This window comes from Adiantum capillus-veneris, chromosome 17 (assembly GCF_014529385.1).
Source record: "Adiantum capillus-veneris isolate H3 chromosome 17, ASM1452938v2, whole genome shotgun sequence".
In the NCBI taxonomy this organism is placed as follows: domain Eukaryota; kingdom Viridiplantae; phylum Streptophyta; class Polypodiopsida; order Polypodiales; family Pteridaceae; genus Adiantum; species Adiantum capillus-veneris.
In genome coordinates this window covers 83,033,348-83,098,024 of record NC_140947.1, presented here as the reverse complement: position 1 = coordinate 83,098,024, position 64,677 = coordinate 83,033,348, and the positions used below count along the sequence as shown (strand labels likewise).

The 64,677-nt window shown below is 43.9% G+C and overlaps 2 protein-coding genes across 2 annotated transcripts in view; one reads left to right on the top strand and one right to left on the bottom strand.

Annotated features, from left to right (window-relative positions):
• The window catches only part of LOC147437585 (uncharacterized), a 6,181-nt gene extending 5,410 nt beyond the window's left edge, over positions 1–771 (top strand). Inside the window, exons 4-6 of the mRNA XM_086487103.1 lie at positions 1–74; positions 153–248; positions 323–771. The exon at positions 1–74 is cut by the window's left edge and continues 8 nt beyond it. Of these exons, the coding sequence (XP_086343229.1) occupies positions 1–74; positions 153–248; positions 323–670 (518 nt within the window). The 3' untranslated portion in view covers positions 671–771. The remainder of the gene's footprint in view (positions 75–152; positions 249–322) is intronic.
• Positions 772–5,174: 4,403 nt separating this feature from the next.
• On the bottom strand, positions 5,175–43,276 carry LOC147437584 (protein TORNADO 2-like). Its single transcript, XM_086487101.1, has 2 exons — positions 42,470–43,276; positions 5,175–5,661 (listed from the first exon to the last, which is right to left on the bottom strand). The coding sequence occupies exons 1-2, from the start codon at positions 42,956–42,958 to the stop codon at positions 5,305–5,307; spliced, it is 846 nt and encodes a 281-aa protein (XP_086343227.1). The 5' UTR covers positions 42,959–43,276; the 3' UTR covers positions 5,175–5,304.
• Positions 43,277–64,677: the final 21,401 nt, after the last annotated feature.

Below are 64,677 nucleotides of genomic sequence, written 5' to 3'. Positions count from 1 at the left end.
ACATCTTACTTGCAACCATTGAAAGCTTTCATGCTTTGAATATTTTTAAAGAGGTTATACATCGAAAGATTCAGGTTTGAGTTCTCTTCTTGTACTAAGCTCTTGTTGTTTTTGTAAGTTTCTTTTGTCTTATGAATTATTTTGGTTGACAGGTACCACAACAAAAGGACAATCATAAGTGTGGATGGTATTTAGTGTATAATGCCAAAGCCATGTTGGATCATGTTTACAAAAACGAGACCTCTGAGGTCTATTTCTTTATAACACTTAATGCACAAATAATACAACTGCTTTGACTCACAAAATTGTTTTTGTATTGTAGCTTTCTATTACAACATACACAGAGCTTGATGTAGCACGCTTTCGCATCAAGAAAATTGAAAGCATGATAGATAATTTCAACGCGAATAGTTGGAGTAACTGCAAAGCTTGCTCAAAGGAAAAGCTAGAGTTTGATAGAAGAGAGGCCACAGATGATGACCTATCAAAGTTTTTCAAAGAGATGGAGTGGTTTGAAGATGAAGATCGTCTCGCAGAAGAATCGCCATCACAAAAAGAAGAGGTTTACAAAAAAGATCCGCCGATTGACCCTCATGTAGAAGAATTTGTTGAAGACGGAGACATAAAGAAGTCGCCAATGCCAAAACCATCAGTAGTAAGCACCTCATGAAAGGACCAAAAGAGATTGAAAGTGACAATGTATCTGAAACACAATAAATGTATTTGAAGTACTTTTTGTATTAAAAAATCTTGCTTTAGACTAAGACCTTGTCTTTACCTTCTCCGTATTTGAATTTTTGTACTTAAGTGATAATTATAAAGACTACGTTTAAATATATGTCCTTGCACTTCATATACTTCTCTCTTCTCTTGGATACCTGTCAAGATAAAGGATTATGTTAGTAAAAAATCTTTACGTTTCATGTAAACCTGTCGTTTTGATGGAGCTACTTACTTGTCTACCATTGATCTCAAATAAAAACTTTTGGGGAAGATCAACTTCATCTTCATTTATCAAATCTTGTAGAAGATTACACTCTCCACCAATAGATAGAGTGGTTTGAAGTTCTTCATTCATCCACACATCAATGTGCACTAAAGGATTGCCTTGCATATTTTGAAGGTCTTGATCCAATATCACAGGAACACCATTCACTCTATGAGATCTCTGATAGTAAAATGTCATGATAAAGTTCAAACTTTTTATCATGTACTTCACATTTACACTTGATGCATCCACTTTGCAATCAATTCCATTAGAATGACAAAAGTCCCATCCTTTGTCTAAAAACTCAAGTACTGTGTCCTGGTCTACATTCTTATACACAAGCATGGTATTTTTAAGAGCTACTGGACATTCACTTGTGGCAAAGAAATCTACAAATACATGGATTGGCATGCTGACTTTGATTTTCACAAGCCTACTTGCTACATTTGGCTTGAACCCTTTTTGCACTTCATTAAATAGCTTCAAGCGAAATGCCTCACTTATGTCACTAGTCGGCAAGGGCCAGTCTGAACTTATAAAATCCGGTAAAGAAAGCTTTTCTAACGTTCCAAAAGAAAGATCGGTACCGACATGAAAGAAACTATCATAAAAGAAAACACCTAGCTCTGCAAGTTGTCGATTTGTTCTTCCTTGATACTGTTGACTACCAATGAAAGCATGGTAGACATTGATTACTCCTATTATACAATCCACTGATTGCCATTCTTCATAAGAAGAAGGATAGACATCTACAAAATACATAAATAAAATCATCAAAAAATTCTAAGAAACCACATTAAAAAACAGTTCTGCTTTACAACTTACAGTTTGGTCTATTTAATGGAACGTCCATTGGCCATTCAGAAAGTGTAAGCTCTCTATGCATATAAACATGTTGAACAAGAACTTCTTTCACTGATTTCTTGTTGTCATTGACATGAAAATCCTTCACCCTTGCCTTCCAAGACGACAAAAATTCATTTGTACTTTGCCTCTTTCGTTTTCTTGATTGCATTAGAATCCAAGATCCTTTGGTTATTGTCAAAGGTATCCAATGATTTTGATCATCAAGTGTATTGAAAAGAGTTATAGACTCAATAGAAGCAGAGGGTTTACGTAACCTGCTTGAGGAAGCCATAGAATGCAGAGAGAAAACAAGAGAAACTTGAGAAGAGGAAGTTCAAGAAGCTTTAGATGAGAGAAGTATAATTAATCATAAGTAACTAATGAACGGGATATTTTTGTGACTAGCAGTCCACTTATGCATGATTTTAATAATAAAAGTATATTTTTCCTTGAGAGAAGGACTGCATCATGAAAGTACTAGTTGATTTGAAAGGACTCTTTTTAAATGAATAAAGCTTCTTGATCTTTGAGAACAATGAAGATTGATATCTTTGTTTTAAGGATTTACTAGTCGTTTTCACTTCTTTTGTTACAAAATTCTTATTTTTAAACTCTTTTTAGTGATACTTTTCACCGTTACGGTGGCTTAAAACTGATTGGTTCTTACCTTTCAATCCTCAATTCTTAAAAGGCCCTCTCTAGATCCCAAATTTTTCCTAATGTCTCTCTCTACCATTGGCGCGTTGTCACAGTGAAGGCCTCTCTCTCTTGGACCATCGCGCAATCAATGGCTCTCTCTCTCTCTCTCTCTCCCTCTCTCTCTCTCTCTCTCTCTTTTGTGTACAGGAAGGCCCCATGTGCAGTAGACGGAGACGAGGATGAGGGATCACATGGCACGAGGATGAGGGATCGAATGGCACGCCTCCTAAGTGCAGCACATAGCAAGGGGATGACCTGTGTTCCTATTGGGCATCGGTGTTCCAAAGTGAGCGCACCTGGGGATGAAGCGAACACAATAGAGGGGGAAAGGACGGCGATCGTGCGCTGTGTTTGGGAGGATAGCAAAGCTGCGAGCACAGAGACGGTCCAGGGGAAGGAGAGCTGGTCCATGGGAAAGGAGGAAAAGACAGACTTTTCCTTTTGAAGGGGGAGCGGGCAAGAATCTCGGCAGTTAATACACTGGGAATAGACCCGTATGTCTGAACATGGGGAAAGCAGTATGAACCGTAGATGCTACGATTCTTTTTTTTTTTAAAGGAAGGCAAGGAGAATCTAGGGCGTTAAAATCTCTGTCTCATTGCCACTTGCATGCTCTCTACTTGTTCTCTCCATTTTGCGGCGGCTACTTGCATGATTGCACGATGGTAGCAAACACCGGAGCGAGGATAGGAGAAAGAGATGTGGACGAAGGCTGTCGCTAGGCTCAGGCTGCTCCTGCACTGCCGGGTGTAAGAGATTCGCCCATCTCTCTCTCTCTCTCTCTCCCCCCGAAGATTGCTTGTCACCATCTCTCCCCCCGAAGATTGCTTGTCACCATCTACAGGCTGCTCAGTATAGATTCAACCTTTTGGTGTATCCCACAAAAGCACATATCCTGTCTTTGAATTACTATGTCCTACACATTCCGAAAAAGAAAGCGAAAGCGAGTAATATGTGCTGTCAACTTGGGAAAAAAACGAATTAGATGGAATGTGGGAAATGCAAACCTAGCTGTCTGTCTCTCTCACGTCTGCTTCATGCTAATTCCATGTAGCCAAGTAGCCGACTTGCTGATCGAGGGCGGCAACTCTCTCTCTCGCTCTCTCTCTTTGACACTTGGTGTAGCACTTCGAGTGCCTGTATGAAAGGCAGTGGGCAACGCCCTCTCTTTCTCTCTCTTTCTCCACTCGGGCAATTTGCAACGGGGGGTCTCTCGCTCTGAACAGGGGGGAAACTCAGTTTTCCCTCGGGTGCTCTCTCTTTCTCTGTGTGTGTGTGTGTGTGTGTGTGTGTGTGTGTGTGTGTGTGTGTGTGCGCGTGCGCGCGCGCGGGGAAATGGGGCAAAGGCCATTACATGCATGTGCCTAGAAGGCAATGTGTATTTTGGTGAAAAGGCATTGACTACAAGCTATTTAAGAATATATCAATGGTTTCAATAGAACCTTGTTGCAGTAGTGGATAGAATAAAAAGATGGAGTAGGTAATGGGCTCTGGGAGGCCCATTCCACAGGTCATGTGACCAGCGGGAGTCGGGAGCGTGCTATGGAATGGGCTGACCAGAGTCCATTCCCGGCCATCAAGCGTCGCTGCCCTTCTGACACGTCAACAACGAAATTACGACAGCTTGTAATTGATGGCACCTCAACATCGGGAAATTCCAAGCGGTGGCAGACTTGCTGCAGCCGGTGGCTGAGGCGGAATCAGTGCCCCAACGACGGTGATGGATATCGAGCATGTTTTAGAACTCATATTCCCAATTTTTCGAGTACCGATTAAATATTTGATGTTTAAGCTTGCTTTCACAGCTCAAGTTTAAGCTTTCTTTTACAGCTCCAGCCAACAATCTATTGACCTTTTCCAAGCATATAATGCTATAACCAAATCTATTGACCTTTTCCAAGCATATAATACTACAACCAACACATGTTCTATGCAGAAATCTTGAAATCCTACTTGCTCAACCTCATCACAAAAACGGCACGCCACAAGCTCATATTTCGAATGGCATCTTACAATATTTGGCCAAATATCCATAGAAACTTCGCAAGGACTCATACAAAAGCAATCCAAAAATTGTACCATTTGTGGAGCCACAAAAGTAAGAAATCATGTACATTACGAACACAAATGGAATCTCCACCTTGAACATACTATATACATTTATACTATCTCCATGCCATACTTTCGAGAACCTTACGCTATGGACGATGCACCTAATTGCATATCTTTGGAAACCCTCGAACTATCAATCATGTATGCAAACAAGAAAAACCATCTAAACTACTACATTTGTCAAAAGATCGATTTTAAGAACTTGAGACTGTTAGCAACATGTAGAGCCAATTCAACTACTATTTTAGTCTTCCATATACTACATACACCACATGAAAGTGAACTAGACACATAAATGGAGCCTACTAGTCAAGAACTCAAACCACTTTTCCTTGTCTCGAATAATCTTTCTATCATCCAAGTGTGGTAAATTGGTTATCTAAGCTCCCTCTTGAGTTCAAGACTTGTCCGATAGATCTTTGATGTCTCTTGGGATTGTTCCTAGATATTAAAACTTTACTTCTTCCTCTTCTTCTTCTTCTTCTTCTCTCTCTCTCTCTCTCTCTCTCTCTCTCTCTCCATCCATCCATTAACAACCAAGTTGTTTTCTATAACACAGATGACACAAGATAACAATAAAAGACTCAAAAGAGTAATGAACATGGAGGAGGCATATACATGATACAGAGGGGAGGGGGTTTTTGTGGTGGCAATGGAGGCTAGTAGGCAGAGCTGCGAAACCAGTTGCGACGCCTCCAGCTGCGAGAGCGGTACTGTTCCTCGTACCGCTTGAAGAGATCCTCAGTTTGGGCATTGCGGAAGGCGCAGCAGCCGATGATGTAGACGATGATCAACACAACCAGCACAACGACGCAGAGAATAGCAACGTTACGCCACTCGCGTTTGATATTTGCCACCACACCTGCGCGGCAAGCGTCGCAAGCATAGCAAAGCACTCCCAGGTCGTTACTCCACTTTGAACAGTCTGCCTCTGCGTCCTTATTGCTGGGATTGTTCCACGTCGTTGGCCCGGCTATGGCATACCCGCATATGGCCGGTGGAATGCAGCACCCCGACTGCACACAATTTAACATCCACGGCCTTAGCTATAAGGTGTGCTCTTACTTTGTGTGTGTGTGTGTGTGTATGAGAGAGAGAGAGAGAGAGAGAGAGAGAGAGAGAGAGGGTGTCATAATATATTACAACGTTATAAAAACTTCTTTTATTTCTAGCATTATTGATCAAAGATAAAAACAATAGCATAAGTAAGCATGCATAGATGTTAAACTATAAGAAAGAACGTGAAAGCATAAAATCTGACTATAATGCCACACATTTTTACATGTTGAAAGATGTGCTGTGTGAAGCCAATCCGTGAAATATGTATAGTATGTACCGTGCATATGGTTGCAGAGATTTTCATGAATGAAAAGAGGCAACAAAATGATTTTCATAGACAAAAAGATTTCTTGATCAACGCTCGAGGCTTTAGCAATGAGAAAAGCAAGGTGTTTCTTATATCACCTTCTAAGAGAGAGTTTGTTTTAAAGCTAGAGACAACTAGGCTAAGGACGACTCTAGGGAAGGTGATAGTGTTGGCTACAATAAGCTGTCAAAAAATGGTCACCATTGTTGTCCTCCTGAACACGTGCAATTTGACTAGCCCAAATGTTTCATGTGGTTTTTGAGTAAATAGACAGGTTCCACTAGGTTCAATGGATTTCCATCGTTTTGAGGTGCCAATGCACATTCCTATCTCTTTGCTCAATAGAAAGTCCATTGAAACTTGACTGAAGAACACCATTGTGATCTCAATAGCCTTTAATTCCCTAGATGCAAAGTCCTCGTGGATATAGTCCAAAAATGAAATAGACCAAGGTCTGTAACTTGGTCCAAATATGAAAACCTGGGCAATAGAGATTGCTTTCCCATATGTGAGACATGCCTACGAGGGAGGTGTGTGCTTTTGAAGGCATGTTTAAAGACATGCCATACAAACGTGGGGTCTGCTTTACAAGCTTAGGATGAAGAGCACCAACCAATGGGAGTGCTGAAGATTCTATTTCGTTTCGTTTTTGGGCCACGCGGCCCTCATCACACCCCTCAAGGTGGAGATTCTAAGGAAAGTAGTCTCGAGTGTGAAAGTTATCTTATATACAAAAATAATCTTACATACTTTCGTAATCTTGGGGACATGCTACTTTGAGGATTAAACCCACAACCCAAGCTTAAGAGAAGCATGTTTGTAGATAGTGGGAACTTGCCCCAAGAGATAGTCTACACAGAAGCGGCTTCTACACATTAGTTAGGAGTCACAAGTTGTCACTAGTTCGTAATTGTACAGTCAGTCAAAACCCAATACTGAATTAGACAAGATTCCTCATGGGAGATCTCTCTAAATTGTCATGTACAAGCACCCAAGGCTTTCCCAAGGCTCCCTTGGCGATAACTTGCAATTTCGGTGCCCTTAGCCTGCAAAAAAACACAGCAGGCTGTAATTCCCTGTTTCGCATCATTTTGAAGGGAGCAAACATGTCTACGCGTGTGTCAAGAGGTCCCGCACGCAATGGAACAGTTCCCCTTTAAATCAGACGAGTTTTCACACGAGAAAACTCTTCGTTTTCGCATTCCTTTGCGATGGAACTGTGCATACTTAAAGGGGATTAGCGATTAGCTAATCCGGTTCCTGTACAAAAGGCTCTTGCCTTGGCAAACACGCATAAACCCCCCAGAACTGTACATGGTCATCTAAGGAGTCCAACTAGAGGGGCATTACCATATGTGCAAAGGGGAGAGAGAGAGAGAGAGAGAGAGAGAGAGAGAGAGAGAGAGAGAGATGCGCGAGAGCAAATCATCGCGCTACATACAGGAAGGGAGAAGGCAAGCTTTCCATTAAAGCTGTGATCACCTGCACCCACTACTCACACACACTGTGTAGCACACTTATGAAGTCCAAAAATCAGCGTCCAACTCAAATTTGGGCGCCCCCTCTTAGATGAGGCTTTTGGAACGTGTGTGTTGGCATGCATGCAGCTTCCCTACTGCCAAGTGTCCATTTGACTCCCTATGGTTTAATTTCCTAGTACCCACCAACTTATAAAGTCTTGCCGAGGAGCCTAAATGACTTTGAATTGAGCCTAGCCAACCTTTTACTGCTCGGATTTCAGTGCCAACTAGCCCTACCATCTCATGGACACCTGCCCTTCCTGACTACGAGTGAGACTGTCGGCCACTGACCGTTTCACACTAGCCATGCAATGTACGGGCATTTGTGATTTTAACAAGAGGGTCCCAAAAATTAAATAAAAATCAAGGGAAAGAAACCAACAAATATATATAGTGGTTGTCACAGTCTTGTGACATAAGAGTATGATGTCAGATGTCAAAGCTTTTTGTAGAGCATGTGATCTTTGTCAGAGAATGGGCAGACCTAATGCAACGTATATGACATCTCTGGCCACAACACAATCATTGGGAATATTCATGAAATAAAGTTTGGATTGCATAGGACCCTTCAAGAAAGTATATAGTGATAGCTACATGTTATGTCAACAAATGGGTAGAGACAAAAACCCTGCCTAACAATACAACCAAGTCCAGAGTATGGTTCTTATATGAACATATCAATGTCAATATGGTTGCCAGATAGAGATAGTTTCACATCAAGGGACTCATTTCATAAATGAAACAATTCAAATCCTGACTGAAATCTTTTCCATCAAGCGTCAAAAGTCCACACCTGTCACAAACTGCAGACGTGTCAAGCCACTGAAGAACGGAGCCGACTTGCAGGTCCCGGCTAAAGGGCCTAAACCCTAAGAAGAACAAGCAACAGCAGAAGAAGTCGTCCTACCAACTTATGGGACCCTGTCCGATGGGGCCCAAGTGACAAAGGAATTAAAAATAAATCTGGACCCTCACTTGTGCAAAAACTGATGACGTGGCAATTGTACAGACAGCCCGGATTTTCTGTTGACAGTGCTGACATGGCACATTTCCGCAAAACATGCTGACAATGCTGACGTGGCAGTTGTACGGATTTTCGTGATTTACGTTGGCAGCTTTTGGACATCGCTGTTGGACCAGATGCTTTTGAGTTTGAAGGCTTTTCATGTAAACTGCTTTTGGGGCCTAGGGCCTTTAAATATGAGGCCATGGGCTCATTCTCTGGCATGCTTCTGGACGAAGGTGCAGAGGATGGAGCAGCGGCTCGTACTTTGATGATGCAATATAAAGAACTACCGAAAAAATACCGGCTTGGCATCCCTTTCGGTATTTCTTTATATTGCATCATCAAAGTACAAGCCGGTACTCCATCCTCTGCACCTTCGTCCATAAGCATGCCAGAGAATGAGCCCATGGCCTCATATTTAAAGGCCCTAGGCCTCAAAAGCAGTTTACATGAAAAGCCTTCAAACTCAAAAGCATCTGATCGAACAACGATGCCCAAAAGCTGCCAACATAAATCATGAAAATCCATACAACTGCCACGTCAGCATTGTCAGCGTGTCACAAATTGGTGACGTGGCTGCCCAATACACACACACACACCTTTGGCAAGAAACAGTCCCTGGAAAGCAAGCTTGTCTTGTTGACATGGCACTACCGTACGAAGTCCCGAAAATGGCGCCGGAAAACGCGGAAACTGTACAGACTTGCTCACGTGGCAGATTGCGTTAAAAAAAAAGCAGTGCCAGCTTTTGGCTTGCTTTATTCTATGCAAGAGAAAGAGAGAGAGCCTTGTTGCTTTATATTAATCAAGCAATGTCTTGTGAGAGGATATGCTTTATTTGTGAAAGCTTTAGATTTTCAGCTTTTGGGCTCTGCTTTTGGCATCCCTTGTAAAACCTTTATAAGTGTAGTTGGGCTCCCACTTCTCATAGCATCTGGACGCAGAGTCTGAGAGTGAGACCCAACCACTCCCGTGTACTATGTGCAACAGATTAATACAAAAAGAAATACCAAGAAGGGCGCCAGTCTTTGGGGCCAATATCTCTAGGCACGGATCTTCGTCGGGCCGTGTCGAATCAATTGTGAACTGTGAACTGTTTTGAAGTGAATTCCTGTCGTGTCGCGGTAGAATCTTGACTTGGAGTGTCCAAGTTTGTTACAGTGGTATCAAAGCACGGCCGATTTCTCTTCAACCGGGAAATCCGATCCTTTTTACACGGCACTTATGGATTCAGACAGAGATCAATCGACTTCCTCTGCATCCGGAGATGCGGGAAGAAATCACAAAGAAGATTCAAGCGAGGACTATGGCCCACCTCGGCCTACTCAGGCGGAGCTTGAAGAGATGGAGCGTCGACGATTGATTGACGATGCAACAAAGATGATGCTAAATTTTGCGAAGGACCTGAATTTGCAAAATTTATGACCCAGACCTCCTTCCTTGAGGTGCATTCACAGTGGCGGCAAACCACAAAACCACCCCTCAAACCGGCACTCAAGAAACCTCCTACTCCAAGGATGTTTACAAAGCAAGAATTAGAAGAGGTGGTTGACACACAGATTTCTCAGCTTTTTGACACACAGAACAAAGCTGAAAAGCACGACAAAAAGCAGAAGAAAGGAATCGACTTCCCGGGTTATTTGGGTCATCAATCTGCTTTTGCCTTGGCAAGAAAGAAGAAAAAGCATGTCAGATTTGAAGGAGTATCTAGTTCTTCTTCTTCTAGCAGTTCTAGCTCTTCTGACTTGAGCGAAGAAGAAAGAAAAGGGAAAAAGCAAAGCTTCGGAAAGGGCAAGAAAAAGGCAAAGAAGCCTAGATTTCGCCCAGTTTCTGACAGTTCTACAAAGGACTCGTCTTTAGACAATTCAGACTCCGATGATCACAGGTTCTATGCAAAGAAGAAGAATTTTTACAAAGCCAACCAGTATGACTTTCAAGAGGAGAAAAGCAAAAAAGTCCGAGATTTTAAAGGTGGACAATCAATTAAATTTGACACGTTTTCTGGATATCGAGATGCTTCGAAGGCTTTGGCCTTCATACAGCAGTTTGACATAGCTTTCTCTGGACGGCGTTACTCAGAGCACTCCAAGCTTCGGAGGGCTACCTCTTACTTCAAGGGAAATGCTCGAACTTAGTGGTCCACGCTTCTATTGAACAAGACAGTGCCAATTAAATGGCTGAAATTTAAAAGGCTTTCTATTTCTTCTTGGTTGACTCGGGAGTACGAACGCGACATACAAACTGCTTGGAACCATCTTCGGATGACCAAGAAGGATACATTGGACGCATATTGCGAGAGATTCTAGAGCTCTTTTCTACCAGCCTCTTCATTTAAGAAGATCTCGTTCAAAGAACAGATTGAGCGGTTTACCTTGGGACTTCCTACAGAGATCCGAGATGACTGCTTAGAGCAAAAGTCAGATTCCATTCAGGAACTGATGAGTCATGCGAAACGGGGTTTTGCCATTCATTCAGGCAATTTGATCTACCCCACATATGAAATCATGACGCAAAGGACCGAAAAGACTTCGAACAATGAAAGTAGAAAGAGGAAGAGCAACCCAAAAAAGAAAGAAAAGGATGCACGACCCAAGCTCACTCTTTGAGAGAGAGCTCTCTACATCAAAGAGGGGAAATGCTTTGGATGCGGGGAAACTGGGCATATCTCCGCGAAGTGCCCTCAAAAGGTACCAAAAGAACAAAACGACAAGGATGAAGACAGGCGTGAGGGTTCAAAAGCAGCTGAGGAACGTGGACGAAAAGGCAAGATGAAAGCAGGACTGGTTTCAGATTGCATGGGTACTGACCCAAGCACGATTGACGAGAGTACACAACTTTGCCGAGCTTGGGGCAAAATGAAAGACCAAGAAGCTTTGATTTTCTTTGATGGAGGATCCAAGGCCCACTTCATTTCACCTGAATTGGCGGCGCGGCTCGAGATCACACCCGATCGGATGGGACCACTAGCAGAGGCAATTCTAGCGGCACCCAACAGGGACGTAGCCATTACACCTGTCATTGGCAAACTTCGATTGCATTGTCAGGGGTATTTGGGACACGAGGACTTCTACATAATGCCCTTGGAAGGTTGTGATGTCCTCCTGGGAATTCCCTGGTACCATAAGAACAACGCCGTGGTCGACTATCGGACAAGAAAAGCGACTTTGACTACAGAGAAGGGCCGAACTATTGTACTTGATGTGAAACTTAAGGGCAAGTATATCCCTATTGTATCTGCTTCGGCCGTTTGAAAATTAATGAAATCCAGTCTGTTTGTTTACTCGATCTTTTTGAAAGAGTTGAATGATGAGAATAGGACAAATATGTCTAAACTTAATAAAAAACGCCAAGATTTTCTCCATACTCATGCCAATTGCTTTTCAAAGGGGCTGTCAGGCGAGTTACCACCCGCTTGTCCTGAGGATTATACCATTGATCTGATACCTGGAAGCACACCACCAGACCGGCCACCTTACCGTGTGAGCTGATCCCCGAACGAAGAAATTATAAACCAAGTGAAAGACCTCTTGGAAAAGGGTCTTGTCCAGCCTAATACTTCACCGTACTGCTCTCCAGTGTTGTTGGTTTTGAAGAAAGATGGATCTTGGAGAATGTGCATCGATTATAGAGCTCTCAACAAAATCACCATCAAGAACAGATTTTCGATTCCTAGGATCGATGATATTCTTGACCGACTACAAGGATCCTCGTGTTTTAGCAGGATCGACTTGAAGAGCGGATATCATCAGATCCAAATCGCCCCGGAAGATGTCTACGAGACAGCTTTTCGGACGACTTTTGGGTTATTTGAGTTTTTGGTAATGCCTTTTGGCCTAACCAATGCTCCTGCGACATTTAACCGGATGACGGACAAGATTTTTCGAGAGTACAGACTATTTGTTGGCACTTTCTTTTACGACATCATTGTTTTCTCCAAGGATGAGGTAGAACATCGAGAACATCTGCTACAGGTCTTTCAGGCATTACGAGATCACAAGTTGGTGATTAATGGGAAGAAAAGTGAATTTTTCCTACCAGAGATACACTTTTTGGGACACATTGTCTCAGCAGTAGGAGTGCAGATGGACCCTGCCATGATTGGCCCGATTTGAAGAATGTCCATGAAGTTAGAAGCTTCTTGGGTTTGTGTTCGTACTACTGAAACCGGCCTGTTCAATCCAAAAAGGGCGGTAGACTTTACTTCAAACCTTGATTTAGCTTTCACCCATTATTAGTCGTCTATTCTACCTGCGCTATAATGACACAAGAGAGGGGAATGGGATACAGATGCTAGAATGCACCTGTATGAGAAGACCAACACTAGATTGGCCCCTAACTTAGGCGCCCCTTTCGGTATTTCTTTATTGTTTAAAAGAGGGAATAAACGCTATGGTTCTTTCCAAGCTACCCCGCACAACCTTGGCTGAATTTTGACTGTTCTGGCCTGATTTCGGTAGCATAACTGTACTAGAACCCTTCACGGTCAGTATTCCCACGCATTAAATGACTTTCCCGATGCATACGGGCACTTTGCAAAACCTGGCGAGAATCTGCAGCACGCTGAATTCTCTGTTTTCAGCCCCGAAAATGCGCCAGATCACTTGTACAGCGGTCCCCTTGTGTCCCCGAACCTCCTGGGGGTATTAGGGTTCGTTTAGAGCCAAACCCTAAACCTGCAAAAATACACAGCAGGCTGTAATTTACTGTTTCGGGCTCCGTTTCGCGTGCCGGTTGCATCCGTAGCAAGTCCTCGAGCTCCCGCACCTGTAGGGCTACTTGCCCTTTGAATCGGACGAGATTTCGAGCGTGAAACCTCTCCGAATCACCTGTACCTGCGGGGGATTAGCCGCTAGCTAATCCTGTACCTGTGCAAGAGGCTCTTGCCTCGGCAATCGTGCATGAACCCACACAACTGTACATTGGTCAAATGAAGAGCCCACTAGAGGGGCATAACATACTGCCAAAGGGGAGAGAGAGGGCAGTGCGTAGCGTGCAAGGCATCACTCCTAGCACCGCACTGTGCATAAGAGGGAAAGCAAGCACTCCATAGCTCTTAACCTGTGACAAAATCTGAAAATGGGGCTCTCCCTCCTTCAAATTCAGCGCCACTTCTTGTTGCATGAGGAAAGTGCACCAGAAGGTGCCACTTGGCACATTTACAAGCATTTTCCCATTTCGGGGTTGCCGCCTAAAAATCTCCCAACCGGTTGCCCAGTTGACTTCACGGAAGAGTAAGAAAATGTTCCCCTTGTCATTCCGGAGGTAATGACGCCAACACATTTTTAGGTCCCAAAATAGCAGTTCCCTAAATTTTAGGAGATGCTGCCATTGTATCTTTCTAGGTCATCTGACCCTCTTTGTACACTGCGGCCACATCCAGAACTGACATGTAGCCTCTGTAGCAAAGGATTCCACTTTGGCTAGTCAATGACCCCACTTTGGCTAACCATAGTCCTTGTCCAACCTTAGCGCTCTCTTGCCCTCAGGCCTGGACTCCCTCTGGACAGTTCCACACTAGCTATGCAATGCAGGGCAGTTAGATTTCCCGAGGGGTGTTTCCAAAAAGTGAGAGTAAATAAATAATAAGAAAGAAATCAACAAAAAGGATAGATAGTAGTCACACGCTGGTGACATACCCCCCTCTTGAAATCTCAAACGTCCTCGTTTGCATCTATGTCGTACATGCTCACAGTCAACACTGATGTATTCAACACCTGTCGACACATGTACGACACATAAATGCTCATTGTCAACCCTGGTGTATTCAACACCTCGTCAACACATGTATTGCCTGCGTGTGAACCCTGTCCCAATGACATAGTGGTAGCTTCGCACTCTGCCATTGCTTTGAGTCACTAACTTTCCAATGACAAAATGGTAGCCACACATTTTGCCACTGTCTTATAGTACACGTTAGGCCCAGTAACACTTTCGAGCATACCCAAACCGACATTTTAAGAATGCAGTTACACATGTACCCTTTAATAGAAGCAATTACTGTATCCTTGACAAACTGACAAGAAATACTCACTTCTATAGCACTAACCAAAGTTTTGGACATTCCATAAGAGCAATTGCCAAACTGACAATCTTTACAGCTCTAACATTCATGTAACAGGTATTTCATTTGAGCTCACTTTAAATACTATGTACATCATTTATTTCAGAAGCCATTGTCACACTGACAATCCATGTAGCTTTGAAACTCAAGGGGTCAAGGTAGGTTGCAAATCGAAGGCTTCAAGGTAAAGTGATAACACAGTTGGTGACTCTACAAGTTCACCTTCTTCCATCCACTTAGAATCCATTGGTGGATAGTTTCTGAACTTTACCAAGTAACGCCTAGCAACCTTGCCTTTCACTTTCCTTTCTTTGTGTGCCAAAATCTGTTCCGGGACCAAGATCTCGTCAAGTTCCTCAACTTCCGGCTGATCTTCAGCTGGCATATCCTCTGGCACATCACCCACATAGGGTCTGAGAAGACTCACATGAAACGCATTGTGAATCTTCCAACTGTCAGGCAATTTCAGCCTATATGCAACATCACTGATTATGTCGCACACTTGAAAAGGCCCATAATAACGCATGCTGAGCTTTGGAAACAGTCTTTCCTTGCCCTTCATCTTCTTTAACCTTGCCTTTTCAAAGCGTAAAAGCACCCAATCACCAAGTGAATATACCACTTCACGACGGTGACGATCAGCTGCTTTCTTTTGCTTTGCCTGAGTCCTTTCTAAGGCCACTTTGACTCTCACAAAGTGATGACGTGGCGGACAGCAGAAACCCTAATTTCTGCCAGAAACCCTGAAATTCCTGCAAACCCTAATTTCTGCCAGAAACCCTGATTTCCGGAAATCGCGGAGGTTGAAATTTATTAAAAGAAAAAATTAATTTTATTTTTTTTTGGGAAATTTTGAGCGACGCAAATCTCAGCTTTTCACTTTGATTTGGGAGAAAGAAAGAGAAAAAGAGAACTTGCTTTTTACTGACTCTCATTGAGAGAGAGAGAATCTGCATTTGCTTTCAAGCTTTTGGGGCTCTGCTCTTGGGCATCCCTTGTAACCTTTAAATTAGTGGTGAGGGCCTCACTTCTCAGAGCATCTGGACGCAGAGTCTGAGAGTGAAACCCTAGCCACTCTCTTGTACTTTGATTTGATTAATATAAAAAGAAATACCGAAAGGGGCGCCAATCTTTGGGGCCAATATCTCTAGGCACGGAACTCCGTCGGGCCAGTGCAAATCTATTGAGATCTGTGAATTGTTTTGGAAGTGGTTATTTGGAGCTGTCGCGGTTGATTCTTGACTTGGGAGTGTCCAAGTCTGTTACAGTGGTATCAGAGCACGGTCGATTTCTCTTCTACGGGAAATCCGATCCCCGAAATTTTTTTTTCCGCGGCACCTATGGCTTCAGGCAATGATCAATCGACTCCCTCTGCATCTGGAGATGCGAGCTGGGATCACAACGAAGATTCGGATAGAGAGTATGGCCCGCCTCGGCCTACTCAGGCGGAGCAAAGAGAGATGGAGCGTCGTCAATTGATTGGCGATACAACAAAGATAATGCTCAATTTTGCCAAGGACCCAAAGATGGTAAAATATATGAACCAGACCTCTTTGGAAGAGGTACAGATGGAGTGGCAGAGAACCACAACACCACTCCCGAAACCCGCTCTCAAGAAACCTTCTGCCTCCAAGAAATATACGGAGAAGGAACTGGAGAACGTGGTTGATGCACGGATTGCTCAGCTTTTTGACGCGCAAAAGAAAGCCAAAAAGCACGGCAAAAAGCAGAAGAAAAGCACTGACTTTCCAGGTTATTTGGGTCGTCAGTCGACTTTTGACAAGGCAAAGAAACAAAAGAAGCGTGTTCGATTTGAAGGAGTACCCAGTTCTTCTTCTTCTTCTTCTTCTGACAGTTCTTCTAGCTCTTCAGATTCGAGCGAAGAAGACAGAAAAGGTAAAAAGCGAAGCAAGAAACAAAGCTTCGGAAAGGGCAAGAAGAAGGCTACATCTCGCCAGAGACTGACAGTTCTACTGAGGACTCGTCTACAGACAGCTCAGATTCCGATGACGGAAAGTTTTATGCGAACAAGAAGAATTTTTACAAAGCCAACCAGTATGACTTTCTCGAAGATAAAAGCAAGAAAGTCCGAGAGTTTAAGGAAGGTGGCCACTCGATCAAGTTTGATACTTTTTCAGGATACTCAAATGCTTCGAAGGCTTTGTCTTTTATACAGCAGTTTGACATCGCTTTCGCTGGAGGACGCTATTCAGAGCACTCCAAGATTCGGAGAGCTGCCTCTTACTTTAAGGGGAATGCTCGTACTTGGTGGTCCACGCTTCTTTTAAACAAGACTGCGCCAGTTAAATGGCTGAAATTTAAGAGGCTTTTTATTTCTTCTTGGTTGACTCAAGAGTTTGAGTGAGATATACGAGCTGCTTGGAACCATCGGATGACCAAGAAAGATACAATCAATGCTTATTGTGAAAGATTCTGGAGCTCTTTTCTACCCGCCTCTTCATTCAAGAAGATCTCGTTCAGAGAACAGATTGAGCGGTTTACCTTGGGTCTACCTACAGAGATCCGAGATCACTCCTTGGAACAAAAGTCAACTTCTATTCAGGAGTTGATGAGTCATGCGAGCGGGGCTTTGTCATTCACTCTGGCAGTCTGACCTACCCCACAGATGAGGCCATGACACAACGAGCCGAACAGACTTCTGGGAATGAAAGTAGAAAGAAAAAAGAGCAACGCAGAGAAAAAAAGGATGCACAACCCAAGCTTACTCCTGAGGAGAGAGCTCACTTCATCAGAGAGGGGAAGTGCTTTGGATGCGGGGAACAGCGACATATCTCCGCGAAGTGCCCTAATAAGGCACAGAAAGACCAGAATGATAAAGACGACGACAGGCCTGAGAGTTCGAGAGCAGCTGAGGAATGTGGCAGAAAAGGCAGATAGAAAAGCAGAACTGGTACAACATGGCGTGGGACCTGCACCGAATCTAATGAATGGAAGTACAAACTTTGCCGCTTTTGGGGCAAAGTGAAGGATCAGGAAGCTCTTTTGAAGGAGCCAAGGCCAACTTCTTTTCACTTGGAATTGGCGGCTCGATTTGGAATTACGCCCAACAAACTGACGCCATAGGCGGAGGTAGTTCGACTGGCACCCGGATGGGATGTTGCCATTACACAGAGCATTGGCAAACTTCGTTTGCAATGACAGGGGTGTTCAGGGCACGCGAGTGACGTTCTACTCAGGATCCCTTGGTACCACAAGAACTACGCCGTGGTTGACTACCCGGCCGAGAAAGCGACTTTGATAAATCAAGGGCTTAGAGATTGTACTTGATGAACTTCAGTTTCTTACTCATTCTTTTGGAAGAGAACTGAACGCTGGATAAAGGTTGAATATGTTTTGACCTGATCAAAAGAACGCCAAGATTTTTCTCCACACTCATGCCGATTGCTTTTCAGAGGGCCTGAAGATCAAACCATTGATCTGATACCTGGAAGCACGCCACCGAATCGGCCACCTTACCGTGTGAGCCGAGTACAGAATGAAAAGATTATGAACCCAATGAAAGACCTCTTGGAAAAGGGTCTTGTCCAGCCTAGTACTTCACCGTATTGCTCTCCAGTGTTGTTGGTTTTGAAGAAAGATGGATCTTGAAGAATGTGCATCGATTATAGCTCTCAACGAAATCACCATCAAGAACAGATTTCCGATTCCTAGGATCGATGATATACTCCACAGGTTACACGGATCCTCGTGCTTTAGCAGGATTGACTTGAAGAGTGGATATCATCATATCAGGATAGCGCCAGGAGATGTCTACAAGACAGCTTTTCGGACGACTTTTGGGTTATTTGAGTTTCTGGTGATGCCTTTTGGCTTAACCAATGCTCCTGCGACATTTAACCGGATGATGGATAGGATTTTTCGAGAGTACAGGCTATTTGTTGGCACTCTCTTTGACGACATCATTGTTTTCTCCAAGAATGAGGCAGAACACAGAGATCATCTGCTTCAAGTCTTTCAGGCATTACGAGATCACACGTTAGTGATTAATGCAAAGAAAAGTGAATTTTTCCTACCAGAGATACACTTTTTGGGACACATTGTGTCAGCAGCAGGAGTGCAACTGGACCGGGCCAAGATAGAGACTATCCTTGATTGGCCCGACTTGAGGAATGTCCATGAAGTTAGAAGCTTCTTGAGACTGTGTTCGTACTACAGGCGGTTCATACGAAAGTTTGCAGAGGTTGCTTCCCCTTTGCCTACCTTGACACAGAAAGGAGTACCTTTTTCGTGGGGACCCACAGAGGTGACTGCCTTTCGGATATTCAAAGAGAAATTGACTACGGGACCTATTTTGACTTTGCCGGACTTGCAGAAGTCATTTGAAGTATATTGTGATGCTTGTGGTCGTAGTCTGGGTGCGGTCTTGATGCAAGAAGGCCATGTCATAGCTTGCGAGAGCCGTTTGTTCTCTAGGCCGGAGATGACAGCACAGATCTATGAGAGAGAGCTTTTGGCGGTTATCCATGCTCTTACTCAGTGGCGGCATTACCTACTCGGAGCGGATTTTACTGTCTTTACAGACCATCAGAGTTTGCGCTACTTCTTGTCACAGAAGCAGCTTTCGGAAAAGCAGATGCGGTGGGCGAACATCTTGTCACAGTTCCACTTCCAAATTGTCCATGTGCAGGGACAGAAGAATGTGGTGGCAGATGCTTTGTCTCGGAAACCGTTGGTTCTGGCTATTTCCGCAATACATCATAGGAGCTTCGAGGATATGGTCGATCAGTATGCCACAGATACAGATTTTGCAGATATTTTCACACGGATACGGGATGGGGAGACAGTAGCGGGATACTCCCTTCGGGAAGGCTACTTGATGAAAAAGACTATGTTGTGCGTTACACAGCCGTTGAGGGATAAGGTTATGACTGAATGCCACTGTCCACCTTTCACGGGTCACCGCGGCATTGCTACCACCATGAAAGGGGTAGAGAGATATTTCTTTTAGCGGAGACTCAGGAGGATGTGGAAGAGTTTGAGCGTAGTTGCTTGGTATGCCAGAAGGTCAAGTTTGACAAGCATAAGGCACAGGGATTGTTACAGCCTTTACCCATACCCACCCGCCCCTGGGAAAATATTGAAATGGATTTCATGTTTGATCTCCCGAGAACACAGAATGATCACGATGATTTTCCAATTACATGGTACGTCAGAGACGATTGTCTCCGACAGAGACCCCAGATTTATGAGTTTGTTTTGGAAGGCAATTTGGAAGAACATTGGCACGCGGTTGCAGTTCTCATCATCGTTCCACTTGTAGACTGACGGGCAATCTGAGATTGCCAATTCAGTGGTTTTAGAGTTATTGAAGTCTTGTATCTCGGATCAGAAGACTCAATGGGAAAAGAACTTACCTTTGGTGGAATTTGCCTACAATAACACGATACACTCTTCGACGCGGAAGACGCCATGTGAGATTGTTGAAAGTGCTGCGAAGGTTCCATCCTTTCTGAGCACGGAAGATTAGATATTGGAAGCGGATGAATATTCGCGAGATTTGGATACGGCTTTTGCCAAGGTTCGCGAGACTTTACAGGAGTCTCAAGAACGACAGAAAAAGGCAGCGGATCGCCATCGTCGCGACTTGAAATTGAAGGAGGATGATTGGGTGCTGTTACTTTTGAGAAGGCACGCCTGCGAAAGAAAAAGAGAAAGGAGAGGCTTTTTCCAAAGCTTAGTATGTGATACTAAGGACCTTTCCAGATCACTGACAAGATAAATGATGTCTCCTTCCGATTGGAACTGGCAGATACTTGAGGATTCATAATGCATTGCATGTGAGTCTCTTGAACCCTGTTAAGGGTGATGTGCCTGATGATGGGGAGCCTGATGAGCAACCCGCAGTGGAAGAAAACGAGGAGATCGTTGTTCCTGAACAGATTTTGGCACATAATGATACGAAGAAAGGCGGTTCTTGGTTTAGTTCAAGAACTTTCCTGTATTTGATGCGAAGTGGATGGAGGAGGAGGACCTAGCAGATACTCCTCGGATTGTGAAACTTTACCTCAATGTTTTGGTTTAGCATAGTCTACTCCAAACGGAACCCAAAAACTTAGCTTGGCCGAAGATCTGGTGCAGTGGGATGCACAAGAGGGGAGTTACTCCGCTCCTTTGTCAACAGATGCCTCGATTTTGATACTGAAGTCACTGATGTCTCTTTGAGCTTCAGGGATACTGAGAGCTGACAGTATTCTGCTGCATGACTTTATGAAATGGAATTCCTGATTATGATACTGATTTGTTCTTGACTTCTTGTGAGTGCAGGAACTGATAGACGAAATGACTGCAGCATTTTGGTCTGATTGATCTCGAATAGACATGGTTGCAATAGGGGTTAGTCAATCGGACATCGATGAGGTCTCGATTGGACCTAGATGTGATTGCTAGCTACATTGCCGATAAATCATGGTCTAAGATCCGAATGAATGTTGAATGTCATGTGATGTCCTGTGATGTCTGGTGATGTCCTGTGATGTCGTGTGATGTGACTGTCGATTTTGTACATGTGCTAGATGTGTGTTCCTAGTACATAGGAACTAACAGTCAGTGTCTGCTAAGACGATTTATGGCTTTTGTCGGTTTTGCAGGCGTAATCGCGGTCGATTACAATGCTTTCAAGAGGGAGGTATGTCACAAAGTGATGACGTGGCGGACAACAGAAACCCTAATTTCTGCCAGAAACCCTGAAATTCTTGCAAACCCTAATTTCTGCCAGAAACCCTAATTTCCGGAAATCCCAGAGGCTGAAATTTTTTTTAAAAAAAATTAAAAGGAAATTTTGAGCGACGCAGATCTCAGGTTTTCGCTTTGATTTGGGAGAAAGAAAGAGAAAAAGAGAACTTGCTTTTTACTGACTCTCATTGAGAGAGAGAGAGAGAGAGAATCTGCTTTTGCTTTCAAGCTTTTGGGGCTCTGCTTTTGGGCATCCCTTGTAACCTTTAAATTAGTGGTGAGGGCCTCACTTCTCAGAGCATCTGGAGCAGAGTCTGAGAGTGAAACCCTAGCCACTCTCTTATACTTTGATTTGATTAATATAAAAAGAAATACCAAAAGGGGCGCCAGTCTTTGGGGCCAATATCTCTAGGCACGGAACTCCGCCGGGCCAGTATTGTGATCTGTGAATTGTTTTGGAAGTGGTTATTTGGAGTTGTCACGGTTGATTCTTGACTTGGGAGTGTCCAAGTCTGTTACATTGACCTTCTTGTACATTTCATCCATGTCCTGAACATACTTATCTGCTTCAAATATCTTGTCCTTTGTATGCAGTATGGGAGGAACTTTCTTGCCACCTTCAACTATCTCAAAAGGTGCCTTGCCAGTTGATGAATGCACTGTATTATTGTATGCATACTCCACCAATGGCAAGTACTGCTCCCACTTTCCTTTATGCTCTGACACATAACACTTCAGCAGATCTAATCATCTAGGACAGTAGAATTTGCCTCTTCTAACTGGCCATCTGTTTGAGGATGAAATGACGAAGAGAATTTGAGCGTTGTGCCCATATTCTCAAACAAGCCTCTCCAGAACAAACTTGTCATGCGTGGATCACGGTCACTAACAATCGACTGTGGCATGCCATGATACTTGAAAATATTGCTCATAAACAAGCGTGCCATCTGATCTGGTTTTATCTTCTTCCTGACAGGAATAAAATGAGCCTATTTGCTAAATCTACAAATAATGGTCCAAATACCATCGTTTCCTATCTACGTTCTCGGAAGATCAAAGATAAAATCCATAGCAATACTTTCCCATGGTTTATCTGGAATAGGTAGTGGTTGCAATAACCCTGGTGCCTTTTGCCTGTCAAACTTGACCTTTTGGCATATTAGGCATTCTCGCACAAAGGCATCCACATCTCTTCTCAATGTAGGCCAGTAGAAGAATGTCTCAACCGCTTTAACTGTAGCATCGATACCACGATGCCCTGCATACGGTGGGACATGACTCTCTTCCATAACTTTGCGTCGCAATGGCTTTGTGACACACAATCTGCCATGCATCATCATGAATCCATCTTTGATGGAGATAGTGTTCATGACGTTGTCCATGCATTAGCTGCTCGAAGACCCTTGCAAAATCTTCATCACTTTCATATTGTTCCCTCATATCATCAAGTTCATGATGATAAGGAATTGACACAGCTGAAATTTGTGGCTTCCTTGACAAGGCATCAGCCACAACATTCTTCTTGCCTTCCACATGCACAATCTGAAAATGGAACATGGACAAGATATTTGCCCATCGCATATGCTTCTCAGATAACTTTGTATGTGTCAAGAAGTAGCGCAAGGTCTGATGGTCCGTTTGGACAACGAAATCTGCACCTAGCAAGTAGTGTTTCCAACTTAAGAGCGCATGAATCACAGCCAATAACTCTTTCTCATAGACCTGCATGGTCATCTCTGGCCCTTGCAAAATTCTGCTCTCATAGGCTACTACCCTGCCATCTTGCATTAGCACTGCACCAATCCTACTACTGCAGGCTTCACACTGGACCACAAACGACTTCCTAAGATCTGGCAACACAATGAATGGATCTGAAGTCATCTTTTCTTTTAAGAGATTAAAAGCTGAAATCTCTTTTTGTGTCCATCTAAAGGTGACTGCCTTCTTTTGAAGAGCATGTAAAGGTGAAGCAATCTCAGCGAAATTTCAGATAAACCTTCTGTAATAGGAGCTCAGTCCCAAGAAGCTTCGGACATCATGCACCGTCTTCAAATCTGGCCATGACTTGATCGCTTCAACTTTTGCAGGATCCATTCTGACACCATCCTTTGAGACAATGTGTCCCAGAAAGTGAATCTCTTCCAGAAAAAACTCACTTTTCTTTGCATTGATGAGCAACTTATGACTGCGTAACTCTTTGAACACAATGGCCAAGTGATGCCTATGCTCCTCTTCATTCTTTGAGTAGACTATCATGTCATCAAAGAATGTACCAACAAACTGCTGGTGTGGACGGAAAATTCTGTCCATCATCCTATTGAACGTAACAGGAGCATTTGTGAGACCAAAGGGCATCACTAAAAATTCGTAAAGGCCAAACGTCGTTCTAAAAGCAGTCTTGTGCACATCCTCTGATCTAATGCGTATCTGATGGTACCCACTCTTTAGATCTATCCTGCTAAACATAGCTGCTGTCACAAAGTGATGACGTGGCGGACAGCAGAAATCCTAATTTCTGCCAGAAACCCTAAAATTCCTGCAAACCCTAATTTTTGCCAGAAACCCTAAATTTCGGAAATCGCGGAGGCGAATTATTATTAAAAAAAAAAAAATGGAAAATGATGAGCGACGCGAATTTTGCTTTTGCTTTTTTTTATATAAAAAAAAGAGAAAAGACTTTCTAAGAGAGAGAGAGAACTAATGCTTTTGATTTTAAAAGCTTTTGGGGCTCTGCTTTTGGGCATCCCTTGTAACCTTTAAATTAGTGGTGAGGGTCTCACTTCTCAGGGCATCTGGACGCAGAGTCTGAGAGTGAAACCCTAACCGCTCTCTTGTACTTTGATGATGGATTAATACAAAAAGAAATACCGAAAGGGGCGCCAGTCTTTGGGGCCAATATCTCTAGGCACGGAACTCCGCCGGGCCAGTGCAAATCTATTGTGATCTGTGATTGTTTTGAAGTGGTTATTTGGAGCTGTCGCGGTTGATTCTTGACATGGAGTGTCCAAGTCTGTTACAGTGGTATCAGAGCACGGCCGATTTCTCTTCTACGGGAAATCCGATCTCCGAATTTTTTTTTCCGCGGCACCTATGGCTTCAGGCAATGATCAGTCGACTCCCTCTGCATCTGGAGATGCGGGCTGGGATCACAACGAAGATTCAGGCAGAGAGGATGGCCCGCCTTGGCCTACTTAGGCGGAGCGGCGAGAGATAGAGCGTCGCCAGTTGATCAGCGATGCAACAATGATGATGCTCAATTTTGCCAAGGACCCGAAGATGGCAAAATATATGAACCAGACCTCTTTGGAAGAGGTACAGATGGAGTGGCAGAGAACCACAACACCACTCCCGAAACCCGCTCTCAAGAAACCTTCTGCCTCCAAGAAATATACGGAGAAGGAACTGGAGAACGTGGTTGATGCACGGATTGCTCAGCTTTTTGACACGCAAAAGAAAGCCAAAAAGCACGGCAAAAAGCAGAAGAAAGGCACTGACTTCCCGGGATATTTGGGTCGTCGATCGACATTTGACAAGGCAAAGAAATTGAAGAAGCGCGTCAAGTTTGAAGACCTATCCAGTTCTTCTTCTTCTTCTTCTGACAGTTCTTCTAGCTCCTCGGATTCGAGCGAAGAAGACAGAAAAGGTAAAAAGCGAAGCAAGAAGCAACGCTTTGGAAAGGGCAAGAGAAAGGCAAAGAAGGCTAAATCTCGCCCAGAGACTGACAGTTCTACTGAGGACTCGTCTACCGACAGCTCAGGTTCCGATGACGGAAAGTTTTATGCGAACAAGAAGAATTTTTACAAAGCCAACCAATATGACTTTCTCGAAGATAAAAGCAAGAAAGTCCGAGAGTTTAAGGAAGGTGGCCACTCGATCAAGTTTGATACTTTTCAGGATACTCAGATGCTTCGAAGGCTTTGTCTTTTATACAGCACTTTGACATCGCTTTCGCGGGAGGACGCTATTCAGAGCACTCCAAGATTCGGAGAGCTGCCTCTTACTTTAAGGGGAATGCTCGTACTTGGTGGTCCACGCTTCTATTAAGCAAGACTGTGCCAATTACATGGCTGAAATTCAAGAGGCTTTTTATTTCTTCTTGGTTGACTCAAGAGTTTGAGCGAGACATACGAGCTGCTTGGAACCATCTCCGGATGACCAAGAGCGATACAGTGAATTCTTATTGTGAAAGATTCTGGAGCTCTTTTCTACCCGCCTCTTCATTCAAGAAGATCTCGTTCAGAGAACAGATTGAGCGGTTTACCTTGGGTCTACCTACAGAGATCCGAGATCACTGCTTGGAACAGAAGTCGGCTTCTATTCAGGAGTTGATGAGTCATGCGAAGCGGGGCTTTGCCATTCACTCTGGTAGTCTGACCTACCCTACAGATGAGGCCATGACACAACGAGCCGAACAGACTTCTGGGAATGAAAGTAGAATGAAAAAGAGCAACCCAGAGAAAAAAAAGGATGCACGACCCAAGCTTACTCCTGAGGAGAGAGCTCGCTTCATCAGAGAGGGGAAGTGCTTTGGATGCGGGGAACATGGACATATTTCCGCGAAGTGCCCTGATAAGGCACAGAAAGAACAGAATGATAAAGACGACGACACGTCTGAGAGTTCGAGAGCAGCTGAGGAATGTGGCAGAAAAGGCAGATAGAAAAGCAGAACTGGTACCACATGGCGTGGGACTTGCACCGAATCAAATGAATGAAAGTACAAACTTTGCCGTTTTTTTTTGGGGCAAAGTGAAGGATCAGGAAGCTCTTTTGAAGGAGCCAAGGCCAACTTCTTTTCACTTGGAATTGGCGGCTCGATTTGGAACTGCGCCCGACAGACTGACGCCACAGGCGGAGGTAGTTCGACTGGCACCCGGATGGGATGTTGCCATTACACCGAGCATTGGCAAACTTCGTTTGCAATGACAGGGGTGTTCAGGGCACGTGAGTGACGTTCTACTCGGGATCCCTTGGTACCACAAGAACTACGCCGTGGTTGACTACCGGGCCGAGAAAGCGACTTTGATAAATGAAGGGCTTAGAGATTGTACTTGATGAACTTCAGTTTTCTTACTCATTCTTTTGGGAGAACTGAACGATGGATAAAGGTTGAATATGTTTTGACCTGAAGAAAAGAACGCCAAGATTTTTTTTCTCCACGCTCATGCCGATTGCTTTTGAGAGGGCCTCAAGATCATACCATTGATCTGATATCTGGAAGCACGCCACCGAATCGGCCACCTTATCGTGTGAGCCGAGTACAGAATGAAAAGATTATGAACTCAGTGAAAGACCTCTTGGAAAAGGGTCTTGTCCAGCTTAGTACTTCACCGTATTGCTCTCCAGTGTTGTTGGTTTTGAAGAAAGACGGATCTTGGAGAATATGCATTGATTATAGCACTCTCAACGAAATCACCATCAAGAACAGATTTCCGATTCCTAGGATCGATGATATACTCGACAGGTTACAGGGATCCTCGTGCTTTAGTAGGATTGACTTGAAGAGTGGATATCATCAGATCAGGATAGCGCCAGGAGATGTCTACAAGACAGCTTTTCGGACGACTTTTGGGTTATTTGAGTTTTTGGTGATGCCTTTTGGCTTAACCAATGCTCCTACGACATTTAACCGGATGATGGATAGGATTTTTCGAGAGTACAGGCTATTTGTTGGCACTTTCTTTGACGACATCATTGTTTTCTCCAAGAATGAGGCAGAACACAGAGATCATCTGCTTCAAGTCTTTCAGGCATTACGAGATCACACATTAGTGATTAATGCTACGAAAAGTGAATTTTTCCTACCAAAGATACATTTCTTGGGACACATTGTGTCAACAGCAGGAGTGCAAATGAACCCGCCCAAGATAGAGACTATCCGTGATTGGCCCGATTTGAGGAATGTCCATGAAGCTAGAAGCTTCTTGGGACTGTGTTCGTACTACAGGCAGTTCATACGAAAGTTTGCAGAGGTTGCTTCCCCTTTGCATACCTTGACACAGAAAGGAGTACCTTTTTCGTGGGGACCCACAGAGGTGACTACCTTTCAGACGTTGAAAGAGAAATTGACTACGGGACCTATTTTCACTTTGCCGGACTTGCAGAAGTCATTTGAAGTATTTTGTGATGCTTGTGGTCGTAGTCTGGGTGCGGTCTTGATGCAAGAAGGCCATGTCATAGCTTACGAGAGCCGTTTGTTCTCTAGGCCGGAGATGACAGCACAGATCTATGAGAAAGAGCTTTTGGCGGTTATCCATGCTCTTACTCAGTGGCGGCATTACCTACTCGGAGCGGATTTTACTGTCTTTACAGACCATCAGAGTTTGCGCTACTTCTTGTCACAGAAGCAGCTTTCGGAAAAACAGATGCGGTGGGTGAACATCTTGTCATAGTTCCACTTCCAGATTGTCCATGTGCACGGACAGAAGAATGTGGTGGCAGATGCTTTGTCTCGGAAACCGTTGGTTCTGGCTTTTTCCGCGATACATCATAGGAGCTTCGAGGATATGGTCGATCAGTATGCCATAGATACAGATTTTGCAGATATTTTCACACGGATACGGGATGGGGAGACAATAGCGGGATACTCCCTTCGGGAAGGCTACTTGATGAAAAAGACTATGTTGTGCGTTACACAGCCGTTGAGGGAAAAGGTTATGACTGATTGCCACTGTCCACCTTTTACGGGTCACCACGGCATTGCTACCACCATGAAAGGGGTAGAGAGAAATTTGTTTTGGCAGAGACTGAAGAAGGATATCGAAGAGTTTGTGCGCAGTTGCTCAGTATGCCAGAAGGTCAAGTTTGACAGGCATAAGGCACAAGGATTGTTACAGCCTTTACCCATACCCACCCACCCCTGGGAAAGTATTGCAATGGATTTCATTTTTGATCTCCCGAGAACACAGAATGATCACGATGATTTTCCGATTACATGGCACGTCTGAGACGATTGTCTTCGACAGAGACCCCAGATTTATGAGTTTCTTTTGGAAAGCAATTTGGGAGAACATTGGCACGCAGTTGCAGTTCTCGTCATCGTTCCACTTGCAGACTGACGGGCAATTTGAGATTGCCAATTCAGTGATTTTAGATTTATTGAAGTCTTGTATCTCGGATCAGAAGACTCAATGGGAAAAGAACTTACCTTTGGTGGAATTTGCCTACAATAACACGATACACTCTTCGACGGGGAAGACGCCATGTGAGATTGTTGAAACTGCTGCGAAGGTTCCATCCTTCCTAAGTACGAAAGATTAGAAATTTGAAGCGGATGAATATTCGCGAGATTTGGATACGGCTTTTGCCAAGGTTCGCGAGACTTTGCAGGAGTCTCAAGAACGACAGAAAAAGGCAGCGGATCGCCATCGTCGCGACTGGAAACTGAAGGAGGATGATTGGGTGCTCTTACTTTTGAGAAGGCACGCCTAAGAAAGAAACAGGGAAAGGAGAGGCTTTTTCCAAAGCTTAGTATGTGATACTACGGACCTTTCCAGATTACTGACAAGATAAATGATGTCTCCTTCCGATTGAAACTGCCAGATACTTGTAGGATTCACAATGCATTGCATGTGAGTCTCTTGAACCCTGTTAAGGGTGATGTGCCTTATGATGGGGAGCCTGATGAGCAACCCAAAGTGGAAGAAAACGAGGAGATCCTTGTTCCTGAACAGATTTTGGCACGTAATGATACGAAGAAAGGTAAAGTCCGAAGGCGGTTCTTGGTTAAGTTCAAGAACTTTCCTGCATTTGATGCGAAGTGGATGGAGGAGGAGGACCTAGCAGATACTCCTCGGATTGTGAAACTTTACCTCGATGTTTTGGCTTAGCATAGTCTACTCCAAACGGAACCCAGAAACTCAGCTTGGCCGAAGATCTGGTACAGTGGGATGCACAAGAGGGGAGTTACTCCGCTCCTTTGTCAACAGATGCCTTGATTTTGATACTGAAGTCACTGATGTCTCTTTGAGCTTCAGGGATACTGAGAGCTGACAGTATTCTGCTGGATGACTTTATGAAATGGAATTCCTGATTATGATACTGATTTGTTCTTGACTTCTTGTGAGTGCAGGAACTGATAGCCGAAATGACTGCAGCATTTTGGTCTGATTGATCTCGAATAGACATGGTTGCAATAGGGGTTAGTCAATCGGACATCTATGAGGTCCCGATTGGACCTAGATGTGATTGCTAGCTACATTGCCGATAAATCATGGTCTAAGATCCGAATGAATGTTGAATGTCATGTGATGTCCTGTGATGTCTGGTGATGTCCTGTGATGTCGTGTGATGTGACTGTCGATTTTGTACATGTGCTAGATGTGCGTTCCTAGTACGTAGGTACTAACAGTCAGTGTCTGCGAAGACGGTTTATGGCTTTTGTCGGTTTTGCAGGCGTAATCGCGGTCGATTACAATGCTTTCAAGAGGGGGGTATGTCACAAAGTGATGACGTGGCGGACAGCAGAAACCCTAATTTCTGCCAGAAACCCTAAAATTCCTGCAAACCCTAATTTTTGCCAGAAACCCTAAATTCCGGAAATCGCGGAGGCGAATTATTATTTTTTATTTTTTTTTAAAAAAAAAATTTGGAAAATGATGAGCGACGCGAATTTTGCTTTTGCTTTTTTTTATATAAAAAAAAGAGAAAAGACTCTCTAAGAGAGAGAGAGAGAACTAATGCTTTTGATTTTAAAAGCTTTTGGGGCTTTGCTTTTGGGCATCCCTTGTAACCTTTAAATTAGTGGTGAGGGCCTCACTTCTCAGGGCATCTGGACGCAGAGTCTGAGAGTGAAACCCTAACCGCTCTCTTGTACTTTGATGATTGATTAATACAAAAAGAAATACCGAAAGGGGCGCCAGTCTTTGGGGCCAATATCTCTAGGCACGGAACTCCGCCGGGCCAGTGCAAATCTATTGTGATCTGTGAATTGTTTTGAAGTGGTTATTTGGTGCTGTCGTGGTTGATTCTTGACTTGGAGTGTCCAAGTCTGTTACAGCTGCTCCTTCTAATTTGTCCATAATATCATCAATTCTAGGTATAGGGAACCTATTCTTGATGGTATTCTTGTTCAATGCGCGGTAGTCGATGCACATACACCATGAGCCATCCTTTTTCTGCACCAACAACATTGGAGAACAGAATGGAGATGAACTGGGCTGAATCAGCCCCTTTTCTAACAGCTCCTGTACTTGGCTCATTATCTCTTTCTGTTGAGCCGCACTAACCCTGTACGGAGGCTTATTTGGTGGGCTACTGCCTGGCACCAAATCTATCGCACGGTCCTCGGGTCTCTCTGGCGGTAATTGAGACGGTAATGAATCGGAAAAACAGTCACTATACTGTTGTAAAAACATTGACCTTTCTTTATCTAGCACAGATAAATTTGATTCATCACAATCTCACACTTCACGTGCAAAAACCAAGTACGCAGAAAGATGCTTTTTCATTACAGAAGTAATAGCAGAAGTTGATACAGTGGGAATAGACTCCCCTTTAAGCTTTACATCCAGAATGTGAGTCTTTCCCCTGCTCTGTACAGTGATCTTTTTGTTGTAGGCATCCATGATTCCCTGTACACGAAATAACCAAGGAATACCTAACAACACATCACATCCGTCCAGTGGCATGATGTAAAATTCTTCAACATCTACATAGAACTGGATATGTAGGCGCAACTTTCCAATGATGGGTGTCACACCCTCTGTATGGCCAGGACATGCCAAACCTGCCTCTGCTATATACCCCATCTCTTCAGGTCTGATTCCCAACTTCGAAGCCAATTCTAGGGAAATAAAGTTGGCTTTGGCCCCTAGGTCAAAGAAGATAAGCACTGTTTGATCCTTGACCTTTCCCCATGCTCTGCAAAGCTCACTTGCATCTGAATTTGGCTTGTCGCCCACCATATCTGGCACTAGACCAGCCATGGGCTTCTTTCCTTTCTTGTCTTCCTTGTCATCAGAATCAGCTGGCCTTTCCTTTGTAGGACAATTGTAAGCAATGTGGCCAGGCTGCTCACATATAAAGCATTTGTTCTCTGTCCTCAAGACCTTTTGCTCTTCTGACTTGCGAGGAAAACGTCTTTTCCATTTCTTGGCTGGTCCCTTTTCTGATTCAACCGTAGCTTTATCTTTCCCTGCGTTGGTTGACTCCTGAGTCCCTTCAGGAGCCTCATTGGGAACGTGCTTCTTGGCTGAATTTTTCTTGCCTGATCTTGCCTTGACGCCAGTGTTAAATTCACAATCTTATCCCTTGAGCAAACCATTGCCAGTGTTTGCTACCTCGATGAGCTGCGTCAAAGTAGTGACTTTTGTCTTCGTATAGTACTTTCTCAATCCTTTAGGTAGGCCACAACAGTATTTTTCAATCTGTTCTGTCAATGGCACAAACCTATAGGAAGTTATTGGAAGTAGAGCTTTCCGATTGTAATCATCCAGATTTCTGCAAGTGGCAGCATTAAGCTGGTGCCATTCTGTCATGACATCTGCTTCAAAGTCATCAGATAACCATGCTGCTGCAAAAATCTGCTTGAAGTAAATCCATGCGGACAGAGCTTGCCCTTGAAGCAATAAAGTTGTCCACCATTGTCCCGCATTCCCTGTCAAGAAAGTGGCTGCCTTGCGGACCTTTGAAGCCTCTGTAAAGTTTCCCCCTGCATAGGCCTTATCAAACTGCTGGAGGAATGAGAGAGCCTTCTTCCTGTCATCAAACCCTGTAAAGGTCGTGAAAGACACACCTTTGCCACCTTCTTTGTACGGAGTTGGCCTCTCCAGCGGCGTTAAATTGTCATATGGAAGTGACTGAAACATGGAAACACTATTAGGGTTCATCTGTGTTCCTTGGCCACTATTAACTTGACCTGGAAATGCCATATTTGGCTGCTGATTTGTAATTCCAGCCATACCAAAATTTGTCTGTGGCATCCTAAATTGGCCCTGAGTGCTCTGAAACCCTGGTTGCATACCCATGACACTGTACATGGGGTTAGGCATCATCGTTTGAGCACCCCTGAACACTGTTCCTGGCGTGTACAACTGATTTCCAAGTGCATGACCAGCCATGCTCTGGAATACCGATCCACCTCCAAAATAGCCAAGGTGTATTGAAGGTGGTGGGAAGACCTGTTGCATAGCCTGTAGGTTGCTTCCCTGTCCATTAGAACCAGCTATAGGTTGCTGAAAGGTGGCGGGCTGAACTGGTACAGCTTGAAAGACTGGCATCTCAGCCACCTGTTCTTGCACCTTAGGCACAGGTTGTGGAGACTGTATGTCCTCCGTTAAGTGTACAAGTGTTTCCATTGACTGTGCAGTATGAATCACCTGTGCTCGAGCCTTAACAGGCTTTTGAATATCATCCAATGACCCAACTTGCTGAGACGGAACAGGAGGTTGCAGAAAGGCTAAAAACCTCGGGTTCTGCATTACTTGTGTGAACATAGCCACAGCAGTAGCCAATTGGGTCCTGAATATATCATCATCCGTCTGTGGTGGTCTTGAGGACTCACCCACTTCATGTGTCTTTTGACCCTGTGAAGAGGAAACCTCTTCAGTCACATCATCTGGTCTGTCAGCCATAATTGCAATTCCCTGTGTCTAGTCCATGATCCCCTGTGTCTTCAAGCCCAACCTGACCAAGGCTCACTTCTATGGGAAAAAGTGATTTAATCCCGTCGATGGAACCATGAAACCGGCCTGTTCAATCCAAAAAGGGCGGTAGACTTTACTTCAAACCTTGATTTAGCTTTCACCCATTATTAGTCATCTATTCTACCTGCGCTATAATGACACAAGAGAGGGGAATGGGATACAGATGCTAGAATGCACCTGTATGAGAAGACCGACACCAGATTGGCCCCTAACTTAGGCGCCCCTTTCTGTATTTCTTTATTGTTTAAAAGAGGGAATAAACGCTGTGGTTCTTTCCAAGCTGCCTCGCACAACCTTGGCTGAATTTTGACTGTTCTGGCTTGATTTCAACAGCAGAACTGTACTAGAACCCTTCACGTCAGTATTCCCACACATTAAAAGACTTTCCCGACGCATACGGGCACTTCGCAAAACCTGGCGAGAATCTGCAGCACGCTGAATTCTCTGTTTTCAGCCCCGAAAATGCGCCAGATCACCTGTACATCGGTCCCCTTGCGTCCCCGAACCTCCTGGGGGTATTAGGGTCCGTTTAGGACCAAAACCCTAAACCTGCAAAAATACACAGCAGGCTGTAATTTACTGTTTCGGGCTCCGTTTCGCGTGCCAGTCGCATCCGTAGCAAGTCCTCGAGCTCCCGCACCTGTAGGGCTACTTGCCCTTTGAATCGGACGAGATTTCGAGCGTGAAACCTCTCTGAATCACCTGTACCTGCGGGGGATTAGCCGCTAGCTAATCCAGTACCTGTGCAAGAGGCTCTTGAATCGGCAATCGCGCATGAACCCACACAACTGTACATTGGTCAAATAAAGAGCCCACTAGAGGGGCATAACATACTGCCAAAGGGGAGAGAGGGCAGTGCGTAGCATGCAGGGCATCACTCCTGGCACCGCACTGTGCATAAGAGGGAAAGCAAGCACTCCATAGCTCTTAACCTGTGACAAAATCTGAAAATGGGGCTCTCCCCCTCCTTCAAATTCAGTGCCACTTCTTGTTGCATGAGGAAAGTGCACCAGAAGGTGCCACTTGGCACATTTACAAGCATTTTCCCATTTCGGGGTTGCCGCCTAAAAATCTCCCAACCGGTTGCCCAGTTGACTTCACGGCAGAGTAAGAAAATGTTCCCCTTGTCATTCCGGAGGTAATGACGCCAACACATTTTTAGGTCCCAAAATAGCACTTCCCTAAATTTTAGGAGATGCTGCCATTGTATCTTTCTAGGTCATCCGACCCTCTTTGTACACTGCGGCCACATCCACAACTGACATGTAGCCTCTATAGCAAAGGATTCCACTTTGGCTAGTCAATGACCCCACTTTGGCTAACCATAGTCCTTGTCCAACCTTAGCGCTCTCTTGCCCTCAGGCCTGGACTCCCTCTGGACAGTTCCACACTAGCTATGCAATGCAGGGCAGTTAGATTTCTCGAGGGGTGTTTCCAAAAAGTGAAAGTAAATAAATAATAAGAAAGAAATCAACAAAAAGGATAGATAGTAGTCACAGGATAGATAGTAGTCACACGCTGGTGACAACTACAGGCAGTTCATTAGAAAGTTTATAGAGGTTGCTTCCCCTTTGCATATGTTGACGCAGAAAGGAAAGCGTAATTGCTCGCGCTCACGCTCCATGGCTACCATTCTTGCTTTGTGCCACGTTGTCATCATGTCCATCATCGTCTTGCACCAAGCTTCCATAGGATCTGGTGCAATCCTTAGTGTAGATGGGGAAGGGGGAGGGTCAGAAAAACCTCCTGGTGGGGAAAATTCTTCTTCGCCACCCTCATGCTCACCACCTTCATGCAAAGTATCCATTCCGCGTGATGACCATCCACTGAAGTCTTGGGTTCTTAAGTTCACGAGTGTAAGGTACAGCGGAAGTGAATGTTGACCTTTGCTCGAGATGAGTGCTCCGAACTGTGCTCAAGGGTTCCTTTTACTTACGGAAGGGAGAGCCTTCCGTTCCTTTAGTGAGAGAGTGTAATGGACAAAAACAAAGTGGATGAACACTGTGAATGAAGGTGCTGAGACTGAGAGATAGAAAGAGAAGAATACGACACCAAAATGTTGTCAAACCCTCCTCCAAAGGCCCCACACTCTATGGCGAGAGCGGTCTACTTATGATTGCACAAATCTCTACAATGCTTGGACTTGCCGACGATGTCGACAACGATGAGGACGACGACGAGACAGGCTGAAATGTGAAAACGCTAAGGGCTGAAATCTACAAATCTTTATTTGCTGAATTTTGACTCTATGTCGGTGACGATGTCGATGGCGACGATGCGACGAAGACGCGCTGAAAATGCTATGTTCTATGCTGTTCTTTGTCTGTTGAATTTGCTGGATTTCCTACTGAATTTACTGTTGTAAAAGCGCTGAGATGCTGCGGCTGCAAATCGCTGATCTGAGGGTACAAAAACGCTGGTTCTATTGGGTTTCAACCGTTTGGTTACTGGCTTAAAAACACTGGATTGCTATGTTCAAAACGCTGCCACGCTGTGTTCAAAAACGCTAAAATGGCTGAGTCTTCAAGGCTAAAAAACACTGTTGTTCATGGATGAATTTCACTGGGTTCCCATGTTGAAAACGCTAGTGCTTCTGGGCTGGAAACGCCAAGGTTCTTGTTGAGAAGGTGCCTATTGAGCAATGCTCCTGCTGCCTCTTCTGTTGTGGAATGCTAGCCTTGGTTTTCTTATATATTATCTTATGGAATTCGCCCTACCCAGTTCCCAACAAAAGTCACTTAAAAATAATAAGTGAAAAATGGCAAAAATAGGGAAAATAGGTCTATGCACTGTATAAATGCTCCTGATGGATTCTGATGGAAATCTAATGATCATGCTATATGCAACCAGAGGATATGCATCTAATCTAAGTGTCTGGACATACACGGTCTGCGAACAGACTCACAAAAGTGCCAGATCACTTCCTATTCTAGACTGACTTGACTGAACTGAACCCTGGTCATGTTGTAGCTTGTCCACGGACACATAGGGTTGGATGTGTCACGTGACAACGAGGAACTTGGGTTCTTGTTGGGTTCTTGGGTTCTTGGGTTCTTGAGTTCTTGAGATTCTTGAGTTCTTGAGGTTCTTCTTTCGCTTGCAATCTGTGTTAGAGAAGGATCTTCTCTTCACCCGAGTTCTGCTCTTTCCTGTGAGCGCACCCCTTGGCGGCCTTGCGCTCACACCAAGGTTGCTTTTTCCCACCTCACGTCAACTGGCCGGCCGCTAAGTGCATGGTCCGCTCTCAATGAGTGAAAAGAGGCACAAGGGGAGGTTGGACAAGCCCTTCTTTCTTGGGGTTCCTGTCACTCTTCAAAAACACGATTAGGAATCGACACACCCAAGAGGACTTGGGTTACGTGCGACAGCAACAAGCAAAAAAATTCTTGTGGTTCTTTCCTTGAGTGATACAGAACACTCCCAAAGCTCTGATATCAAAGTAAGGTGCAGCGGATGTTGAACTTTTCTTAAGATGAGTGCTCCAAACTCTGCTCAAGGTTCCTTTTACTTAGGGAAGGGAGAGCTTTCCGTTCTTTATGAGAGAGTGCAAGTGATCACAAACAAAGTGGATAAACACTGTGAATGAAGGTGCTGAGACTGAGAGATAGAGAGAGAAGAATACGACACCAGTATGTTGTCAAACCCTCCTCCGAAGACTCCACTCTCTATGGCGAGAGCGGTCTACTTATGATTGCACAAATCTCTACAATGCTTTGGACTTGCCGACGACGAGACGAGCTGAAATCTGCAAATGATAAGAGGCTGAAATCTGCAAATCTTTATCTGTTGAATTTTGACTCTATGTCGGTGACGATGTCGATGACGACAGTACGAGGACAATGCGCTGAAAATGCAGATGCTGAAATCTGCGTTTTCCGGGCTGAAACTGCAAACTTAGCGGGATCTGACCGTGCGGCGAGGATCTGCTGCGGGAAGGTGAGATCTGCAAGGTTCGGGACTTGTTATGTGGGTTCTAACTGCTAAAAACTGAAAATGCTGGTCTATGGGCTGATTTTGTCGCGAAGATCTGCAAAAACGCTGAGGTGTCAGGCTGATGCAAAAAATGCTAAGGCTGATTGGGCTCTACTGTGGAAATCTGCTATTTGTTGTGGGAATCTGCTAATGCTGGGGCTGATCTGCTGTGTCTTGTGATCGCCGAGGCTGATCTGCCATGCAAAAACGCCAAGGCTGTCCTGTGAATGCAAAACGCTAGCCTTGGTGCTGTGTTGCAAAAACGCTAGACCTTGCTGAAGGGGTCCTACTAAGAAGGTGCATGTTGAACCGAAGCTCCTGATGCCTCTTCTGCCAGAAAGTGCTAGCACTAGGTTTCTATATATACAATATATATACCTTCATAAGTTCAAAATAGTCTGAACTCACGAATTATAAGAGGGAATAAAGCACTCATGAAACTATAAAAGCAAGGGACCAAGAAAAGAAAAGAAAAACAAAAACAAACTAAATCACTTTGTTTGCTACGAAACAAAACTAGATAAAACAAACCATTATTAACTTAAAAATGTTTATAGAAAAGGTATGTGTAAAATAAGTTGACGCAACTTACTTGGCTTAAAACAGGTACTCAACTTTAAGCAAAAAAGAATAAGACATCTTAAAAACTTAATCCTAAAAATCAAACTTCACACAACAACTTCTAACGGAACACATTCTTAAGCCCTCAGGTAAGCTAAATACGAAATCGCAAAATGAATACTACTACAAACCTACAAAGAGCAAAGAACCAAACTTGACAATATGTGATCTCAACTTCGCTGCTTGTCCAAACAGGAAGAATAAGATTATCACCTTTATCATGCATAGCTTGGACATCATGCATAGCTTGGACAACAGCTATGACATCCCTACTCACGTCGTCAGTGCCCAAGAGTAGGTGCAGGTTTATATAGAGGTCATTCATGCTTTGAACGTACTCTACAAAACCGACGAGCTGAGTTTCTATCACCCTCCGAAGGTGATGGGCATACTCAGCCATGATAAAGGCTAGCAATTTGTCAAGCTATAGTAAAAATACTAGAAGCGCTAAAGATCAAAACAACAACATAAGGTGTTATTAAGTCAAAAAAACTTAGCAAAATTGCCCTACCTAGTTTCCAACAAAAGTCACTTAAAAATAATAAATGAAAATTGGCTAAAATAGGAAAAATAGGTCTATGCACTGTAAAAATGCTCTTGATGGGTTCTGATGAAAATCTGATGATCATGCTGTTTGCAATTAGGGGATATGCATCTAATCTAAGTGTCTAGACATGCACAGTCTACGAACAGACTCACAAAAGTGTCAGATCGCTTCCTATTCTAGACTGACTTTACTGAACTGAACCCTGGTCATATTGTAGCTTGTCCACGGACACATAGGGTTGCATGTGTCACGTGATAAGTGGCTTGACACGTCAGCAATTTGCGACAACACCTTACGATCCCAGATGCAAAGGACACGTTGAGAGTAGCAACAAGACTACCAAGGCTATTCTGACTAAGATGGTTCAAAAGGAAGCTCACACTTAGGATGACAAGCTTTAGACAACACTTTGGACACTATTCAAAATGGTGTATGGAACAAGAGCACTTTTACCTGTGTAATTCGTTGTTTCTAATCTCAAATTAAAAATAGAACAAGATTGAATGAGCTACTCAAGCTAGATAAAATCAGACAGAGAGCAATACCAAAATAGAAAGTGGTGCAACAATGAAGAAAATGTTGACATGACAATAAGCTGAAAGGAAGGAAATTCAAAAAAGAAAATTTGATTTTGCTATTTCAGTCTCGGGGGGTTCACCTCTTAGACATGTAAGTTACCACGTGAGTTCAAATGAATGGGTTTTTTAATTGCCAAAATTTTAATATTTTCACAAAATTATATTAACAGAAGGGGTTTCTTAATTGATTTTAGAGAAAAACCCGTAAGTTTTTAAAGTAAAAGGAGTCATTTTATTACCTTAAGCATGTAAGTAAAGGGGTTTTGAATACTTTCTTAAAGGTGCACCTCCCGAGATACCAATCAACGTTAGGCCCGAAGAAACCCATTTAAAGATAGTATAGTCAGAACTCTATGAGAAGGACTAGGTTTTCTCTAATGGCATAATCAAACTAAAAGACTTATCTTGAATAATGTTGCCTATGAAGAGAGAGAAGGAGCTTCAGGTCTGATCGTACCTACAGGATGATGACACTCAATCAGATCTGGAACGCTATCGGATGTTACATGTGGGAGTATAGACAACGGGAAGGGACTTAGTCAAAAAGTCAAATTAGCACAGTTACCGCAAGTTACTGCGGTAACTACACAGTTAACAATCAGTCAGAGGCCAAGTCCAACATCTGTAAATAGGGTCCATTACTCATTTGACGGGACCATTATCAATGATTTGCACAGTTACTGCGATAACTGCACAGTTAACAATCAGTCAGAGGCCAAGTCCAACACCTATAAATAGGGTCCATTACTCATTTGACGGGACCATTATCAATGAGTCTATTGTCTAGTGTCACTCCTGTCGCTAATCATGCTCTTGTACTCTTTGCCATTAATCTCAAAGCATTCTTAGGCTCATGCTGTTGTACTTATTATCAATTGTACTTGTCTGAATATACATTCCAGTTCCAGATCCAATACAATCTTGCATTTCCATTTCACTTCAATCTTTGTCTTTGTGTGATTTGTTGTTTGAAGTCCGCTTAAACTAACTCTACTAATCCAACCTCGAATAGCTGTCAGAAGTAACCAGCTCATTCTATTTTGAAGACGATGATGGTGAGTTGAATAACTATCGACAAAGAATCCATCTCCCCGCTGAGTTTTTGGAGCTAGCTGAATTCGGTCATCCCGCCTAGGAGAATTCGACATGATCGAAGGCCCACAACCAGATTTATGGAGTCGGAGCGAGGCTATGACACTGACAACGAGCTTGATAATGAAACAAACGCCAACCTATACCGGAGAAACGCTAAGGAAATAGAGGAATCCTAGCATTCTCGCGAGTCCAGGGCAAGGCATTCAGAGAGAGCACAGAGACTCTCTCGGTCTGGTGGGTCTCAAAAAAAAGAAAAGGGCAGATGAAAAAAGCATACAAATGAAAGTGATGGTAGTAGGTAGAGAGACAGATCAGTACTTAGGAAATCAGAGCGAAAACCAAAACCAAATACTGTGACGGAGGCAGATAACAATGATAAGTGGGACGCTGATACTGATAACTGTAGCAAAAGACAAACCAGAGAACCCAAGCCACTCTCAAAAGCAAAACCTAAGCATCATGAAAAATCTATTGATTTGAAGATTGCCTTTTCAGTATGTAAAGGGAGTAAGATAGATGACCCCGATGTCCATATTCAGACATTCGATATGTTGAGCTCAAAGATATCGATGAAGACAAATGGGAAGAGTACTTTCCGCAGACACTGAAGGATGAAGCTAGGAAGTGGTACTACCATTACCCAGCGTGCCAACTCAGGACATACAACAAACCGATTAAAGCTTTCCATCTAGAATATTGAGGTAATAGAGGGGACGAGGACATCTTATGTGAGCTAGACAGAATAAAGAAAGGCAAATTGTCAGTTCGAAGCTATGTTAAGAAACACACTTGACATTTTCAGCACTACACCTAAAATTTTAAAAATATTCCAAAATTCAAAGAAAAAGGGGGGAAGAAAGTGTAGACACTGGGAACATACCCAAGTCAGAAAGTCAGATTAGCAGCACGAACTAATAAGTACCAAGCCCAGTTACTGCAACAATTGCACAATCGACAGTCAATCAGAGGTCCAGTCCGACACCTGAAAATAGAACCCTTTGCTCATTTGACGTGACCATAATCACTAAATCTATTGTCTAGTGTCACTCCTAGAGCTAGTCGTGCTCTTGTACTTTTTTTCCATTAATCTCAAAGCATTCTTGGGCTCATACTATTGTACTTATTATCAGCTGTACTCATCTCAGTATACATTCCACTTCCAGATCTAGTATGAGTCGCGTTTTCATTTCACTTCAATCTTTGTCTTCGTTTGATCTGACGTCTGAAGTTTGCTTGTCTGATATGGTTTATTTAACTCTACTAATCCAACCTGGAAAAGCTATCAGAAGTGACCACCTCATTCTAGGGAGCGAAGTAGATGATAAAGCAATGAAAAGTGATCAATCATCATGACAGTGGACCAGCAGTCTGCCAAAGCATCCAAATGTAGTTGAAGTATTGGATGGAATACTTGAATATATCCTTATACGAGATGACATCGTAGTGAATCCCCAGGCAAAGCAATTGACCACAATGAGCATCCATAGTTTGAAATTCTACAATTCAATTTTCTATGAGGCAAACGATGCTCAAGATGGCATTCTTCTAAGGTACAAAGTTGGAGACTGCATAACCAATGTGTATTCAATGGATGGATCATGTGCTGGGTTGTCCATGAACTTGGTCTTCCTACATATGTGCACTATAAGCTACAGAGAGGGTGTTAAAGTTTGTAGCATTTCAAGTGAATGGCTCAATGTGATCCCAATATTTATTTTGGCTTTAGGTATTTATTTTACTTATCTGTCAAATCTTGGGTACGGCAATTTGCTAAGGTGAGTATTTATACACACCTAGCCCTCATATTATTATTATCAGTTTTCATTGCCAAGGTTGATTGGTTCAACTCTCTCTCTCTCTCTCTCTCTCTCTCTCTCTCTCTCTCTCTCTCTCTCTCTCGTATTCTTGCTGTTGCTCTACGCTTCCGCATTGTTGACTTTGACGAGAACCTGCCCCTAAGGATAGTCTACACAAAAGCGGCTTCTACAAATTACTTAGCAGAGTTACTAGTAGTTACTAGTCTGAAACTGTACAATCCTTCATAGCCCTGTACGAGCACCTATACACACCTCAGGACTAAGTAACACCCATATTTAAGAGGGGGAGGCAATGGGATCAAAGGCAGAAAAGCTCACGCGCGAAAGCAGAGGAGATCGCAGCCGCAGCGGTCAAATCAAGAACTAAACCTGGACAGCTTAGGAAATGCATATCACCTCACAACATAAGGCCATAAAAACGACTAGGCATACATGATGCGCGCGTTGGTGAAGTGGTTAGCCTGTGCGACCCTCAACCTGCACTGCAAGGCCACCGGTTCAAAACCGAGCAGTGCGCCTCGTTTTTCCCGCTGGCCAAGTTTATTGTATCTCGTCTTTTGTGCGGCCATGTTTAGTGCACCTCGAGAACCCGCCCCTCAACCCGGACCATCGATCCCATTACTCCACCCCGCATTTAATATGGGTGTCACTTAGTGCCAAGGCTATACACATGTATGTTTATAGTCAATACTCTCGTGTATGTATTCATGCATGTGAGTTGTATGCATATGTGCATGGCTGAATGTGATTAGTGAGATCTCTCTAGAACGGTCTCTACAACAACTGGACATGCATCTTTATATATGGACAAAGTTGCCAGAGTCCAATTTCTGGTTTTTACAAGATGCGCACAAAGATGTCTGGCACACATGGAGAGATGAAGCTCAGTGAGGGGAAAGTTCAAACCTGAACCGAAGAGAGATCAGCACTGTAGAAGGCGGCTTCAGTTTTGTACTCGTCGTTCATCTTCACACAGACATTGGCATCTTTGATACAACTTGTGATCTTGGCCCAATTGCTGCTACTCCTCATTTGCTGCTTGAGCCATGGCGAATAGTCATTGAGGCTGTAGCTCCGCCGCCCGCTCTCGGCTGCCGGGCCGTCTTTGGTCACCACAAATGCAAAAATGATGAAGACAAGCAGCAGCAAAATTATAAAGAACATGACCACTAGATAGATATAGAGCAGCCATGGGACTCTCCAGCATGCGCCAATGAAGCCCGCGAGAGAGATGAGCAAGATCACAACACCGATGGCAATGATGGGCCATTCGAGAAAGCGCACACACTCTGTGTTGAGCTTGGTGGCAAGCCAGATGCCTGCTCCCACAAGGGGGATGGAAAGCAAGAAGGTGATGAGGTTGACTACTCCTGTGATGATGAGGCTGAGAGCCATGCTCTCGATGTGAGGGGATAAAAGAACACACACACCACTTCACTCTCAGCTACAAACACACACTCTCTCCAGCACACATACACTCACTCTCTCTCTCTCTCACACAGCCCTACTCAGCCTCTCCTCTCTCTCTCTCTCTCTCTCTCACACACAGAGACACACACACAAACAAAATGGCAATCAATATGCACAGATTGCCTGTAATTTATTAGTTGGAATGGAGCCAAAGAAGAGAGTGCCCAATTTCCCATGCCATAGCGCAGCAGCGCAGGATGTTCTAGAGAGGGAAGAAAGAGAGCAGTGTGCACTGTGCATCACGGTGTGTGTGTGAGAGAAAGAGAGAGACAATGAGAGAGGATAGCTTCCTTCTACCACATGGCAGCTAGCCATTGCTGGCATGTTTCTATTAAAAAAGGCAATCTCATCGTTTTGACGTCAAAGGTTCTCTATGGGACCAGGAAATCGCTGCGTTTGTTTGGCTTTTCAAAGTTTCAGCTTTCTGGGATTTTGAAAGGGTACACAGGGCCAGACGGGCGTTCTATAGCACTTTCGAATGAGCGTGGTCACGCGAGGCTTAGTTATATGTAAGCCTCAACAGACCAAGCGAAGGCAGGTACGGCTGTTCAAAAGGCGGTGGGCAAGCGCAGGTAGTGAGAGAGAGAGAGTGAGGTGCAGCAAGGAAAGAGAAACAATGTTGCTACCGGCAAGCAGCAGACATAGGTTTCCAACTATGCTGAAAAAGGCATAGTGACACGAACTAAGCTTGTAAAAGTTGCATGCTCAATCACGCTGTCAGAAATTTTACAGCCAACTAAGCTTCGCTTGACCATAATCTAAGAGTCGGTTCAGACTACGCAAGTGCAGCGAGCCCTTCAAGCTCTTTTCTTCCATCGCTCAATTCACACTGCCCATAACAGGTAAACATGCTGCAACATATCAACAGACGCAAATTTTGTAGTGGTGAAATCGAACATCCTCTCGCATCCGGTGCTGAAAAGCGCACGTAGCTCTTGTGTTTCCGAGGGGGTGAGGGCGCCCGGGTTTGTGGTGGGTCCAAAAAACCCCTCCTTTTTTTCAGTCAAATGGTTGCATGCCGCATCGTTTTCACTCCCCGGCGCTTTTGAACGCCCCCTAAAGAACACCTTGCAACCTGTCTTAAATGACCTCCCAGGCATGGGATCTGCGGGGGAGAAATGCACTCACAGAAGCAAAGGCGTGTAGCGGCGTCGAATTTTGAAAAAGTAAACTCAGAGAGATTTTGTAAACTCGAACATCCTGAGAGTAAACTTAAACAAGCATAAGTAAATGTGAACACACGTTTTTCAACGAAATGCTTACGTGCCCCCCGTTAGGGCGTTGGGCTTCCACAGCACTCGTCTGAGTTCGAACCCAGGGCCGGACACCCGCCGCCAAATTTTGGGTCGCCATCCAACCTCCTTGAGATCCCCACCCTCAAACGTGTGCTGTCGATCGCATGGCTTGGGGGTCATTTAAGACCCCGTGCCATTTAGTCACGGGGGCTTTGCAACCATTAGTACCCTTGGCCAATTCAAAACCACCATGTGCATATCTTTCTTTATATATCCTTTTAAAGCACAAACCTTCACAACATAAGCATATGTGACTCCATCTTGAAATCAGCTCGAACCTTCCTTGCTTGTCTTCTCGAGCGTATCTTGCAATCATTGTAGTCCAACAAAGGCAGAGATATTCTATACATAATTCTCATTGAAGCCTTTTTATGTATTCATACGTGATCATCTCTTGAACGTGCCTATCTAAGCAATATCAATTTCGAAGCAAAGCACCGCATGTCACGGCTAAGGACTTGCTACGCGTCGTTTGCGAGCCACAAAGGCTCCTAGCACACAGTCATACAACAGACAAGCTCACAAGGAAGAATGGTGTGTCACTCACCTTCTTGCGTAGTTGCGAATGAAGGATTCCCGCGCCGCGAAGAAGAGGGAGACGCCGCTACGCCACGCTCAACCGCCTCGCCGCCGTCGTGCCGCCGCAACGCTCGATCACTCTCTCTCTCTCTCTCTCTCTCTCTCTCTCTCTCTCTCTCTCTCTCTCTCTCTCTCTCTCTCTCACACACACACACACACACACACACACACGTATACACACACACACAAGGAGATGGTGAAGGAGAAGGTGGAGATGGAGCAAGAGCGGCTTCTATTGCACAATGAGAGAATGAGTAAAAATTAGGTTTAGTGGCTTTTATATGAGCTCACCCCATTCACACTTGGGCGCCCATACTTAGCCAACTAACTCCTTGAATATTCCAGTTAGAGTGCGCCTGTCATCGGCGATCACCCTTACCCTCTTCCTATTGGTCCGACAAGCCCGGTACCTGACTCTAAACAATACAACGTTTATAGATCATAGGGTGTCCGTGTGTCGTGAGGGTTAACATGCCCCCCTTCCTGATGTAGATTCCGTCCTCGGAAGCTATCCAGTTGAAGCTCGTTCGTCGAGATGGAAGAGCAGTCGACATGGATGTGCGTAGCCTTCTTCAATCACTGCAAAATCAAACAACATTGCCACAGTAATTGCATTCTCATATACAATTAAAAATCATATGCAATTTTAGACAGACAAATTGATTGGTAACAGAATTTTAGACAATTTGTCAGCAATAAACATTAAATTGCAATATAATCAAATGCATAAACAGATGTAAAGGTAAAAAATTAAACAAGTCCGGGGTCGCTAATTTAACGGTCAAAAGGCACTAGAGCTCGACTATTAATACCATGGGTAACTTCTCAATTTTTTCTGGTCAATTAAGTTGTTTAATCGCGAGAGCCAAGTATTTGATGTTCGAGGGCTGACTAGAGGCTATACCTAGAAGACCTTGTAGTTAAGCTACGATAAAAGGAATTTCTTATGAAATCATCGCCTGACTGATTACCTTTTCTTTGAACCCCCAAAGTCTTTTCACATTGATTCAATTTTGATGTGTGTGCTTATTTTGTATGCCTTGGGTTTTTTGCTTTTCAAGGAAAAGCGCCCACACTGGGAACCTCTAGGGTTCTAGTACCATAGGCGATACATGTGAGTGAAGTACCAATTTAAGCAGGGATTTCTCTTCCAGCTTAAAATTTTACATTGTGGCACTTTGATTTTTTGTTTGTTCATTTTCAGCATTTTAATTTTGTAACTTTGGGGGGTCATATAACACTGTTACCCTCCCCAGGCTCATCACATTAGTAAACTCCCTTTATAATACTTAAGCTAAAGGTCAATAGGGTTAAGCCCACTAGAAAGCCCTAGTACATTTCACACAATGCTGCGTAAATCGGATTAAGAACCTAAGTAACCATTGCTTATTAGGAAGGCATTCCCCATGGTATTAAGAGAAGATTTCTAATACCTAGCTTGGTCAAACTAGCTTAGTCGGACTGCTTGATTTTTAAACCTAGACAAGTGATTATGACAAAACATTACATTGAATTAAATGTTTGATACTAAGCAAATGCGATGAATATTATGCTACCAATCACAATCAAAGCAGACAAACATGGATGCAAAAAGATAAGGGCAATGCTAATGGACATAAAACACCTGTTTGTGTTGATGGTCGCGCTTGATTTGAAGTGTGAACGAGAGAAAGGTTCCATGAAGGTCCAAATCCTATCAATAGCAACACGCTCCTGTACACACTAGGAAACAAAAGGAATACCTCCAGGAGGCACATTAGTGGGAAAAGGTACCAACACTTATTGAACACAACAAAAAACATAAGGAACCCTAACCTAATTATTTGCACTCTCCCTAAAGAGTCAAGGGAATAGGATATTGTAGAGGTTGGGGGGAAACCCTAAGGCTAAACCCCTATCCTCGTCGTCGAGATAAACAAAGTCATCATCCATGAGACCATATGTGCCATCCGTGTAGTCATGTAAATTTTCTTCTTCATCATAGGTGCCCATGTTTACTAAGAAGGTCACTAGACGCCTATAGTCATCTTGGTCAAAAGGGTAGGCTTGTGTAATGGGAGAAACGCTCTCTACTAAGTATGGATCAAACGTGGTCAAGAGACGTATCAGCCATTCTAACTCCTCAAAATTCCTCTCACATGCTAGCGTACCTATCAAATCCCATTCACATGTAAGCACTGGAAAGACCATGTGAAACATTTGTGAAAAGTAACGAGGGTACCTCTCACCCAAGGCAGGAGTGGATGACTCTAGCGTACTAGCCATATCTGTACACGCAAATAGATGATGGTTAGAGTGCAAATATTACAAGGGTCGTGTTCTTGTGCATAATTTGTTTTTATTATTTTGTGTTATGGCTCTTGCTCTTTTACTTTTTAATCTTGTTTTTGTGAGTATAAGGCTTTATATATACATTCCCTAAGATTGGAGATTGAGAGGTCAGGGAGGAAGGTTGAGAGGGAAGCAAGTGAATGACGGATGTCAGCAAACACTCCCCCCTTCCTTGGGTAGATCATACTTTTTGGAATGATGTCGTCACCTTTTGAAACCAATTGTTCCAAGTTGTTATGGGTAAAGGCTTTAACCAATAGTTTTCAATCACTCTATGTGTTTCATCTAGTTGCAAGGGTGGTAAGGTACTCTCCCATGATTTTATTTGCAACATTGTTGGAGGTGGTGAATCTACAACGGGAGGTGCAAACTCTTTCTTGCTTGTATGGATATGTACAATGGTAGGTGAAGGTTGTGTCGAAGCTTCTATTTCCGTATAGGAACTACATGAAGAGCAAGAAGCTTCATTTGCTTTTCCTGCTCCTGAGCTAGGTGGAACAAATTGTTCTTTCTTTGGTACCCAAACTAGCTCTGGAGCAGGTGTGTCGCATTCCGTGATTTTTTCCTTTCCATGATTTTCAATTTGTTTTGGAGCCACAGGATTGGGTTTACATGGGCCAGGTGACAGGTAAGAGTACAATTTACGTTTGGGCACCCAGATTTGATCATTTCCTTTATAGTATCCCTGGGCTTTTAATAGTCGTTTAGGAATCCAGCGCCACGTTTTCTTACATTTCTTGGAGCGAGTGGGACGTTTCTTACGAGGCTTCCGTTTTTTAGCATCAGCCATGGTTACTAAAGAAGCTTTAGGGACCCACTTGTATGCTTTCTTTGTTATATTAGGATGGTTCTTGTGTGTCTCAAGCTTTCTTTCAACTACATCAGTTGAAGATCTAGAGGGTTGGGCTATGGGGACGTATGGTTCAACCTCCTGGACATGCAATGTCTTGGGTTTTATTTCCTTAGGCAATATCTCAGGGACTATGGCTTGAGTGGTAGGGATAAGAGTTGGTTTTTGCGTTGTGACACCCCCAGTCCCCCAATCAATAGTGCATTTGGTGGCTATCATCCACGTGCGTCCTAGGTTTATATTACCCTCCATAGTTCCAGTAGGCATGACCAAAAAGTCTTGAGCTACAATTCCATTGTCATAACTGACAAAAGTGTGCCAGATTCCAAAAATCGTAGTTTTTTTCTTGTTGACACCCTTGACTTGGATAATACTCTCAGATAGAGGTGGCTTCCCTAACTGACACCACACCCCATAGGATAGCAGATTATATTTAGCACCCGTGTCCAATAAGGTGTTATATAGCACTTTTCCATAGGCACTATTTAACTCAATAGGGTATCGTAGAGGTGTGTCAGAGTCCAACCAATCCTCTTCGATTTCCACGTGGAATGCATTTGTGACTCCAAGGTTAGCCTCTCGTTTTTGTCTTATATGTTGTTGTCGCTCCTTAGCCTCAACTTGAGCTTGTATCTTCTTTAACTCGGTTTGTGCTTTGGCGGCCTTCTTTTGATGAATGGCCCGTAGTTCTTCTTGGCTTAAAGGGTCATAATATCTTTTGAATTTACTCCCATTGAGGAATCCAATGGTTTCAACTCCATCAAGAGTTTCCACACGAAGGGTACCTTGTGGGGTAATTTCACATACTCTATATGGTCCTTTACCAGCATATTTCAACTTTTTCTTCTCTTTACGTACTCCATACATAAGGACTTTATCACCAACTTTGATGTCCTTGTCCTTCACATGGCGATCAAACCACTTCTTTCTCCTATCCTTTTCCACAAGAGCATTTTGCACGACCAATTGTCTCTCTTCGTCTAGTTTTTCTAAGATATACAAACGCTCGGTTAAGGGGTTACCATTCCATCCTTCTTGCGAAGCTACCCTAAGACTAGGAATGACAAACTCCCAAGGCATAACCACTTCTTGGCCGTATACCATTTTGAATGGCGTACAATTAATAGCCACTTTATAAGCAGTACGATAAGCCCATAGAGTAGATGTCAACTTCAAATCCCAATCAGTGCGATGAGCTTCTACCGTCTTGGTTAAAATAGAGATTAGAGTCTTGTTGGTGCTCTCGGCTTGTCCATTAGCTTGCGGGTAATAAGGTGTAGACTTATGGTGGGATATCATAAAGGTCGTGGTAAGCTCTCTTATTACCTCATTTATAAAATGGGTACCATTATCACTAACAATTTCAAAAGGGCAACCAAATCTTGTGATAATGTTCTCAAAAAGAAACTTAACTGTTGTCCTCGTGTCAGCTTTTTGTGAAGCCTTAGCTTCAGCCCACTTTGTTACATAGTCCGTAGCAACTAGAATATATCGAGATTGAGTGTTGCGAGCTGCGGGACTAAATGGACCTACGAAGTCTAAGCCCCATTTTTCAAATGGTTGGGTTACTTTAATAGGATGTAAGGGCATTCTGTTTTTGCGCTGTGTGGTCTTGTAACGTTGGCACTCATCACACCCTTTTGTAAAAAGTGATGCATCCTTAAATAAAGTTGGCCACCAATAGCCTGATTGCAGCACCTTTCTAGCAGTCAGGTCTCCAGAAAAATGTCCTCCTGCTATGCCCATATGTGCTTCTTGCAAGATATACAAATATTTATCCTCGCGGGCACAACGCCTAAGAATATCGTCCTTGCCTAGTCTATACAGAGTTCCGGCAATCAAACAATAGGGTTCACATTCTTTTACTAGCCTTCGAGCGATATCCTTACGAAGTTCCTTGGGTGGAAAACCATTAACTAAAAAGTTAACAATGTTCTCACTCCATTCAGGCATAGTCTCAACTATGAATAGGGAGGTATCGGGTAATTCATCATCAACTCCTGTAGGGGCTTCACCATTGGGTATGCAAGACAAATGATTAGCCATGACGTGCCTTTTACCGGGTCTCACTACAATCGTGAAATCAAAATCCAGAAGAATTAACAACCATCGTGTGATTCTTCCTGTGGAGCATGGCTTGTTTACCAGATACAGCAACGCTTGATGATCCACATAAAATACAAACTTGTTTGCCAGAAGGTAGTAGAGAAATTTCTTTACTGCATAAACCATTGCTAAACCTTCTCGCTCTATAGTGGTGTAGTTCCTTTCAGCATCGTTCAATTGACGGCTTGCAAAGCTAATGGGATAGTCCAATTTATGTTCTCCTGGTTGAGTGAGAACACACCCAATAGCAAAGTTTGATGCATCAATATGCACATGGAAAATGACATGCCAGTTAGGTGTCCTTAAAATCGGAGCACTTGCTAGTGTTTTCTTCAATTGTTCATAGGCCTGGCCACACTCTTCAGTCCATTTAAATTCAATGAGAAGCTTGTACAAAGGACGTGCTATCTCAGCGAAAAATAAAATAAACCGTCGATAATAACCACGTGTCCCATGAACCTTTGAACTCCCTTGTAATTGGTTGGTGGTGGTAACTCTAGAATCACTTTGATTTTGCTCTCATCGGTTGAGATACCATTCTTAGATACTATATGCCCTAAAATAACTCCATGCTTGACCCAAAATTGGCATTTGAACGGGTTCAATGAGATACGATATAACCTACACTTTTCAAACACCTTCCGCAAACATGATACATGTTCTTTCCAAGAAGAGTAAACACAAAGGTCGTCTAAGAAAGCTTCACAAAACTCTCTCAAATATTCTTTAAAAGGAGTGTTTATAAATCGTTGGAATGTAGCAGGGGCATTTGTTAAGCCAAAAGCCATCACACGAAATGCAAACACGCCAAATTCTGTGATGAAGGAAGTTTTAGCTTGGTCCTCTAGCGCTATCGTGATTTGGTTGTAGCCTGAGTACCCATCTAGAAAGCTATAAGCTTCCTTGCCTGCAACTCTTTCGAGTACATGTTCGGAATATGGTAGGGGGTAATGGTCTCTTCTAGTAGCTGCATTAACTTTTTTGAGGTCCACGCACACCCTGAGTTTCCCATTCTTTTTTGGCACGATAACTATTGGAGACACCCATTCAGAGTGTTCAATAGGATATATGAACCCACATTTGATAAGCTTTTCTAGTTCTTCTTGAATGATCTTTACGTACTTAGGATTCATCGGGTAGGGTCTTTGTTGTACGGGCTTTGCAGTGCTAATCATAGGGATTGTATGTTGGACCACAGAAGGTGGAACACCTTTCATATCATGGTATGTCCAAGCGAATATGTCCTTGAATTCCTTGAGAAGCTCTTTGAGGACCGCCTCTTCAACTTCTGTGAGGTCTTGGGCAATAAAAACAGGTTTTGATTCTTCACCGGGGTCGGCTAATTCTATTTCTTTAACTATTGCCGGACCATCATAGATTCCATTATTCCCATCGATAGGTATTCTTTGGGCTTTTGTGTACACAACCTTTGCTTCCCCTGTGGTGTAAGATTTGAAATGTTCTGGTGCAGGATGCAAGTCTGTGGATTCTGGCTGTGCTTTGGTCTGTGCTTCTATTTCTGCTTTCTTGTGTTGTCGAGCTAACTCTTGGTTTTGACGCCTCCTTGCAGTGCGGCTCAACTTTGGCTTGTCTATGATCTCTAATTGGGCTATGTCATGGGGTCGTGGTCTACACCACATAACATTTTGGAGATATTCACCCCAATCGTCTACCAATTTTCGATGAGCATCACATGCTCCTATATAACTGAGCCATTCTGCTAAGGATCTCTTCTTTTTTATCCTAGCACGTACATTGGCTCGATATCGACGCCTCTTAAAGTTTTTCTTTTTCTTATTTGAGACCTGCTTTTGATTTGCATTTAGATCTGGCTCACTAAAGGAGTCCTCGTTGGTGTCCTCTTCACTCTCGGAGGAGCTATCATTGGTTGATGTGCTCAGTCCTTCCGAATGTTTTGACTCTGAACTTGCTCCACTCTCTAATTCATGAGATTCAGAATCTGTTTCACTCTGGGAGTCCGTGTCTGAGTCGTGTTGGTCAAAGTCTTCTATTGAGCTATCGGTGTCACTGTCAGATTGGTCTACAATTGCCTTGCCCTTAGAAGATGCATGTATGGCACTTATCATGTTCAGAGGTGCAATTTGTGGTACCTCTTCCCCCTCTGGTGTGACCCAAGTGGTTCCTCTATTTCCCCAGGTATCTATGGTTGCAGCTAGGTGTACCCAGTCCACGTTGTCTGATTCCGTCATACCAGGTAACACATCCATGTAAGGAGAATCTTGGCCAATGTCTGTATCCTTCTTACAAGTGTAACAATATTGTAGTGGGGCCGAGTGAACTGTGGTGTCAGAGCGATGATCAATAATGGTTTTACTCCCTAAGGGGTGTACCTTACTAGTCACCAAATCCACTCTAAGGACAGAGTCTTGGAATTGCAAATAGACATGATTTTTACACCAATCATGAACCATTTGTGCTTCCCTCATGAATGGTCATCCTAAAATCATTTCATATGACATAAGGTGTTTAGAGAAATCCATTACAATGAACGTATGTCGTACCTTGTGTCCTAGAACTTTGATCTTAAGATCCTTGAGCATCCCCATAGGTTTGGCTATGGTACCATTTGCCATCTTTACCACAATGTTAGTAACACTGAGGCGAGGTTTTCCCATGGATTCCCAACAATCTTTTGTAACGATGCTAACTCCCGCACCACCATCAAGAATTCCCTTTATAGTTAATCCCTTGCTAGTGATGGGTAGGGTCGCATTAGACTCGTCGCCTTCAAAATACTGCCCTAATTCGTTAATGGGTACCTCGATCACAGACTCTTGTCCATCTAAGTCAAGTGATTGCACATGATTTTCCTCATCAATCATAATCGAGTCAGGCCTATTTGTTTGCGCAAACTGCGGTAATCCCGTTTGTAGCTCTCCGTTAAGGAATGCTCGAAGTGCAAAGAATAACTTAGGATCTCCATACAGCTTTGCTATGATCGTGGTTCGGACCTCAGAAGACATGAAGTCCACTAGTTTGGCAACATTCATTGGCATTTTGCAGGGTGTAGGTCCTTGACTAGGAACTGGTGAGGATGGAATCTCATATTCCTCAATGGGATCAGGTATTCCTTCGTTAAACATCCTTTCCAACAAGAAAGGTGTATGCTCACTTTTTGATGTCCCATCCTCACTCCCTTCTTGGATGATACTAGGTATGGCTAACGGTCTATGGTTCATGTGGGGTGGATGAACTTGCATGGGAAACACTGTGTCATGAATTTTGACATGCATGGGTTCTGGTTCTAGTTTCCTTTGAGTCTCCTCCACTAAACCTCTTAGATGTTTCACCTGCTCAATCTCGTCTACTGGGTTTGGGTACGTCCCAATATTCATTTTACGATTCTTCCCTTTTTGCCCCTGCGGTTCATCTTGGGGGTCTTGGATTGGATTTGGAAACACTTGTGGTGTTTTCAGAGGCTCTTTATGGTTTTCTCTTATTCGGTTTTCATTTGGTTCCATGTTACGGTTTTCTTTTTCGGTCTTTCCCTTTGTGGTATTGGTTCTAGTCTCCATTGTCTCGATTGAATCTGAATCATCCTCGAGGTCATTCATATACACGGGGTCATCTCCTGTTCCTATGTTTGTTTTGGAACTTGGCTTTGAATTTCCCGTATTCTGCGACCTCTTCCTTCGTGTCTTCTTTTTCTTTGCTTGGATAACTGACGCGGTATCTCTCTCTTCGAGGATATGGCCTGGCCCTTGAAGCATGGACCGTGTAATCGCATAAGCGGGTGCGACGGGTGGTATTGGCGATGTCACACTAGCAATTTCGACCAAATTTAGGGGTGTGATTTTAGGCGCATTTGGGTTATAGGGGCATTGGGCAATCAAGTGATCTATGCCACAACGATTACATGTGAGTATTGGCATTGCAGACGTGCTCCCTTGATTCATTTGCATCTATGCAGCATTCTTTTGCAGCCTAATAGGGCACTCCGCTGCCCGATGTGGTCCACCACACTCATAGCATTGAAGAGGTGGCCTCCTAGCCTGGGTGTTGATATTTTGACCTCTGGATGCGAGAGCAGCAGCTTGATAAACCGGCTTGACTTGCCCCCAACAATCTTCCATGTAGTATATAGGACACTCTTCTAATGTATCAAGTCCGTAGGCAATACAAGTGTCTATTTCCTCCTCACAGCCATCTACATAAGCATTAGATGGCTCGCAACCCACTTGATTCATAGGGGCAACTCTTGGATGCGGGGGCTGCGGTCCTAGCACAGGAGGTGGTAGCGGTGTAGCTTGTACAACATTTTGAGATCTAGGGACCATGTGTTGCGGTAGTTGCTCAACAGGTGGAGCAGGCATCAATACAGGAGCTCGAGGCGCATCCGTCGAGGCTACAGGTGGTCTATTTGCCATCATACGTTTGATCATTAAACAATCCTTAGCTTGGTGACCATACCTACCACATGCGTTGCAAGTTCCATTAAATTTTACTCTAAACGTAGGGCACTCACTAGTGCTATGTGGACCTAAGCAAATGGAACACCATTGTTGCTCCCTTCTTGGATACATGTGACTATTTTGAGGGGGTCGATTATCCTTAAGAGACTCTTGGATTGCCTTGGTGAGGTCTGTCAAGAATGTCTCAAATACCTTTGGCTCATTGGCAATGGGCTTTGCAGTCATGGGTTCATACTCAATGGCTTGTGAGCTAGTGGATCTCGTGTCAGTAGACACCCTCATGCCTGCTATCATCAAGTTGTCCTCTAATTGGATTGCATTGGCAGTGACATCTTCCCAGGTTGTGATACCTCTAATCACTAGTCCATTATAGATTCCTTCATTCCTCATCCCTCGAATGAATCGATCAAGCAGTTGGTTATTGTTGAAGCGCTCATTTACAGGGCAGCGAGAGTTTAAGTGCTTTAGACGACTAATGAAGTCCCTTAATGACTCTCCTTCCTTACGTTCGGCCTTCTGTAGCTGAGATGCTACACCCCAAAGCACACCTTCTCGTATGTACTCCTTTAGAAACAACCTTCGAAGGGTAGGGTAGATTGTTTTCTCGTCCACCCTTAGGGTTCTATACCAATCTCCAGCCTTCCCACTTAATGTCAAGCTTAAGGCATTGCACTTATGTAGTTCGTTGCGTTCCCCTAAGGAATCACATACTTGTTCAAACACTTCAATGTGTTTTCTAGCATCTTCGTCCCCATTGAATTTTTGCGTGAGTTTGGCAATTTGTACTGCCTTACTTCTAGGCTCTCTATCAGATGCATGACGCATATTTTCCGCGATAGATTGACCTATGGTTTGAGCAAACGCTGCCAAGTCACCTATGTGAGGAGGCAGGGCCGGTGGAGGTACTCTTGGAATCATATGTGGGAGAGGGACGGGTACCGGTCTTGGCATATGTGTGGATGATGCAGGATATGGAACATAACCGGGCATAGGTCCACTCGGATAAGGGCTAGGGAGCGGCACTCGAGGAGCATAAACAAGTGGTACAATTGGAGGTGTGGGGGCCATGTGTGCATAAGGGGCTAGAGGCACATACGGTCGAGGCCCCATATTAGGTACTACGACACTAGGTAGTGGCACTGCGCTAACCGTAGATGTCATCGGTACATTCTCTGTTAGGTCTATCCCTGGAGTGAGCACTGTGTTTTCCTTAATAGAGGGTTGGGCCAAGTTAGGGAAGCTAAAGTTGTCGCTCGGAGGCTCAGATTGCATAGAGACCCCAGGTGAAATGACGTAAGATGGGTCCATGGGATTCATTAGAGGAGTCTCCATTTGTGATAGAGTAGGCTGTTGAGCCTTGCTCGTATCCAGAAATCTCATGGGGCCAGTTGAGAGTATATTTACCCCTCGGTTTTGCCTTTCTGATTGAATGATGCCATGGATAACATTACAGATCATTTTCTGTTGATCTTCGATGCTCGTGGCACTAGAGGTGGATCGTACAATCTCTATCTATCCTACATGGTAGGCGTGGCCAGAGTGTAGATCCGTCAACACCTGTGTGGAGGTCGTATGTCCAATGATCATTAATGAACAATCCTTCTAGAGTCGACGTGTTAACGGTTTCTTGTGAGGTAGAAGCAATGTTGCTCCCCGTGGTTTTACTTGTCACCAACGGTACTCTAGAGGGAACTTCTGAAGGAGGCAGCTCAACAGGGCCTTCTTGGTAAGAAGTTGGCAGGATATCCACATGGACACTCTTTGGGGGTGTGGGGTCCACATGCGATGTGAAAGGAGAGTCCACTTCCCCACCCCCTTCGTGTGCTTCATTTGCATCACGTTCCGAGCGAGTAGCTCTACCTAATGTTTCCATGAAACGGCTAAACATACTAGTACTAGGCTGTGGAGCTTCGGGAGGTGCATGGCCTTCTCTCTCAGTGTTTTGGGTAGGGTATGCTTCCATGATTTCTGAGTTGGAGGAGGAATCACTAGCGGCTATTTTAGGGTCTTGGGTGGTGCTACCTTGTGTCCCCGCTGAGGGTCTAGAGCCTATCGTGGATGGGTAATGGGTGTCCGTATGAACAGAGGCACCCTCAATATGCTCATGTTCTAGCACCCGCCCAGAGCGTAAGTGCATGTGCTTTTGATACCCTAAGGTGTCAAAAAGCTGCTCTAGGAGGCCTTGTGACTAGTTTTTTGCGTGTTTTTTGTTTGTTTTTTTGCTAGATTTTTTAGAGCGTGTCGTGGAATGGGCCGTGTGATAGCTCGAAACGAGCGTATCGCTAGGAGGGACGCGCTGTGATTTACAGCCCACCGTTTGGTTCTATTTTGCTCCAGAAAAGCCCGAAACAGTCTTTTCCTAGCTGGGGAACTAGGCTCCAAATAGCAAGTCCTAGTGTGCAATGAAGGAGAGGAGAGTGTAGGACTTATCCCACATTCCTCACTCCCTCCTTGTGAGTCTAGCCTATATATATAGGAGTGAGACTACCCTATATCATAAGACAGAGACAGAGCCTGGGCTTGGGATTGGGATTGGGTCAAATGATCCCGATCTCACTTTTATACAAACCAACCCGTCCGTTTTTATAACCTCCCCCTCACTCACGTTTTTATTTTTCGATTTTATATATATATATATATATATATATATATATATATATATATATATGGATATTATTTGGTACGCGTTTTGGTGCGCGTTGACCTCACCTAACTATTTACTGTCTCACCTACCTACTAACCTGCTAATCAGTGGTTCACCTAATTACTAACCTACTTAATTAACTAACTGTGCACCTAACTGTGCACAAACCAGAAAACACAAAAAATTGAAACTTGAAAGAACTGTGCAGTGCAAACCAGAAAATGCAGAAACGCAAGAAATGCTAACTGTGTAAGCTGAAATCTGAGGTTAATAGAACTAGCAAAACAGAGCTTAACAGAACACAGAAAACTTGAATACAGTCAACAACATTGTGTCTTTCTCTACTGTTTTTGCATAACAACAATAATCAAACTTAAGCCGCGCCTTTCCTACATAAAAAATAGCTTCAATACAATTTACAGGTCGCCATTGGAGCTTCACGCGCAGCAGCTCCCCGACAACGGCTCCAAAAATGTCACGGCTAGGGACTTGCTACGTGCCGTGTGCGAGCCACAAAGGCTCCTAGCACACAGTCATACAACAGACAAGCTCACAAGGAAGAATGGTGTGTCACTCACCTTCCTGCGTAGGTGCGAATGAAGGATTCCCGCGCCGCGAAGAAGAGGGAGACGCCGCTACGCTGCGCTCAACCGCCTCGCCGCCGTCGTGCCGCTGCAACGCTCGATCACACACACACTCTCACACACTCTCTCTCTCTCTCTCTCTCTCACACACACACACACACACACACACACACACACACACACACACACACACACACACGTATACACACACACACAAGGAGATGGTGAAGGAGAAGGTGGAGATGGAGCAAGAGCGGCTTCTATTGCACAATGAGAGAATGAGTAAAAATTAGGTTTAGTGGCTTTTATATGAGCTCTCCCCATTCACACTTGGGCGCCCATACTTAGCCAACTAACTCCTTGAATATTCCAGTTAGAGTGCGCCTGTCATTGGCGATCACCCTTACCCTGTTCCTATTGGTCCGACAAGCCCGGTACCTGACTCTAAACAATACAACGTTTATAGATCATAGGGTGTCCGTGTGCCGTGAGGGTTAACACCGCATTAGTTGAAATGACTGTTGGAATTAGGGTTGCAGAGAAACACACACAGCTTGGAGAAGACGAAGGAAGCTCAAGGCACACAATAGAGAGTGTATTCCTTAGTGTGCAATGGAAAGATAGATAGCCCTAGAGTGATGGGCGTATATACAATGCACGGGGGAAAAAAACTTCCTAAAGAGGGAAAAAATGCCCCGGCGGTCCTAGTGTGTTCACACACATCACTACCACATGTATATGGTAACAAATCCCCCCTGGAGTGATGCGGTGAACGAGAGCTGGCACATGAGTAAAGGGAAGTGCCATGCCCTGAGGACAGGATCAGTCCACAAAGGGGAGTAAGCCCAAAGCTTTGCGGAAAGCTTCAAGCTTCTCACGAGACAATGCCTTTGTGAAAAGATCTGCAAGGTTGTCCTGTGTTGGCACATAAGCCAAGCTGATCTCTCCTGCTGAGAGCCTCTCCCTGACATAGTGGTAATGCACCTCAATGTGCTTTGTGCGAGCATGAAAAACTGGGTTCCTCGCAACTGCCAATGCGCTCTGACTGTCAGTGTAGATAGTGTTGGCAGTGTCCTGTCCAACACCCAAGTCAACCATAAGGCGTCTGAGCCATACACACTCAACCGTAGCTGTGAAGACTGCCCTGTACTCAGCCTCACAACTCGAAGTGGCCACAGTAGGTTGCTTCTTGCTCAACCATGATATACATGAACTGCCAAGCATGAAACAAAAACCACTTGTGGACACTCGCGTGTCAAAACAACCAGCCCAATCTGAGTCCGAAAAAGCATGTAAGTCTGGCGGCAATGATCCCCCCTTGGGATAAAACAAGCCAAGATGTAAAGTGCCACTAAGGTAGCGGAAAATCCTCTTGACAGCCTGCCAATGCTTAGACCCTGGGCTATGCATAAATCTGCTGACCTGCGAGACTGCAAACTGAATATCTGGCCTCGTGTTGCATACATAAATGAGGCAGCCAACAGCAGTTTGGTAAAGAGTGACATCAGCAGGATCGCCAGCATCATGTAGACTCAACTTCAAACCTGTTTCCATGGGAGTGGCAATAGGTTTGCAATCCTCAAGTCCAAACTTACATAGCAATGTCTCTATGTAACCTTTCTGACACAAGGCAATACCACCATCACACTGCTTAAACTGTATACCCAAGTAATGATGCAACAGCCCCAAATCTTTCATCTTGAAAGTAGCATTCAAATCAGCCTTAAATTCAGCAATATGTCTCTCATTTGGTCCAGTGATCAGCAAATCATCAACATAAAGAACCACAATGAGAAATACATCATCCTCACGCTTTACATACAATGTGCTTTCTGTTGGACTGTTACGAAAGCCTCGTTTAACCAAATGAGTGTCAGCTTTCTCATACCAAGCACGAGGAGATTGCTTCAACCCATACAAAGCCTTCTTACATTTGCACACTTTGTCCTCTTGTCCTTTTATGACAAAACCGCGAGGCTGCGTTACATAAACTTCCTCAAATATGTCACCATTCAAGAAAGTAGTAACAATGTCTGATTGATGTACATCCCAACCAAAATGAGCTGCCAATGCACATAGAAAACGCACAGTAGTCATACGACAAGTGGGAGCAAAAGTCTCTTCATAATCTATGCCTTTTTGTTGTGCATAACCCTTTGCAACAAGTCGAGCCTTATGGCGATCGATCTCACCATCCGGCTTGCGTTTCAACTTGTAAACCCACTTCGTACCAATGGCCTTTTTGCCAGGAGGCAAATCACATAAAGTCCATGTGTCATTCTCTATAAGTGCATCATATTCTGATTTCATGGCAGCAATCCAATTTTCTGAATTCTGTGCTTCATCAAAAGACAGAGGCTCCTCAACATCATGTAAACTAGACACAGCCAAAGCATAACAATCTGATGCATAAGATGCATGGCGAGAGCCTGAACGAGTACGACTAGATAAAGGTGCATCCAATTTACTGTCACGCAAAGTGTGCACCAGCCATTTTGGCATACCTCTAGCGTGCTCATTTTCAGCCCTTTCCTCATCAAGTACATCATGTACATCTGCATCAGTAATAGGCTGTTCTAAAACATTTTCAGAAACCCCCATAGGCTGTACATTTGCCTCATTGGAACTTACATTCGTATTTCCACCACTGAAAAGAGGCAACAAAGTGTCATAAATGTCCTGTGAGCTTACATTACTGTCTCTAGTACATGACAGCAAGGGTTGAACAGAATCTTCCACAAACACTACATCCCGTGAAACCAAAATACGTTTTGTTTGCGGATGATACAACCTGTAACCTTTGCTTTCAGCACTATAACCAACAAAAATACATTTGACAGCCTTATCATCCAATTTTTTGCGCTGCACTTGTGGCACCAAAGCATATGCCAAACAGCCAAAAACACGCATGTGCTCAATAGAAGGTTTTCTATCATGCCATGCTTCATATGGAGTAATAGACTGCAAAGCTTTCGTAGGACACCTGTTAAGTACATAAGTGGCACACATGATGGCCTCAAGCCAAAAAGAATGCGGCAAAGCTTGACTTTTGACCATACATCGTGCCATTTCCGTTAGTGACCTGTTTTTCCTCTCAGCAACACCATTTTGCTGAGGTGTATAAGGCACTGTACATTGGTGTTTTATCCCACGACTAGCCAGAAATGCATTAAATTCATGAGACATATACTCTCCCCCTCGATCGGAACGGAGGGTGCCCATAGTACATTTTGAGACATTTTCAGCCATAGCCAAAAATTGTTTGAAGCACATAAAAACTTCGGACTTCGCTTTAAGCGGAAATACCCACGCATGCCTGGAGTAATCATCAATGAAAGTCACGAAGTACAGGTAATTGCCCAAGGACGGAGTTTGCATGGGCCCACAAACGTCACTATGCACAAGCTGCAACCTGCATGTGGCCCTAACTGAACCATCCTTTGGAAACTTAGAACGCTGCATTTTACCCAGAATACAGCCTTCACAAACATGTTTGATAGGTGCTTCAAGAGGCGGCAAAGAAGCAACCATATCAGATTTCTGCAAACGCAGCAAACTGGCAAAATTCAGATGACCAAAACGTGCATGCCAAAGTTTTGCATCTGAAATAGCCCTTGAATCTGCAACAGCATTTGCAAAATTTTGTCCACACTTGTCATACAAAGTGAGCTTATACAGCCCACGGCACAAAAGCCCAGATGCAACAATTTCATCACCAAAACTGAGATCATGAACTGTACATCTGTCATCCACAAATTTGACTACAAGTCCAAGTCTAGCAAGTGCGAATACAAACAAGAGATTCTTCTTGATCCCAGGTACATAAAGTGCATCAACAAGTGTGAAGGAACTGCCATTAGCAGCAGTGAGCACAATCTTTCCAACTCCCTGAACTGGATAAGAGGCGTTGTTGGCACAAGTGACTGAATTCCCATGAGGGACAGACTCGAGAGAGGTAAACAATTCACGATGTGAGGTAATGTGCTTTGTAGCACCACTGTCGAAATACCACACATGTGAATCTGCAGCAACTGACAAGCATGCATCATGGACAGCAGGATTGTAAGTGCACTCTGCGCTAAAAGCCCATTCTGCATCAACATCAGCATCACAATCTCCTTTCACAGAAGACTCAACAATGGCTGCATTTGTAGTGGAACCAGCATTTGCAGTGGAACCACCCTCTTTCTTCTTAGCCTCTTTGGCCTTCAACTTAGGACACGACTTGATCAAGTGATCATTGGCTTTACAATAATGGCAACGCATCTTCTTTTTGCCCTTATCACCAGAATTGCCAGACGAAGTGCTGCCAGCAGAAGCATTAGGAATAGAATTTTTGCCACTCGCAGCAGAACCATAAGAAGTGGCTGCATTACTGTTACCACCCTTTCTTTGAGAAGCAATAAAAGCCTGTTCAACTGCACGCTGCCTAGTCCTGTTTTTTCTAGAAAGTGACTCTTGCAACAGCAATGTGCATAATGCATCAAACTTGACAACTTCAGGATTTCCTTGGGTCATCAGTCTCCAAGTACTAGCAAAAGTCTGGTAGGAATCTGGTAAGGCATCAAGAACAGTCTGCACAAGGGAACTGTCAGAAATGACTTCACCTGCAGAAATGAGTTGCTCATTGATATCCTTGACACTAGCAAGGAAAGTGTCCATATCATCTTCCTCATGCATAATCTTCGACTCTAGCTCTTTACGCAGCAAAGCAATTTTAGCCTCATTGCGGCTTGCATAAAGACCTGCTAGAATATCCCAAGCTTTTTGCAGATTTTGCTGAACGGATGTGAGGAATAATGGTGCGCTTCACAGACAACGCAATCAATGCATGAGCCTGCGCATCCTTAACATCCCAACGAGCTTGTTCTGCTGTAGGCAAAACAACTCTAACAGCTGCAATCCTTGCAGCAAGACCTGCAACATCCTCAATATCGCCTACATCTTCAGAACCAGGACGTACATCAATGCCCTGCACAATGTTCCAGACACCTTTTGACACAAGAACGTGTTGCATCATATAAGCCCACATAGGGTAGTTGTCCCCATCCAACCTGTCCTCAGCAGCAAACATCTTGAACACATCTGTGTTGTTGTTGTCAGCCATGGTAAATGCTGCACCTGATGTGAAAACTGCCCGAAAATAGGAGAAATGGAGCACGAACAACTTGTGCTATATAGCACAAACCGTAGAAGACTATAAGGCACCTGTTATGCAGAAAACGGCACTGACAGAAAATCTGCACAAAATGACGAAATAACCTGTGCAGTACTGCCCGTAGTGGAAATGGAGGCCGAAATGAGCCCAAATCAAAATTCTGAGCAGACCAAGCTCTTCGAGCTTTCCCAAAATATTTGTCGACCTGCGAACGCTTGCCAAAGCTCACTGAAATCGGAGAAAGTGAGCAGGCGTGTGCTGGAGCAGCTGGCGACTAAGCCCGGGAGGACGTGACCTGCTCTGATACCAATTGTTGGAATTAGGGTTGCAGAGAAACACACACAGCTTGGAGAAGACGAAGGAAGCTCAAGGCACACAATAGAGAGTGTATTCCTTAGTGTGCAATGGAAAGATAGATAGCCCTAGAGTGATGGGCGTATATACAATGCACGGGGGAAAAAAACCTCCTAAAGAGGGAAAAAATGCCCCGGCGGTCCTAGTGTGTTCACACACATCACTACCACATGTATATGGTAACAATGACATCAAAGCTTGCTAGCCTTATCCTACAGAGCATATCTTGCAATCAATGTAGGTCCAGGAAAGGATGTGTCGAATAGCAAGTTGAAGCCGTTGCTTCACATCCTCATAAAATAGGCCAGATCATCTCTCTCCTTTCCTAAAACTTTAGCTCAAAAAAGTTATGTACATCATCATGTACGGGCTCCTAACTTAAAAAGGTAAGCAGAGATCACCAAAGGAGCATTTTCCTACCAATGTAACATTGCACTCCATGATGCACTCACACAAGGCATACAAAAGATTTGTGAATGTTGTCTCAATTACTACAGCTCTGGGGGTGTCAATTACTCCTGTCGGATGAGCCACTTCACACTAGCAAATTGACATGTCAAGACATGGTACATGATTAGTTGTAGGGCCATAGTGTTGCGATAAGCTTTAGCTTACACTCTAATGTGCCCAATCCCTAAAGACATGCATCCATGCACGCACCTCTATGTGCATGGATTCACTCTCCTACATAGAACTCCCTCGTACATGCTACTCATGCTATTTCTACATGCTACACATTGTGACCCACATGCTACCTTGGGGGGGGGTCATTGAATAATAATGTGACTATCACGTGAGTGCAATAGAAAGGGTTATTAAATACTGTAAAGTAGAATTGGAAAAAAAATTCAAATTGGATAGAAAAAGAGTTTTATTTGTAAAAAATTCACAAATAAGGAGTTTTAAAAATAGTCCTTGAACGCACGTGATATACACAATTTATACATAGTGACCCCCTCCCCCCCGTGAGCATGCTACTTGCACTCTACCATATGTGGTGCATATCCCTCTCACCTTTATTTCCACCTTTCATCGTGAGCTTATAAAGCCGCTCTTTTGATTAAATCTTCATATTTTATGCTTGAAATCTCCATGTTCTCGTCATCTTGATCAAGTGTCTATTTGTGTGTGTATGTGTGTGTGTGCGCACGCGCACACGCGCACGCATTTCCTTGAATGTGTGTGAGTGTGTTTCCTTGAAGTCAAAAAAAGATGATGGGAATGGGATCGTGCTAGCTAGGATGGATGAAGGAGAAACATCGTGCACACAAGTGAGTGCGTGTAGGCTAGATTATCACTCAAGCGAATTA

Bases quoted from the DNA above. Each gene is read 5' to 3' on its own strand.
- LOC147437584 (XM_086487101.1), bottom strand. From the start codon at position 42,958: ATGGCTCTCAGCCTCATCATCACAGGAGTAGTCAACCTCATCACCTTC. The intron at 5,662-42,469 runs GTTTGAACTTTC...AATTGTGTGCAG, and splicing joins CTGATCTCTCTTCGGTTCAG to TCGGGGTGCTGCATTCCACC.